We start from the raw sequence: 71823 nt of genomic DNA on the forward strand, positions 1-71823 counted from the left end.
AAGATATATGTTAACATTTTTTACATGTCCTTTTGTTATTGAGACAGAACACATCTGTGACATTAAACTCCCCATGTGCATATTGGCCTTCAATCTTATTTTTCTAATATATTTAATAATATCTTAGCTCTCATTGGGGGCATTTGTTTGCCCGTCTTAGCTCTCATTGGACTAGACTAGATTAAATATTAGTCTAGTGTAGTGTTTGTTTCCTTGTGGGACTAGTGTTAATGAGATTAACTAGGACTCGCTTTCATTAGAAACGTCGCTAGCTGGTCTTCACGAGTCCCCCCCCCCAAAAAAAAAACACAAGATTAGTTAAGAACTTCGCTTCATTTTGCTTGATTCACCTCCTCAACCTCGATTGCGTCATCTGGGTCGGCCGGATCTGGGTCCTGGGAAGCCCAAAAAGGCTATGATGGAGGGTGAGCTGATGAGGATCCAAAAATTGTTTTGATTTATTTTAGTGGGTAATGTTTATTTTTTTTATAGTTCTGATGATTTGATGATTGTTTAACTTAAATTTGAGAGTGGTTTGGTCAATTTTGGATTGCAAAATTGTTTCTTTGCTAAATTCGCCATTGATGTTTGTAGAGCTTTCGTTAAGACTGAACCAGAGAGAAAAGGAAGAAGTTGAAATATATTTTGATGAAATTGAAATGGTTTATATCTTTTGTTTTTTTTCTGGATAAAAAATAAACAGAATCTGCAAATTTGAGAGAGAGAGAGAGAGAGAGAGAGAGAGAGAGAGGTGCAGGGCGATGGAACTTGATTATAGAAAGATAATTTTTAGGATTTTGATTTTTGTGTTTTGGTTTTGAATATTTAGAATTGGTTTTATTAGAGATATGTTTTGATTTTGAATATTTAGAATTGGATTTTACTGGAGAGACAAGCTCACAACTATGGTTTTTCCACGTTCAGTGTTTTATTTGATTCTAGGTTTGAGTTGGACTTTTTGGTTCTATGCTCAACATTGTACAGAAAAAATGTGTGATAAATGGTGAGAGAGAGAGAAAATGTTGGTATAAAAAAAATATCAAATTCCAAAAATATTTTAGTCCGCTTTGCTAGTTCGGCACTGCACCAAACACTTCATGATTCTTATATTGCTTAGTCCATGTTAAGCCAGTCCAACTTAGTCCCTGAAGCTAGTCCAGTCCGAGATAGTCTGGTGTAACAGACGCACCCATAAAGTATCAAACTACGGTTACATAATAATAAAATAAATTAACTTTTTCCAACATGTATATGATGAACATCTACCAAACTACCAATGCATCAAACAAAAGAAACAAAATTGATTGTGGCTCCATTTTAGCGTTGTATGATAAGACGTTGAAATTCGTAAGCTTCGGCTCAGGAGTTTAGAGCTAAAATTGCTAAGACCAAGACTTATCCTTACTAAAACAAGAAAGACTCATTTAAACTTTTTGTGTGCACTCAACTACCATTCAGATAGTGATGACAATAAACATTGTATCAACATAAAATATGAGACTATCCACAAAAGATTGTTGTTGAACGTTGCTAATGACTTAGACTAAAAAGAGAGGCAAGACTTTTAATTTCTTCTGTTTGCTAGATCAATTCCCATGGGTCCAACACCCGAAAGTTAGGGCATGACCAAAAACATCCAATTAGGTAAAAAGGCATTGGACCTTCCATATATTTGACTAAATCAAGCTTTGATCTATATTTAGTGACCTCACCATACACTATCCAATTCAAAATCATCACCATGTATTGCAACTTAAGGACAAACTAAAGAGCAAAAGAGTCAAGGCTTTCTTCCTAAGCAAGTAATAATATCATTAAACCTAAACACACAAAACATCAATTACCTTCTTTATTTGCTTATCTTGTAGATAAGCACGACCTCCTTCTCCCGAAAGTGCTTTTGGATTTGACTTATTAACGGTTCATTTTTTTCAAATAAAAAAAATAAAAAAAAAAGAAAAAAAAAGGAAAACGAAAGTCCATACATATCACATGATCACAAGTTCACAACCCAACAAAATAAATAAATAAAATCCTCATACTGTGCCCACCATTATCAACCAATAAAACAACCAAAAGATCTCGCACTCCAATCAACCTGTCGGAAAGCCCCATCAACGGCGGAGATCACTCCACGTTTCGTTACCACAGAAGCCAGACATCAAATCACGATCTGAGCTCCTGATTGGTCCACGTTTCGAGATCTGATCGTTCAACCACCCACTTCAGTATTAAAAAATCTAAAATTCCAAATTCGTAGCCTCCGAGCCGACCTTAAATATGGACTCGTGTCGAGGCGGCACAAGACACCTGTCGCCTCCACGCATCGCAGACAAAGCCGAAGGCTCGGAGAAACAGTCTCTCTCCTCTCTCTCTCTCTCTCCAGCGAGCAGTCACCCCCTCAATTTTCCAAAAAAAAAAGGAAAAAAATTAAAAAGAAAATTAAGGTAATTAAGTCCTTCTCTTTCAGCGTTTTTCTTTCTGTCTTTTAGTTTATTTTTCGTTTCAGCTGATTTTTTTCTTTCTGTTTATTCGGTTTGTCTTTATCTGATTTAATACAGTTTACTCATTATTCAATTAATTTAGCCGCTGAATTTTTCTGGGTTTTATCCTTTCTTTTAGCTTTAATTGTTTTTGTTAGGCAGGGAAGCAACTTTATGCAGTTTGTTTGATGGGTTGTTGTTCTAGCTTTTTTGGTGGTGAAATTTTGGAGTAAAAATATGATTAGGGTTTTGATTTGTCTCTTAGTTTCTAATGGAAAGATTGAAACTTTTTCTAATTTGTTGGGGGTCAGTAAGATTTAGAGAAACGGGTTATTTTTGGATGACAGTCATGAATTAATGGAGCCGGAGAATTTGGAAATTCTTGTTAGTTTGTTTTTGGTGTAAATTTGTGGATCTGAAGCTAAAGAATATGCAATGGAAAAGTAATGGTAATTTGCAAATTTGATCTGAATCTTGTGGAAAGGTGTGGAGGATAAGTTGATTGCTTCTGATGATTTTTCACACTCTGTCCTGCTTCTTCATAATTGCAAATTCTTGAAAATGGGATCTTGTGTCATGATTTCAGTGTTGTCAAGCTGCTGTTGGTGGATTGAATAAAGCCACTGTTTTGATTGTTTTCATTGATTTGTCTGTTTCTTCAACTTAGGGGTGTGTTGGAATTTATTCTCCCATGTTTCGTTTGTCTAGTCACTAGTGGTTGTTGTGCGCGTACGATCCACTGAGGTTTAACCCTGTGTGTCACTTCGATTCGTTTTTAAAAATGGTTATTGAAATGTATAGTCCTAGTAAATTTTCTGTTTCGTTTACCTATCATTTTCCTGATTTTTGTATGAACGTGGCTGACTGAGTGAATTGGATGTACATATAGAGTTGTTTGCACAGCTAGCTTTCAAGTTTAGAAGATGGGGTCTAATTTCAACTTCAAGAGCTTTGGTGAAGCACCACCAGTGGAAGGCAATGGTGGGAGGGCAGGAGGAAGTTTTGGATTGGCGCGGCAGTCTTCGGTGTACTCATTGACGTTTGATGAGTTCCAGAACACGATAGGTGGACTTGGGAAGGATTATGGATCAATGAACATGGATGAACTGTTGAAAAATATAGGGACCGCTGAGGAGACTCAAGGCATGACGGCTACTTCTGGGGTCGGAAGGGAAGTAAATGCCCCGGGGGGTAATTTGCAGAGACAAGGTTCGTTAACGTTGCCGCGAACGCTTAGTCAGAAAACGGTTGATGAGGTTTGGAAAAATTTGATTAGAGAGACTACTGATGATAAGTATAATAATGTTGCTGCCGGTTCGAATTTGCCCCAGAGACAACAAACTTTGGGAGAGATGACTTTGGAGGACTTTTTGGTGAAAGCAGGGGTCGTGAGAGAAGATATACAGCCACCAGTTGTAAGGCCTAATAATGGTGGATTCTATGGTGAATTATACCGTCCTAATAACAACGTTGGTTTGGCTTCCGGCTTTCAACAACCGAATATAAGCAACGGTATTTTGGGGAATCGAGTTGCGGACAACAAAAATTCAGTTCCAATTCAATCTCCTACTTTAGCACTTAATGTTGGTGGAGTGAGAACTTCTCAGCAACAAACGCTGCAGTTGCCCCCACAACAGCAGCCACTCTTCCCCAAGCCTACAACCGTGGCGTTTGCCCCTTCTATGCATTTGGTAAACAATGCTCAGCTAAGTATCCCAAGAACTAGGGGACCAATGGCTGGGGTTGTGGAACCTTCTATTAATACCGCTTTCTCTCAAGCTGGAGGGTTTCCGGGTGCAGGAATTGGCGCGGTTGGTTTGGGCACTGGGGGCGGTGCAGTTGCAACAAGATCTCCTGCAAATCAGATATCACCGGATGTAATTGCTAAGAGCAGTGGGGATACATCTTCATTGTCGCCGGTACCTTACATGTTTAACCGGGGAAGGAAGTGCAGTGGAGCTGTGGAGAAAGTAGTTGAGAGAAGGCAAAGGAGAATGATAAAAAACAGAGAATCTGCTGCAAGGTCTCGCGCTCGTAAACAGGTGACCCCATTGGCTCTCTGCTGCCACCATACATTTAAATACTATCTCGATGTGTTGCCCATTGTATTTTGAAATGTGACTTTAATTTGTTGTGTTCGAGTGGTCTTGTGGTTTAGCTGTAGTTTTAGACCTATATTTTGATGTCTAGAGTGGTGGCACTTTGTGCATCAACCTGCATTTCAGCTGAACCATACAAATGTATAGTTTTTCGGTGAGAACATTAAAGATGCATACTTTCGGATATTTGCATTCACATGTAGAATTCTTAATGATCCCTTTTCGTGACCAAGTAAGGACATGATCTCCCGCCTAAATCTTCTGACTTAAACAAAATCCTCGTGATGCTTTGTTGAAAGTTGAAACTGAAATCCCTACAAACCCTAATCTTTTACAAGTCTTCTGGTTTTACTATCAAAGGCTCTGTGAGGAACAAACAAGTAGAAATAACCGATTGTAGCTTCCAATTAAAGGTTTGTTCGCTTTTTGTCTATGCAAATGGGTGCTATTTATGTACCTAAAAATCTATAGAGCATCTACTCATATTTGATGTAACCCAATGAGGAGGTTTTGTGGTGTCGATATGATTGTATCATTGTATGAATGCATAAAGCAGCCTTCTGCACTGCCAATGTACAAAGTTCCAACGTGAATCGTTTCCTTCAAAAGTCACTGAAGGCTAAACGTCTTCAGGGATTTTGACCTTGAGATGATTTCTGAATCCTAGAACAGCTCTGTCAATTAATGGCGATCTGCTTTGTTCCTCCTTTTGTTTAAGAAAGACGATTGATAATTGTTTAAACCTTTTGTTTTCGGTTTCCTGCAGGCCTATACCTTAGAACTAGAGGCAGAAGTTGCAAAACTTAAAGAAATGAACGAAGAATTACAGAAAAAACAGGTACATGATATATTTGCATTAAAGCATAATTGTCTATCAACCTGGTTGTCCTAGTTTCGCTAACCCTCCTCGACTTCACTTTGGTTCTCTGCAGGAGGAAATTGTGGAAATGCAGAAAGATCAGGTACAACATTGTTCATATCTCTCCAGTCTCTATGTAATTCATTGCTCTCAGAAAAGATAACCAATGAAGCAAAACAAGTATATTTCTTCAAGTGTTCACTTGCATCTTGATGCATTTTAACCGCAAAGTAAACTGACCGATCCCGTTTTCTGAATGTGTTGACAGATGTTGGAGACAATGAAGCGGCAATGGGGAGGTAAAAGGCAATGCTTACGACGAACATTGACAGGCCCTTGGTAACTCGGATGAAATTGGACTGCGAATATAATAAGATGAGTGCTCGAGTTTACGAACATTATAGGTAGTACGGTACAGAGATTGGAGCTTGTATCTGATATCTGATATCTGAATCCAATCTTATACTAGAAACAGTAGGTAACTGGTCTGTATAGGAGAGGAGTGTTGAGTTGTAAATTATAAAACTAATTAAAGTTAATTAGTCTCATATTGTAGATTAAACTTCTTGCGTTTTTGGTGGACTCTTTGCTTCTCATTTGATGGCAGGGGGAATCTAGTTTAATTAAACAAGTCATATTTAGACTACCGTAGTATTTTTTATCTACTTAATTAACACGTTTCTGCCGCTCATATAAACTGATTTCACTTGCAAGGGGACCGGTTTATAGTTTAGTTGGCTAAATGCATTTACTTTTCACCTCAACTCTTGCGTTCTAATCCCCCCCCCCCCCCCCCAAACCACCATCTATTGCTTGTATCAACATTAAAAAAAAAGAAAAAATAAATAAAATGAATTCACTATTATTCTTCTGGTTCATGGTGCATTCTAGTATTTTAAATCCTCGTTTGATGGCAGTGGGAATCTAGTTTAATTAAACAAGTCATGTTTAAACTATCTTAGTATTTTTTATCTTATTAATTTACACGTTTTTGCCGCTCATATAAATTGATTTCAGTTGCAAGGGACCAATTTATAGTTTAGTTGGCTAAAAGCACTTACTTTTCACCCGAACTCTTGTGTTCGAATCCACCACTATCTATCACTTGTATCAACATTAAAAATAAAATAAAAAGCATATTCTTTTGGTTCATGGTGCATTTTGATATTTTAATTCTTATTTACAACGATACAGAGTTGATATAATAAGGTTCAAATTTTAATTACCATTTTCATACCAATATTTGGATATATAATTCAGAAAATAGTGGTTTTTTTTTTTTTTTTTGATAAAAGATACAATATTACTGAGAATAAGGAACCATAACAAGAGGATAGCAGAATAAAAGACAGTGAACCTTGAAAAGGCCTTGCTAGGGCTGCCAACTCAGAATCAAGGAAAGAATGGGCCACCAAATACATCAAATGACAAATACTAGAAGGAAAACTACGTAACACTATCCTCTAACAAGACATCTACAACTAAATCTGGAGGTTCCTCAAACCAAATCACCTCCTGTTGCAATCCAATTCCAGCTCGTGCAAGTCAATGGGCCACTTGATTGGTTTCTCTTTGGACCAACAGGATCCTCTCCGGATCCTTTTGGTGAGGATTCTGAGAATCTGTAAATCGTGTCCGTTTATCATATATCGTGCGATCAGTTTTTGTCAAGTACTTTTTGCATTTAATTTTAAATAAAAATATTTAAAATGATTTCTAACCGTACGATGTACGATAAACGAGATAAGATTCACGGATCCTCACAAAGAGGATCCAGATTCCTCTTTGCATATGGCTGAATCGTGCATTTGATAACCCTTGTAAGACCATCTCCAACCAAAGGGTCCAAAGGGCCGAAAAATGGCCCAAAAACTGTCTTTAATTGAGGGCCAGGCCAAAGGGCTCGTGGACCCCACTGGATAAAAAAAGGCCAACTAGCTGTTATTTTTTATTTAAATTTCTTTTTAACAAAATTTTTTGAATTTTTTTTTAAATTCTATTTTTTTCCTATAACTTCCTAAGCCATTAAACAACATTAAATTAAATTAAGTAACATGAAATAACACTAAACAATATGAAACAACATTAAACAACATTAACCAACATAAAAATTATACAACATAAAAAAAATATTTAACAGTATGAAACTTAAACAACATTTTTAAAAACATTTAACAACATAAAACTTAAATGCCTACTCCATGCTTCTTTTGGCACAAAGACGTGCAACAAAATCCTGTTGTAGCTACTTGTTTGTGGCACGGGAACTTATCATCCTATAGCACCTCATGTACTCATTTATAAAGATACTACCAGTTCTTGGATTGAAAGGCAAATTAGGTCCATCATATATTTTTGCACAAGCCCTTCTTGACCTATTTGGATCCTCTTGGTCGTCATCCGACTCTCCATCAATATACCCATTTAAGTTGTTGTAGTTTTTAAATTTAAATAATAAATTATGTTTGGTCATATGGCCCTCAGTTGGAGACGGTTTCTTGTGACAAGACTAAAATGAGCCCTATGACCCTTTGACCCTTGGTTGGAGATGGGAAATATGGCTATGCACTATTCATTAAAATATTAATTTCTTGGAGGGCCAGATGGCTAAAATGAGCCATCTGGCACTCCTTCGGTTGGAGATGGTCTAAGCAATCCCCTATATCATTAATAATTGGTTCCACTCCTTTTGCATGGCTGCCATGGCCACGATAGTCTCTCTCTCAAAATGCAACCCCCCCCCCCCCAAAAAAAAAAAAACAAAAAACAAAAAATCTCCAGCAAGATGGTCATCAGGAAATAGTAGATAGTAAAGCTCATTATTCTCAATCGGATCACATGTCCTATTTGTGCAATATAATACACAATTGAGAACAAGGAGTGAAATCTATATCGAACACACGCAATTGTGCTCTTAAAGTTACAAGTCCTTCGTACGCTTGATGATGAAAGACATGAGTTTTTCATATAACCGAAGTGGTAGTAAAATATCTCAAGGTGGATAGTAGGTGTTTTGTGAGCAAGAAAAAGTATTAATGATAGGGTCCTAAATTTTCTATTTTTCATTATTAATTACTAGCCAAAACATTCTTTTAGTATTAAGGATATTTGTAGCTCAATAGAACAATAATCCGTTGTAGTCTAGTTGGTCAGGATACTCGGCTCTCACCCGAGAGACCCGGGTTCAAGTCCCGGCAACGGAATAACCTTTTTGTTTTTTGGTTTCCCTACTATTTTTCCATTTGCACCTGTTCTTTCAGAGTCTTCACATTCCTCATCAACTTTCCATCCAAAAGACATAAAAGTTGAAAACATTTACAGCCGGCCGTACCAACAAAAATATTCTACATAACATTCAGGCCTTTCCATCTCCAACACATTATTTTTTACATAAATTGCTAAAGCTAGAAGCCTGGACCGGTGAATCAGCAGTGTCGTGTAATGCAATGATGACGTATCTGTTTTGTGAACGGGCACTTGGGAAACGGATGGACAAACTCAACACTCAAAAATCCATCCAAAACTGCTTGGTAACTAGATTCTCCTTCCGTTGCCCATTATGAGTTGGGCAGACTATACTCTTCATGGCTAAGGGCTGAAGAAAGAATCGCCTTCCATCCGCAAGGACTTCTCACTCTATCAGTCTAGATCATCCTAACTCCTCGGGTAATCATAAACGAGGCCTTCTGCAACACTTCTTGCCCTTGCATGACCATGTAGTTTGCTCACAATAGCTAACGCAAAGTCTGTGACGGTAGAAAGTCCTCTGCTTGTAATCAGTTTACCATCGATAACTACTTTGGTGCCATTTATCACTTCATTTGTGAGTTTGCTTACAATGGAAGGATGAGCGGTGGCTTTCTTACCCTATATTTTGCAAAGAAAGCATAAGGAATCATATAAGCAAAAAATAAACATTAAAAATATAGAAGAAAGAAAAGAAAATTTTATGGTACCTTCAATAAGCCTTGTTTATGTAGGATTGCTGGCGACGAACAGACCGCTCCATATACTCTTCCAGCTAGTTCTTGTTCTTTGAGGAGGTTCTTTAGAATCCTAGATTTGCTTAGCCGCTCAGCCCCAGCATTTCCTCCCTGTCAGAAGGAACCAGAACCGTTGAATGGTCTACTTTGTAACAGGGAAATATCTTTTTTTTTTTGTCACACAGTTACCAACAAAACAAAAGCGTATATAAATGCAACAGTACTTAAGAAGTGCCTATCTATCTAATACTGAATACGTATATACACCTCTACAACCCATTTCAGGAATTAATAATTCTACATTTTGCTTTTTCATTTTGATTCTGCACTGCACAACGCTAAAGATAAATACCATCACCAAAGTCAGAATTCAGTATTTACGCTTCACAACTTAATCTTAGATCTTGATAGTTTGTTTAAGAACATAAGAAAGATAAATGTATCACTAACTATTCAGTTTGTCTCACCGGAAGAATGATTAAGTCGTATGTTGACTCTGCAGCAACACCAATCAACTTGTCAGCAATGATTTTGGTGCCTTGAGATCCTAAAATCCGCACAGATTTTTCAACTGAAGCAACTATAACATCCACATGTGCTCGTCTCAGAATATCTACAATAGTTACTACTTCAATATCTTCGGATCCATTTGCAACTGGAATCAGAACCTGCATGACAATAGAATGATAAAAAGCTTCTTACGCCAAAAGAGGGAAACACAGAGAAATAGAATGACAGGCAGAGGATACTATGTAATAAAAAAATCTAGACAGTTCATGACCAAAATAAATAAATGTAGGCAGTCAAGTAAAAGTGTAATCAGAAATGTGAACCGGGTTAAGAGTCAAAGGAAAAGAGCGCAGAGGTGAATTGTTATCCAAAACATATTTTCTTGTTAATCATAATGAGCATTTCAAAATTTTTTAGATGGCAAAGAAATTTGAAGTTCATATACGTTATTTGTAGAGGAGGCTGTTCTGCATCCAATCGAATTGCATGTCTATAGATCAAGGTTACAAAAGATTAGTCATGAAGCAGAAATAAAAGAAACTTACTCGAGGGATGTGATCAAAAGACCATTCAACGTCATTAAACTCCTCCTTTTTAGATTTCTCATCATCAGGACAGATCAACTAATACAAGAGGTGCAGAGTATTAGCTCAAAGCTATCACAAAAAAGGTATTACGACACTGAAAATGAGAAGGAAATACCATAGAAATACAAAGAACCTGAAAAGGAACATCTTTATTAGATGAAGAAAACCATAGTTTACGCAGGCTTTTCCTAGAGACAGTCTGACAAAGGATGGAGTTTTTTGGATAAAAGAATTGCAAAGTTGATACAATGACTTCACAGACATGAATGCTCACTCAAACGCTTGTATAATGAACAAAAAAATGAGACAGGATTTTACTGAGCATCTATGTCAAGAATCAAGCTAAAGCATGAGTTGGGACACACTAACATTACACTATTACAGTAGTAGGGCTCACCACTCACCAGCGATTCTCCAATTTCCTTGGCAATGGATTCCCCAAATAGCTGTTCTACTAGGCAAAGGGCAAACCCATAAGAAGTTCCAGGGCCACGGCTTGTTGTGAGTCCTCCTGACACCTGAATGTTTGATTTGACTGCCCAGAACGTCGGAAGCTTGTGCATGAATGCAGGGTGGCAAGTAGTCTTGCATAACACACTAACAACCATTAGCCGGAAAAACCACACTGAAATTGACAAAATTTTGAAAATTTAACCAACAACCCACCTGCCTTCTCTTTAAAAGACCCCATGGCAGAAGTGTTACTGCCGGAGCAGCACATATGGCTCCATATAACCTACTTTCCTCAGCCTGCTTTCTTGTAATTTCCTGGAGTGCTGCACAGTCTCTTAGCCTCACTGATCCCGGCATTCCTCCCTTAAATACACATAAAAATCATCAGTGGATGCTATAAGTTGTCAAACTTAAACACAAGACCATCACCGAACTTTCTAATATATTGATCTAGTCAATTGAAAGGCAAAAGTTCAGGCGTGCAAACGAATCGCAAGAATTCCAAAATAACACCTCCAGAATCCAGAATACCTTGTGCCTACAATTTGTATTGCTTCAAACTATAGATGCACACTATTACACTTCTTTTAAACTTTCTCTAGCTCGAAAATTAAAAGAAGACAACTTTCTGTGGCTCTCATTCTTGTTTAAAAAACTTTGGTTGCTTTAGTAATAAGTTTCATCATGCACGGTATCCCCATAACCAGTAACTACGAATGGTTAACAATCTCAATGACCAATTTACGTGTATGTACCGCATTTTATCACTAGTTCATTACTTAATAAACTAGAAATTCATGAAACGTAAAGGTCAAGAACAACTAACCGGCAAAGCCACAAGATCAAAAATTTGATCGGAACACGAGGAAATGGAGGTGTCAGCAACCAGTTTAGTACCGCAAGAAGCTTCAATCTGGAGCTGCGGCTCCACGGAGGCCACGGTAACATCAGCACCAGCTCGGCGCAGAACATCAACTATAATGACAGCTTCCATTTCTTCCGTCCCATACCCAATTGGAACCAGAACCTGCGCATAATACACAAAAAAAAAAAAACTAAAAAAATTCATCTCTCTCTCACTTAAAGTTCCGTTTGGTTTCCGAGAACGTAAAGATCACAAACCCAACAACCCATTTTTTTCAAAGTTTCCATTTTTCTCATCCATTTTCTCAGCAACCAAACAACATTGACGGAAAAGCTAATGTGGGTATTGCGAAAAGACCTTCTTGGGAGGCACCGAAATTGGGTTTGTTGTTGCTGTTGCGGAGAGGGTTTTAGTGGGTTTTGCAGAGTGTATTGAAGTAGGTGTTCTTCTCTGTGCAGAGGCCATGGAGGTGAATGAGAACGAAGGAAGAGTGGCTGCAGAGGCAGCCATTGAAGCGAGCTTCGGATAGCTGAATTTCACAGCGGTCGGTGAGAGAACCGGAGACAGAGACTCCATTGAGGCAAATCGGAGTTTCGGTTGAAGGCGCAAAATGGACCTTATCTGAGTTCTATCGGATTCTCTTTCTTGGTCCCGAGACTTGGGTCAGCACACTATACGGCGCCGTTTAGCAAAAACTATTTATTTCCATAATTAAATTCTTAGAGCATCTCCCCGTTGGTGGAGGAAAATGGTAATTAAATGGCAAGGGCAATAAAATTGCCAATTAACTTGAGTGAGCCAAATGAGAGTGGAATTTCGTGTGTAGGAGTGGAATCTGAATTAATCTAGGCCATTGGTTTCTCACAAATCAAAATCAAAATCTTTATTTAAGTTTGTTAAGTGTGTTTAATTTTACGAGTGTTTAGAATTTGTTTAGATTTTTTTATTTTCAAATTAATCTAGGCCGTTGGTTTCTCTCAAATCAAATGCGCTAGATTGTGACATATATCAACAATTTATAATTTTCAATTTTTTTAAGGTTGGAAATCCAACTGTCCAGATGAAAGGATGCTTGGAAATCCAACGGCTGAGTAGCATTCCAAGCCGTTTAGAATTGCATTGCGCATGGGGGTCACTTGTTGCAGCTGCCAAGTGGCGGGTCCAAGGAGAGAAGAGGAAGAGAAGGCTTTTTCGGCTTTTGGGGGTGCACGTGGGTGTGCCACAAATTGTGGCGGTTTTTGTAGCACAAGGCCACAGCAGTTGCAAGGGCCCAATCGCCCTCCCGTTCTTTCGCTGTTGGAGCAAATTGTTTTGGGTGAGATGCTTTTAGTGTATTGTTGATACTAGCGTTTAGTGGTATTTTCCTACGCTGGTGAGTTGGAAGTGTTAAGTTTGATCCTCGTGAATGATTGTTCAATACGAAATTATGATTAATTTATTTTGTGGTCTTGTCAAATTTTCAATCTCGCTTAATCGATGTTATGTAAGTAACGATTTTGAGGTGTGTTAGCCATCACTTAAATAGGCGACATAGTCATCACTACTACTGCTACCAAGTCCTAAGGGGACGCAAAGGGTAAACATAACATATTAATCCCCTATTTTACAAAATTATATAGCTACTACATATACATACACATATTTTTGAAGTTTAATCATGCTATAAATTTGAAAAACTGGTACTTGCATATACTGATTTTTTACTTACTTGGGGCATAACATACAATACCATACACTAGCATCAACTAGTATAATCTGTATAATATAGTCATGTCATTGCTGGGTAACTTTGAGATATTGGCAAACCGAGAGTATAAATGTAGTACCTAAATAGACGTGTAAGATGAGTAACATAATCATACACTAGTCATGGCTAGTGTAAGCGGAAATTATAATTGTTGAAGCACAAAACTGGAGGTCTTGGAACAACGTAAATCCGATCGTGAATTTGCATGAAATGTAAATAACACAAGATGTATCATGGTTCACCCCAAGGTTTGGGCTACGTCCACACTGATATGTATTTATCTGAGGGAGAGATAGCTCTGAGAGTGAGAGCTTTGAGAGGGGGTAAGAGGGCCTAGGAATTGGTCTACCCTCATTGTGAGGGTGATGGGTCCTTTTATAGAATAAGGACTTCTCACTTATTACATATTTGCTCATTCCTTTATCACATAATTACATTTAAGTCCCCCGAGTATTTGTACAAGATCTAAATACGAGGCCCTAAATATGGTATAAACAGTAGTCCCTAAGTATTCAATCAAGAGTCTTTTTGCTGGAGACTTGAAATTCAGTCCATGTGTAGGCCGAAGTAACTAGATGTTGTCTTGAACTGATGTTCGATATGAGGTGGTGCTCAATCTGAAATGATGCTCAACTAGAAGTAGCACATGCTGCGAGGCTGCTCGGCTCGTGGCTTATGTTTCCTTGGTTGGCTCGGCTTGTGGCATTGAAGGTGAAGGAGTCCCTTTTATAGAATAAGGGCTCGCTCCTCAATACATAAATGATGGGTTAGGAATGATGCTCGCGGCGAGGCGGTTGCTCAGCTGCCGGCGATGCTTTCTAACGAAGGTGGGGGAGTCCATTTTATAAAATAAGGGCTCGCTCCTCAGTACCTGAATAATGGGTTAGGAGTGATAGGGGTGGGTTCAAAAAACCAAAAACCGAAAAAAACCGAAAACCAAACCGAACCGAAACCGAAAAAACCAAACCGAACGAAAAAACCGAACCGAATTGAAAAAACCGAACCAAACCGAATTCTTTTGGTCGGTTCGGTTTTAGTGCTCTAGAAACCGAACCAAACCGAACCGAATTAATTAAATTAATTTTTTTATTTAATTATTTGTTTTGGGTATTATTTTCTAAACCCAATTTGTAAGTTAAAATGTGCTAACCCAATGTGTTGCCAAACTTTAAGCTCAAAATATTAAAAAAAGGCCTATAAAAACTCTAAATCCTAACCTATTATTTCTCCCCCATATAAAGTTCCAGAACCAAACCTCTTCCCGAAGTACCTACATCCATCTCCATAGCACTGTCTACTTCTGCGCTAGCTTTCTTTTCCAAATCTACTCTCATATAATATGTAACATAATCCATAAACATTTATTTCGGGTAGATTACTTGGGTAATTTGTGATGGAAAAGAATCTAACACACACTAAATAAATCCACCCACGCATTACCTTTACTAATCAAGTTGTCAACATGCAGTTACAAGCAAACAACACTGATTTTTGAACAACATCATACAATTTAACTTTTCTAAGTCATTTGTACGATTTTTGTGTGATTTTTGTGTTGTGAGGTTGTTAGTTTGGACTTTGAAAGACTTGATTGATGATTTTAGTTCAACTTTAAATGTTTATTTTCATTGTCTTTGATTCTAGTTAGAATGTTTATGTTATGATTGTGTTGGATATGTTAAAATTTAAAATTTCAATGTTTTTCATTTTTTGAAAAAAAATAAAAACAAAAAACTGAAACCGAACCGAAACCGAACCGGAAAAAACCGAACCGAAAAAAAACCGAACCGAAAAAAACCGAAAAAAAATTGAACCGAACCGAACCGAACCGAAATTTCGGTTTGGTTTCGATTTTGACAAAAAACCGAACCGATTTAAACCGAACCCACCCCTAAGGAGTGATGCTCGTGGTGAGGCGGTTACTCAGCTGGCAGCGGTGCTCTTTAACGAAGGTGAGGGAGTCCCTTTTATAAAATAAGGGCTCACTCCTCAATACATAAGTGATGGGCTAAGTCCCCCAAGTATTTTTCATGAGTGCTCTTTAATGAAAGTGAGGGAGTCCCTTTTATAGAATAAGGGCTCGCTCCTCAGTACATAGATAATGGGCTAAGTCCCCCAAGTATTTTCATGAGGCCTAGTTGAGGCCCAATATATGGTACATAATGTAGTCCCCTAAGTCTTCGGTCAATATAGTCTGTTGGCAGGAGACTTCAAATTGAATCCATGTATAGGCCGAAGGGCGGTTGTTCGGAGGCGGTATTTGTATACCCTGCACTGAAGCTTTGCAAGTGAAGCTTTGTAGGTGAAGCTTTGCAAGTGAAGCTTTGAAGCTAGAGCTCTATAAATAAAGCTTTCAAAGCTAGAGCTCTGTAAATGAAGCTTTTTTAAGCTGATTGACATGAGTGATGCTCATGAATGTTTATGTTGATTAACATGAGTGATGCTCATGGATGTTGTCATGAGTGATGCTCATGAATGTTAACATGAGTGATGCTCATGAATGTTGACATGAATGATGGTCATGAATGTTTATGTATGATTGTCATGAGTGATGCTCATGAATGTTTATGTATGAATGACATGAGTAATGCTCATGTATAACTTGGAGTACTAGGCGTACTTTTGATCACCTGGTTGGTGGCATGAAGGAAAGTACAGGTTGTACATTTCATCACCTGGTTGGTGGCATGAATGGCTAGTTTCCAAATGATATTAGAGTATAGGTTGTACATTTCATCACCTGTTTACATTTCATCACCTGTTTGGTGGCATGAATGGCTAGTTGCCAAATGATATTAGAGTACGGGTTGTACATTTCATCACCTGGTTGGTGGTAATAGCGGCGGGTTGCCGAACAATTTTGAAGTACTGGGCGTACTTTTGATCACCTAGTTGGTGGTAATAGCGGCGGGTTGCCGAATAATTTTAGAGTACTGGGCATACTTTTGATCACCTGGTTGGTGGTAATAGCGGCGGGTTGCCGAATAATTATGGAGTACTAGGCGTACTTTTGATGACTTGGTTGGTGCTATTTTGGGCTCATGGGCCTTCGCCCTCTACACAACATTGCAGCCCATTTATTTTGGGCTTTGCCGTTTTTTTAATTATTATTATTACCCTCTGATGGGGTTTATACAGATGTCTCCGAAAAATAAGAAAAATAAATTACATCATTCTAGTGGGGTGTTTATTCCTTGCTTTTGCAGTGCCCCTATGTGCCTCTCTTTTGCTTTCTCTTTATTTTTCTTTCTTTTAGCAGATGACAGACAAGGGAATAATGCCATTTCCTTTTTTTTGCTTTGTTTTTGCTTTTCCACCGCATCCTCTTTATCTCTTCACTTGGCAAAAAAGAATCATGATAGAATAATAATAGGGAGCTTTATCTTTTTCCTCTCTACTGTCGGTCTGGGTGAAGGTTATGGCTTCCTCTGGAAATAATTGTTGACTGCATAGTTGTGTCCACAACGGTAGTGTTGACTGCATAGCTGTGAGAGTCTTTGATTCAGTAAAGTAATATGTTTTCCTCACTAACACAAAGCAGAAAAAGTGGCGTACTGGAGGAAAGCCTTCCTCTTTTCTCGCCAACATAACCCGTTTCAACTTTTTCTTTTCTCTTTTCTGTTGCACGCTATCTGTCTCTTTCCACCTCCATTTCTTCTTTAATTATTCTGTTGATGCTCATTTAGCACTCACTTCCTTTCACTTTTCCCTCAATAAAGCTAGCAATAGCACTAGTGTCCAACCATTTGGATCTGTCGAGGCAGAAAGTGCTTCGAAAATCATTGCATTGCACGCTGGAACAGGTATTGCATCAGATAAGCCAGTCGAGGAATCATCCGCAACCTCCTGACCCAACCCGCCTGCCGCTCGCATTTCTCTGCCGACCCCCGCGGGGCCCACTGCTTGATACGCCTGCTGCTGTTTGCTGCACAAACCCTTCTGGCGCAGTATAGTATACCTGCCTCCCCGTCGTGTTATCGTACGCCACCTGTGTATATGGTGTTGTTTCGACGTACGTCACCACGTATTTTTGCTGCTGTGGTGGGAGAGTAGTCGGCTGCTGCTGCTGCGTTGTACATCGACGGAGAGCTACAGATTACAAGGAAAGACAACGACAACATATTTGTGCTACTCAAGGAAGGCCACACGCAGCCCCTCCTTACTCACTGGACATAGCTCACCCCATGGTTGGAGCGTGGCCCTTGCTGTTTGTGTCACTTCCTTGAACTGGGAAAATAATCCAGCGGACATTGTGAGATGGGTTTCTCGAAAGAATTGACTTTTTACGGCGGAGAGTACTGGAAAGCGGCAGCTAAGGCTAGGGTTTTGGAGTCGGCAGCTCTAGCGCATGCAATAACCATTAGCTTTGCGTTGTTGCCCGTTGCTAGGGCTGAAATGAACTCGATCACATCTGGCATGTTTGCCTTCTGGCCCATTTTGAGGGTTTTAAGGTAGGCTTTTATGGCATTCTCAGTGGATCAGCAAGCCATGTTGCTCTTTGTATATGTAGTTGGGAGTAAAGCTCTAGATGTTCTCTTCTCTCTTACTGTCTGAAGAGAAAACTGGAATTTCTAGAGAGAGAAAGAGAGAAGTAGGAGAAAGAAAGAAGGTGTTTGGTGAGGAGGCTGTTTGCAGAGAGAGAGAGAATGAACCGATGTGTTTTCTGGGAAAGCTTTGGGTTTTTGGGTTTTCGCAGATTCACGGTGGAGTGTGGTGAGATGGAAAAAATGAAAGAGAACCGACATAGCTTTTTGTGTCGATTCCCACAGACGGGGCCAAATGTTGATGAACAAAACCAGAGGTCTTGGAACAACGTAAATCCGACCGTGAATCTGCATGAAATGTAAATAACACAAAATGTATCGTGGTTCACCCCAAGGTTTGGGCTATGTCCACATTGATATGTATTTATCTGAAAGAGAGATAGCTCTGAGAGTGAGAGCTTTAAGAGGGGGTGAGATGGCTTAGGAATTGGCCTCCCCTCATTGTGAGGGTGGGGGGTCCTTTTATAGAATAAGGACTCCTCACTTATTACATATTTGCCCATTCCTTTATCACATAATTACATTTAAGTCCCCCGAGTATTTGTACGAGATCTAAATACGAGGCCCTAAATATGGTATAAACAATAATCATACACTAGCCCTAGCTAGTGTAAGATGAAGGAACATGTACATGGTATGGACAAGCTGAAACACTGAAATATAACTCATACACATGCATGTTGTGTCCTATAGTCGTAGACTAGTACAATACTCTAATTTTGTGTAAGTGTATGCATCCCACAATATAAGTAATAGAGAAAATCCATATTGTTGCCAAAATTAGATTAACCGAAATCAACCCAATTAAGTCCAAATTTTAATGTTCGCAAGTGTAAGAATCGTTAAGTAGTATAACAGGCAAGCACAAGATCATTCCAACTAAGATTGAAATAATTCTAACTATCCAACTTAATTTGTATTGCACTTGAATTGAAATTGTACGATTAATGATTGAGAAAAATTTAGAAGTACAAATTCTAAATTAATAAAAAGTAAAATGAAATTAACAAGTAATGGAAAATGATGAACAACTTGCAAAGAAAATTATAAATCAATTGTGAAAGACACTAGAGCATCTGATTCACCATAACCAATCCAACTCAATTCCTACAGTTAATTATTAATTAGTAATCATCCAAATTGACGGTCTAGTTCCTCTAATTCACATAGTATCCATGGCATCTAGATTACTATGTATACTCATATGTGCTAACAATCTATGGCATCTAGATTACTAAACACACAAGAGTTCATTAACGATTTAGGAACTACTTAAGAGACCGCATGAAGCCTAGTGTATGACATCTACATCAAGGAATTCATGGTACCATTTGCAAGATGCTAAAACCAAATTAACATGGCATCTGTGTTAATTCGCGTCAAATACACTCAACTCAAACCAAAGTGGTGGCCAATCACCAGGATTAAAATCAAGCTCATAAGCACATCAAAATGATACTCAAAGTGAATGAAAATTCATAAATAATTAAATTGAGAAATTAAGAATTCATGGTTAGGGCTACATCGTAGCCCTAGCGAAAAGAAATTAGTTCCAAAACATAATTGGAAATATTATTGAATTCATAAAATTAAAAGAAAAATAAGTTTAGAATAGCCTAAAAAATGCCCTTGCTCTGCTGCTGCCTTCTTCTTGTTTCCCCGATGCTTTCTTTTTTTCTTTTTTTTCTTGTTGAATGATGATCAGTTTCCTCCCTTTAATTCCTCTTCCTTTTCTCTTTCTTTAATGAATAATGACTAGCCAATTAACTATATTAACTAGCCGTTTTTTCCTTCTTTGTCTTGCCCACTTTTGCTTCCTTCTTCTGCTTGTCTTATTCTTCCTTTTCTTCTTCCCTCTTTCATTCATTTCTTCCATAATGAGCAGCCCCAATTATCTCCAAATTAATGCCAATTGAACTCCAGTTGTTCCTTTTGGTTTCTTTTGTCTTTCCCTTTAACTTCCTTCTTTCTTTCTCCGCAATTGACGAAGGTTTAAAACCACAACCATGACCTTCATATTGCCTTCTTCAATTCTCTACTTGATTCGAAACGGTAATTGTATTTTCCAAATGGATATCCTCCAATTTTTTTCCAATGAGTATCTTGCAAAGAGATTGAAGTAAAACAAATTTAAGCCACATGTATTTTCTAAATCGTAAATCCATAGTCCACACTTCAATCATGGTCACAGGCATTTAACATACCACATGATTATATTAAAACTAAAAAATTAATATGATTTTGATCCTATTCATTAGTATGACTATAAAAACTCAACGTCATATAATTCCTCTAGTTTAAATCCAACATGTCATCATAAAATGTAACTTTTAGGGTAAAATAAGTAATAAAATATGTGCTCATCACATATTCATAAAATCGTCATCATCATTAATCACAAAGTATGTTTAATTCATAAAATGAAACTGAAATTCACATTTCCAAAATAAAATTCCGCTCATTAGTCAACAATCTAGCTGAGTCAGTCCTCCAAAACGTTTGAAACTGTTAGGATCTAAGCACATAAAAGGATCCATTAGCAAAACGTTATTAAAACAATTGAGTTTGGAGAAACGGAGTGTGGATTTGGGATTAGTGCGTCAAAATACCCTAATGGGGGGTCTTGTAGAGGATCCAGAAAACAGTCTACGGTCACTGTTAATAGGTCAATGCTGGTCTGAGTCGATCGAGCCAATCTGAGCTGATCGAGCTAGTCAATTTGCATTAATGAGGACAAAACGACTGAAAAAAATTAGGGACCGGTCGTAACACTTACTAGATTGAACACAAGTTCTTTATTTTTATCTTCCTCCGTCTATTTAATGAGCAAAACTATTTCCTTTAATTTGTGGGTCTAAATTAATTTTTTTCAATGCTAATTATGTGACGACCCGTCCCTAATTTTCCTATGTAATTTCTCCCCGAGTATGTGTATTGATGATTATACCCTTATTGGCAAGAGATGTGGACTTATTCTTATCGCTTTCCTTTTTATTTCTCGCTATCGCATTTAAATTGTACACGCTAGTACGAATAGACGTAGATTTTAAAGTGTAAAAATATTTACCTCGGATAGATTTCGATTTCCTTTTACTGTAGGAAATCTAAAAACCTATCCATTGGATTCCTTTTTATCCTATCCTGTGCACCTCTCTTCATTATTTCACTCTCACCTATCCCATCTCTTCTTTATTTTTTGTCCCCCTTTATCAGAAAAGGTTCTCTCTTCTCTCTCTTTCTCTCCCGTATTCTCTTTTCCTCTGCAACGCCATGAATGAACATCAAAGCTCATAGATCGAGCTTGAAACCAACCCCATTTTACTCCTCTCATCCTCATGAACACAACCATACCAACCAAACCAAGAATGGACGAGTTTTGACTCGCTAACTCGGAAGGTCCGAACTCGAACGAGTTGAGTTCGACGTGTTTTCAACCGAGTCACGATGTTTTAGGACTTGGGAAAGCCTCTATACAACTCCCTAGGGTCTCTAGTCAAGGTTTGAGGAAGCTTTGACGTGAAACAACTCGGTTTCGAGAAGTTCAAGTCTGACCCGTGCCTTTCGAGCCAATTTCTAGCCAAACCACGGCGATTTGGCCAGCATGTAAGGTATCAATCTCTTCGTCTCGCTGAGTACTATGACTTTCCTTTTTGTTTCACCCAATTTCGTTGATTATTGAAGAAGTTATACTCATTTGAATCTTACCCAGTTTCTGATAAGTTCGACGGCTTTCGAGGCGTTTTCCAGCCAAACCACGGAGAGCTAGACGTCGTGTGAGGTACCATTCTCTTCGTCTCTTCGAGAACTACAACTTTTGTTTTTTTTTTCACTCGATTTCATTGCGTAACGAGGAAGTTATTAACGTTTAAAGGTTGTTCAGTTTTCTGGCCGAATCCGGCCTTCCTTTCCGTTTAACTCCGGCGAGCAGCAACCCAAACCCAGGCCCTTCGGGCCATTCCTGCCAAGCCCAATACCCTGGGCAGCCCAACCTAACCCTTTACTATTATTTTTATTATTATTTGGTTAATTAAAGACCTTTGGCCATTTCCTTTTGGGGCTTTAAGATGCATTTTAAATCCTAAACCCTTTTAGTTTAGGCCTTTATGCCTAGAATCCTTAAGTCCAACCTATTAATCTAACCCAACCTAATAACCCTTAACCCAGATGAAATATTCCGTTAGGGAATTTTCCATCCATTAGAGAATATTTTGTCTTTCAGGGAATATTCATCCTGTTGACTTTTGTTGACTTTTCAGAAATTTAAGCAGGACCCTTCTTAGGGTAATTGGACGTTCTGAATCCGTTTTTGATGTCCGTTTTCCCAAATTCAATTGTTATAGTATAGTTTTATTAATTGTACCTTTATGTGTTTAGGGGCAATTATTAGTGGCGTTTCCATCTTCGCTAGGTTGCGTGACTCGTCAGCGGCGAAGTATCTGTGAGTGGGCAGTTTGTTTTTATACCTATACATATTATAGTTTCCATAAGTGCGTATTTACTTCATTTTTACGCTTATATTGCCAAGTATTCGATATTGTGATATGAAATGTGTTCAATGCTGTTATATGGTTGAGATATTATTGTCATGACATTCATACTTGTGTACATGCTCATCTTGCTACACCCGGTGTTAGTACTCGCCCCAGGGCCAGGGCCAGTCCTTCACGTGTATGTTCACATTCGCACCGTTTGCTCACCTTGGATCCAAGTTTAGGTGCCAATCTTGTCGGGTAGATTGTATTAGGCGATCCGACTGGTATGTGATGTGCTTTTGCACCAGTCTTCACGTGATCGTAGTACTAGAGCATATTGATTACACCAAACTTGTGTGTTAGCTTAGATGATGAGCAACCTGCTTATAATTGATTATCACATTATTATATTACTTTGGCATCTGATATATCATGACTTGGCATATTTCTGGTTATATTGCTGTTATATTTGATTACATACTTACGTAGTATGTTTTGAGGAAACTATGCTTGCTTTACGGTGAGGGGTTAGTATATTAAAAAATAAAGGTTTTCGTTTAAGTATTGTTTTACTGACCCACTCAAATTGTTTTTCACCTCGCCAGGTTTAGTAGCAATGTTTACGCGTATACGAGGATTCTGGCAAATCTCAGGAGATGGTTACCTTCAGTGGTGTAACCCTCAACTTATTACTATACTGTCTTCTGCTCTGACATCACATGTGAATAGGGTTCAAACCCGCTCACCTGCACACACTCTTGATTAGACACTTTAGGTTTAAATTTACCCATACCTTCCACATCACTACACTTTATGGCTTCGTCACCCTTCAGGTGTCGGCTAGCACAACTTGATTCGGAGTCCAAGTGGACATTCCGGATCAGGGTGTGTCAAATTAGTAATTTCATTAACTTGGTAAAATGTACTCATGAAAAGTTTCATTAACTTGGTAACAATGTGCTCCATAAAATGCTAATTAGTAATTTCATTAACTTGGTAAAATGTACTCCATGAAAAGTTTCTTGTCTTATTCTTCCTTTTCTTCTTCCCTCTTTCATTCATTTCTTCCATAATGAGCAGCCCCAATTATCTCCAAATTAATGCCAATTGAACTCCAGTTGTTCCTTTTGGTTTCTTTTGTCTTTCCCCTTGACTTCCTTCTTTCTTTCTCCGTAACTGACGAAGGTTTAAAACCACAACCATGACCTTCATATTGCCCTCTTCAATTCTCTACTTGATTCGAAATGGTAATTGTATTTTCCAAATGGACATCCTCCAATTTTATTCCAATGAGTATCCTGCAAAGAGATTGAAGTAAAACAAATTTAAGCCACATGTATTTTCTAAATCGTAAATCCATAGTCCACACTTCAATCATGGTCACAAACATTTAACATACCACATGATTATATTAAAACTAAGAAATTAATATGATTTTTATTCTATTCATTAGTATGACTATAAAAACTCAAAGTCATATAATTCCTCTAGTTTAAATCCAACATGTCATCATAAAATGTAACTTTTAGGGTAAAATAAGTAATAAAATATGTGCTCATCATATATTCATAAAATCGTCATCATCATTAATCACAAAGTATGTTTAATTCATAAAATGGAACTGAAATTCACATTTCCAAAATAAAATTTCGCACATTGGTCAACAATCTAACTGAGTCAATCCTCCAAAACGTTTGAAACTGTTAGGATCTAAGCACATAAAAGGACCCATTAACAAAACGTTATTAAAACAATTGAGTTTGGAGAAACGGAGTGTGGATTTGGGATTAGTGCGTCAAAATAACCTAAGGGGGGGGGGTCTATAACGGATCTAGAAAACAGTCAACGATCAATGTTAATAGGTCAATGCTGGTCTGAGTCGATCGAGCCAATATGAGTTGATTGAGCTGGTCAATTTGCATTAATGAGGACAAAATGATTGAAAAAATTAGGGACCGGTCGTAACACTTACTAGATTGAACACAACTTCTTTATTTTCATCTTCCTCCGTCTATTTAATGAGCAAAACTATTTCCTTTAATTTGTGGGTCTAAATTAATTTTTTTCAATGCTAATTAGTAATTTCATTAACTTGGTAAAATGTACTCCATGAAAAGTTTCATTAACTTGGTAACAATGTGCTCCATAAAATGCTTAAAAGAAGCTAGGGGAGTGCTATCAACTTTTGCATTTGGATATTTTCACTTCTTCAAATGATACGTGTCATTTAAAAATAAAAGAAGACCTTTAATGCTTTTAGTTAGGAATTATTGATGACGCTTAAATTGTAGTTTTCAGTATTAGTTCAAAAAATAAAAAACAAAATAATTATCAAATGACGCTGAAATTGTAGTTTTCAGCCTAAAGTGCTAGCAAACAAAATTTAACTTGTTGGTTTTCAATTTTCATAAAAAGTGAAAAGTAAAAAATAAAAGCAAAATTATTATAATCTCTTCTTTTTTGATCTGAAACTGAGTTTTCTTTTCATTAAAGATGACAGAGTACAAGAGGATTGGGGGAGCAAGGGAAGCCTCGTTAAAAACCTCTAGTGTAGAGGGAAAAAAAAGTACTTAACCAAGTTGCTCCCCATTTACATTCAATTATCTCCAAATCTACTCCCAAAAAAGGAACGAGCCAAAGTGGCTCCTCCTCTATCCAAGTATGAAAACCTCCATTGTGAAGACCAAAATTTTCTAATTCATGAGTCACCATGTTTTTTTCGCGTTATTGTTATTGGCATAAAAAAAAAAAAAAATAAGAGAACATTTTCTTCAAGATATCAATCTCCTACAATATACTGTCATCACAATCAAGACGAATGTCATTTGCAACAATTAAATCCATTGCGCTTTTTGAATCCAGTTCCAATATAATAGAAGTGAATCCGGCATCGTATGCAGACAATAAACCCTCATTTGCCGCGAGCAATTCGGTTGTTAAAGCATCAAAATAACCATATAATTGTGCCGCACAACCTGCCATGAAAGTCCCATCATCATTTCTAATGACAACTCGGGCACCTCTATTCAATCCCTTCACTATTTCTAATAATTCGATCGTATTGGCATCGTGAATTCGGTTGTTATAAAATTATAATCTCTTCAAGTCATGTGCAAAACCTTGATCCAATAAATGGTCGTACTCTCCAAAACTTGCCACACCCTTATCTAACAGACTCTAGAATTATACAAAAATTTCAAACGGATAGGCATTCCACATCAGCAGAGATAGGCTGCTCACTCCCGCAGTAAAATACGCGCCTCTGTGATTGCGAGAGACATTCGAGTCAGAAACAGAGAAGATTGAAATGCTCGGCATATTGATGAGAAGATCAGTAGCTTCGGCTTCACGGAAATCACTCGCCGCACTGCAAATCGCACAAACGAGTAGGAATTACAGCCTCGGAGTCCTTCCCGATGGCGTCGATCGGAACTCCGAGGCCTTCTCTCGCAACTCCAAGGCCATGGACGGCCTGATCTCCGACCTCCAATCCCACATCCATAAGGTCGGTCTGTCTGTCTCTGTCTCTGTCTCTGTCTCTGTCTCTGTCTCTCTCTCTCCCTCTCCCTCCATTGCATTAATTCAGTGATTGATGAGCAGGTTCTTGGTGGAGGAGGAACTGTAGCTGTGAAGAGAAACAGGAGCAGAAACAAGCTCCTCCCAAGAGAACGCATTGATCGACTGCTTGACCCCGGCGCTTCTTTTCTCGAGCTTTCTCAGGTTTCCCATTTCCTCAAACTCCTCAAGTTATAGCTTTCATGACTTGGGTTTTGATTGAAACACACTAAAAGTTGCAAATTTGGAATAAGATTATGAAAAAACCCCATTAAATCATATATATTATGATTGTTATCTTCACCCTGATGCAAAAATTTTCATCTTTTTGACGAATTGATTGGACCCAGTTGATATCTTGCCTAAATTGTTGTATGTTTTGTTAATTTTAAGCTTGCAGGACATGAATTGTATGAAGAATCCTTACCATCTGCTGGGATCATTACTGGAATAGGTCCTGTCCATGGACGGCTTTGTATGTTTGTAGCTAATGATCCTACTGTGAAGGGTGGGACTTATTACCCCATCACAGTTAAGAAACACCTCAGGGCACAAGAGATTGCCGCTCACTGCAAATTGCCGTGTATATACCTTGTCGATAGTGGGGGTGCTTTCCTCCCCAAGCAGGCAGAGGTCTTTCCTGACAGGGAGAATTTTGGTAGGATTTTCTACAATCAAAGTATAATGTCTGCTGACGGCATTCCTCAAATTGCGCTGGTATTAGGCTCCTGCACTGCTGGCGGTGCATATATTCCTGCGATGGCGGATGAAAGTGTGATGGTCAAAGGAAATGGTACCATATTTCTAGCAGGACCCCCACTTGTGAAGGTTATTTTTAGTTTTCTCTTATATATGCTTTGTATAGTTTCTGCATGAATCTCGTGATTTATCTGGTATGTTGCTTTTTAAACTTTGTTAAAAAAATATGTGAATATTATGTAGACAATCTAGATGTATAAAAAGGAAATGTTTCAATAGGCTGCTACTGGAGAAGAAGTATCTGCAGAGGATTTGGGGGGTGCTAGTGTGCATTGCAAGACATCAGGAGTTTCAGACTACTTTGCTCAAGGTATTACTTTCTGCCATTTCAGACTTTAAACCTCACATGCATTTCTTTGAATTAACTAGCTGCTAACTTTAGGCTCTCTTTATATGTAATTCGATATATTAGTTAACAAATGCACGAGAAAGGATAAGATTAGGAATGAGGATGTCCGAGGTAAAGTAGGAGTAGCCGAAATTGAAGGAAAGATGAGAGAAATCGGTTATGGTGGTTTGGACATGTGAAACGAAGGCCTACTGACGCTCCGGTTAGAAGATGCAATTATGGGACAGAGGTTCAGGGCCGAAGAGGTAGAGGAAGATCTAGAAGGACTTTGGAAGAGACTCTAAGAAAAGGCTAGTACTTGGATCTAACGGAAGACGTAACACAGATGCGAGTGCAATGGCGTTTTAGGATTCATATAGCCGACCCCACTTAGTGGGAAAAGGCTTTGTTGTTGTTGTTGTTGTTGTTGTTGATCATGTGAAAGTTTTGAAATACTAACAGGACTATAAGAAAGTATTTTCATCGATAGTTAAGGATTGTTTGAGCTTCATTTAGATTACTAGTTTATGTAATGTCAGGCATCATCTTGATATTGATGGAGAGTTCTTGTGATATAATTCCCAATTCCAAAGGTCCATTCTTTAGGGATAGACATGTTGTATAGTAGTCTTAATCGCAGTTGAAATAGTTGAGGAGTATCGAGTGAGAAATAGGAAAGGAGAAATTTGAATGTTTTCTTAAAATAACACATTTGTTTATCTTTACCTATTAGAATTATTTGTTCTATGCATGTATGTGGAGGGAAGAGGGAGGTTAGCTATTTGTGGTCACGTTTGTAATCTCACGTGTTCTTGTAGATGAACTCCATGGACTTGCTCTTGGGAGAAATATTATTAAGAACTTGCACATGGCTGGGAGAAGCTTGAAAAGCGGGTTGCAAAACATAAACTCTGAATATAAGGAACCATTATATGATGTGAAGGAGCTTCGATTCATCGCGCCCACAGAGCATAAGCAACAGTTCGATATCCGATCAGTTATTGCTCGCATTGTTGATGGAAGTGAATTTGATGAATTCAAGAAATTGTATGGCACTGTAAGGGCATTTGCACCAATTTCAATTCTGATTGTTTTAATTTATTCCTTTTAATATATGAATTTTGTAATTTCAATAGCACCTCTGCAGACTCTTGTAACAGGTTTTGGTAGAATCTTTGGGCAGCCTGTGGGAATTATTGGAAACAACGGAATACTATTTAATGAGTCTGCTCTAAAAGGGGCACATTTCATTCAATTATGTACTCAACGAAACATTCCTTTGGTCTTCCTTCAGAATATCACTGGATTTATGGTATGTAAAGTTGTAGACTCGATGTCCTTTTCTATTACTTTCTTAGTGAAGACGTTATCAACACCATTGTGTCAGTGTGCTTTTCTGGAGGGTCACTCTTTGAACTTGCGTAATAAGTCTCTTATTTTCATTGGTTATTGGGTCCATTCTAGAATGAGGGAGCCATGCTTACCAAAAGTTTGCTCATTGAGAATAGGAAGGTTATGTATTCATTACATCCTTTAAAAGGATACCCAAGCCTTTTCATATTTGTGAAGGTATTTAAAACATCTTTGAACTTGAACAGTTGGAACATAAAGGTCGATACGACAGGAGAAATGTACTTAAAGGATATAAAATGGATTCACTCGTTCTGGTCTAAGTTAGGCCTTGGCATTTTCACCTCAGATGTATTCGAGTAGTGGCACTCTCTTTTACACCACATTTTTTATGCATTGGCAGTATTTTGGTTCAGTAATATACAGTAAAAAAATTTACTTATGCCCTGTTCAAATATCTCAATTTTGAGATTATTTGGCCTCGTTAACTGCCAAATTTATGGAGAAAACACTCTTCTCATTATTACATGGTTGTGATATATTATATTCCTTGGTAGGTTGGTTCGAGATCTGAGGCAAATGGTATAGCAAAATCTGGAGCAAAAATGGTGATGGCAGTTTCTTGTGCCAAGGTTTGTTCTTCCTTATTTCTGTTTATATAAATGTACTTGTGTGATTATGAATCTATTCCCCCCCCGCGCCCTTATGTGAATATGCATGTCTTGAGGGTATTACTTTCTTCCTTAAAACTTTACTAGTTCCGCCTGATTTTGCAATTGTAGCATCAGCCCTTTTTTTCATCAATCTTAATTTTTCCCCATGTGTTCAAATACACGGATAGATGCTTCCATTTTACCTTGAGATGAGTGTAATCAATCATGAATCTCAAATAACAATGAATGTTTACAGGTTCCAAAGGTAACTATCATCATTGGTGGAAGCTTTGGTGCCGGCAATTATGCAATGTGCGGTCGTGCTTATAGTCCCGATTTCATGTACCTTTGGCCGAATGCCAAAATATCCGTGATGGGTGGTGCTCAGGTGACCCTTTTCAAACAACATACCTATGATTTGTTTTCCTGCATATTTCATATTTTTTGCATTATCTTCTCGACTTTGGATGTCATGAGAGATCTAATTTCCGTTTTCAATTCAAGATCGTATAGATGATTCCTTGGACCATGTCACTGACAGCTGGCTTTAGGTGTAGAATGACATTTTTTTCATTATTGAAATACTCAGGCTGCTGGTGTCCTTGCTCAAATCGAAAGGGGCAACAAGAAGAAGAAAGGAATTGAGGTAGAAATCGCCTGTCTTAGATACAAGCGCATTTTAAGAAAACTACTAGTCTTTTATTTTATCTGAGTCCTGTGCATGTAATGCAGTGGGACGAGGAAGAAGAGGAGAAATTCAAGGCAAAGGTAGTGGAGGCATATGAGAGAGAAGGGAACTCTTACTACTCCACAGCAAGGCTCTGGGATGATGGAATTATCGATCCAGCCGACACAAGAAAAGTCATCGGTCTCTCCATCTCCGCTTCCATGAACCGTGACCCCGGAGAAACCAAGTACGGTGTATTCAGAATGTAATGTAGATGTACAATGCAGCTTTGTGAATGAAAACCCCTTAGCTGCCAAAATGCTTGGTGCTTGTTTATTCAAATGTTGTCTAAATGTTGTTGGCCACGATTATGTCACTACATCAATTCAACCACTTATATTTTCTAAACCATAAGAAACTAGATGCATGTTCCTATTTTCTATCAAGAGCTTTGATATGGGTTGGGTTGGGTTAGGTTAGGGCAATGCGTTTACTCTTGTACACATAAGTTTGGATCCTACCTTTCTCCCTTACCATAAGTACGAATTCCAACTCACTTAAATTAGAGCAAGTGATGATACAGGTTTGCCATAAAAACGAATCCAGAGCTTTGTCTTGATGAAAAATGAGAAAGTTTGTTAACAATTTGGGATAGGATATCAGGATAATGTGATGTCAACTTATATTTTATAGAAATAAAGATATAAGAGATTTTTGAATATCTTTTTTTCGGTAATAGTTGTTTATATTTACCCTTAGATCGAATAAATAAAAAAAATAAAAATAAACAAGGGTGTGTAGAAGGAGGTAAAACATAAAGTGAGAAAGAATTACAAAGCCGATGCTCCAGTACGTTATATAAATTAAAGTAAGTAGTAGTAACAAGAGCGCCCGTGGCCTAATGGATAAGGCATTTGACTTCTAATCAAAGGATTGTGGGTTCGAATCCCACCGGGCGTGCCAACTTTTTAACTCCCACCTTTTGTTTTTTTTGTCTTTTCCCATCAATCCAAAATCCAAATCATCAATTATTTCCCATTTAAAATCAACCAGCAGGCCCCACACTTGTCTTGTTCTCCACCAATCGCTGTCGCTTGATCATTCATCATCAAAAAAAACCTGCCCAAAATCCCCATTCCACTCCCTCACTTCCTCATCGCACCAGAAACCAACCAACCACCGTCTCTCTCTCTCTCTCTCTCTCCCTCTCTCCCCCCTCTGCTGCCGCTGCTATGGCCGCTTCCACGTTCCACTGCTCGACTCCATTACGCTCCCCCGCCATCCAAAACCCAATGCTCTCGCCTCTCCTCTCCCACTCTCCGCCAAATCTCTCATTCCCTTTCCGATTGCAGCAGCCCGAACGGGGACTCATCGTCGGCCTTCCAAATGTTCCTCCTCGCAGCCTCAAGATCCTCTCCGTTCGCGAATCCAAAGGTGTTTTCTGATCTCCTTCCTCTGTTAGATCTAATCCATTTTTCTTTTGCTCGTCACTTCTTGTTTGGTCCGCCATTGATTGATTGATTGAATTGTGTATCTGAAAGTTAATTTTATGGATGCAAAATGTTTTGGTTTTGTGGGAATAATTTGTGTGCTTTGTGCCTCCGATTGCTAGTTTCCTCGAGGCATCTTAGCATTTGGGTATCCAACAATTTGGCCCCAAAACTTTCCTTCGATGCTTAAAATCGGGTTTTGAATGGTATGATTTGGGTTTATCTATCTGCCTGTTTTGGTGATTGCATACATGTTTAAACATAAATTGATGGATTACTTATTTCTGGGAACTGATGTGAGAGTAGATCCCACTGGATTTTTTTTTAACAAGACGATACTTTAAAGTACTCATATCTACGGGGAAGGGATTCTAACTCGGATGGAGGGCCCCTTTCCAACTGGCCTAACCCGCGTCTTTCAAATACATTTTGTCCATCCGAATTGAGAGAGATCGGTGTGTATGTATGTTGGGGATGTTCGGTTTTGTCTCTTAACCATATTATGTTTGTATATATGCAGCTCCGGCGGTTACTGGAGACTCATGGGATAAATCAGTCATCAACAGTGAGACCCCTGTCCTCGTTGAATTTTATGCGAGCTGGTGTGGGCCGTGTAGGATGGTGCACCAGGTGATTGATGAAATTGCGGCTGAATATGCTGGGGAGCTCAAGTGCTATGTGCTCAACACAGATGTTGATTTGCAGGTTGTTGAGGACTATGAAATTAAGGCTGTGCCTGTAGTTTTGCTGTTCAAGAATGGGAAGAAATGTGACTCTGTGGTTGGTACCATGCCGAAGGAGTTCTATGTTGCTGCCATTGAGAGGGTTCTGAAGTCCTAACCTTTTTTACGATTCGTGCCAAAGAAGTTAACAACAATCAACAACATAGTTGAATTTTTCCAACTTGTTATTCGTAAGGATTCCTATCACTTTAGTGCGTATTCAAATGACACTATACAGGTTGTACATATATATCTTAGACATATGCCTAGTTCATTACCAGCATAGCTCTTAGTTACTGTCATCTCATCATTTTGTGCACCTCTTTTATCTTTTGAGTTTTTACCCCGTCTTTTTTTGGTTGAGGCATTCGTTGAAACTAGTTCTGTAACAAAACGTGTTGTTGATTGTTCATCCATTGGCTTGAAAAATGTTTGATGATTGCAATGCAGACTTAGTTAATGATTCATTTGAAACCAATAAGAAAAGGTTGATTGTTGATCTTCATATTGGTGTTTTCTCCTTCTCCGTGGCATAGATGTGTATTTGTTTTGTGCATGTTTGGAGCAAATACACGTGCAGATTTCATCACATGAAACCATCAGAAAAGCTTATCTCGAGCGGATGAACACTGTTCTGCTAATTACTGTTACATATGGTGCGTTTCTGGTTTTTGTGGGTGAACCTGAGTCACCTGATCTATTCGGCTTAGCGGTATAACACGGTTATCTTTATGGATGAACTCTTTACAACTGTTCAAACCAGGTAATAGCTTAAATGTTTATACTTTTTGCGGAGCTATGTTGGAGGAATTCGAACCCTGAAAAATTACTCGTAGCCATAGAAGTTTAAGTTCTTTCTCGTCACTTGTCATACTAGGGTAAGAGAACATTTCCCATGATTACTCAAGTAAATTTGCATGCAGCAAGTGCCTTTGTCATCAGTGGCGTGTGTGGCGGGTGCTACGAAGATTGGTATTTCAGACATTCTTGTTGTTGACGGGCGGGCCTTAATCGATGCCACTGTCAAGAGTATCCTGAAGATTGCTTGTTGGTTTCATAACGTGGAGTTTAAACATGTTTTTCGTGAAGCGAATTTTGTTGATGATGCTCTTGCTAAGATTGGTAAGAGATCCTCAAATTCTCATGTTTGGATGTTCTCTCTTCGTTTTGATAATCAACTTGGTTATATAGTAAAGGTGGTAGTTGGGTTTGTAATTTCTCTTTTCTTATTAAAAATAAAAATATCATGCTTCAAAGTATGTATAGGATAATTAAAAATGAACTGCTAAAAAACTTCCTAGGGTAAGATTTTCCCATGATATGACTTCGTATTTGCGAATTCTAGCATGTCAAAAATCAAACATGAAACAAAACCCTAATTGAACTTCTAAATATAAGATGGAAGACTTTTTTGTGTTTGGTTATGGGAGAATAACACACAAAGCTCACAAATATGAGCTCAACCCAAAAACCCCGACCTCACTCTTATGAGCTCTCTCTACATCTAAGTGTTCGAAATTAAACCCCACAGTTCTGAGCTCAACCCAAAACTCCCAACCTCACTCTTTTGAGCTCTCTCTCTGACTTCCCCTTCATCAAAATCAAAGCTCAACCCAAAAATCCACAACTCAAAGTTGTCTCTCGACATCCCTCTCTTTTAAATTAGAAAAATGATGCCATCAACTGTGAGTTTTTACAATTTATGTGTGGGTATTTTTGTTATTTCAATTTTGTGCATGAGGAGTTGGAGTGTGCATATAGCCGGTTTGTCCTATTTTGGTCCCAATAACAAGAAAATGCCATTTTTGTCAATTTCTCAAAAGTTTAAGAGAGCTGCTAGACCTACTTTATTGTCTTATTTTTCCATCCATATTATAATCCCACACCTTAAAAAGTTAAAAAATTGAAATGTTATTTCCCCATCCATTATTATTCCAAAAATAACCTTTGATTATTATATATATGTGTAAAATTATAAAATTGTCTACCCGCAAAGAAATACGAATAAGAACCACAGACGTATGCAAATTCAAGTGAAAAAGTTTGATGGCAAAGATCAGTGCTAATACTATTAATAATATGGTAGGCAAAATTAAATATAAATTCAAAGCCACAAAGGTATACAAATTGAAATGAAAAACCACCGAGCTATGCAAATTCAAATGAAAAAGTTCGAGAACGAAAACTTCAAATGTACGGATGCAGCAAATTCATATGACCCACACACAAAATTATTCTTCTACCTTTTCAATGGAAACATAATCTTCTATCTGAAAAGATGAGTTAGGGTTTAAGGTAGACAAATCGCCTCTAAACAGAGCATGAGAGCTATCACGCCCAACCATTTCTTAAAAAAAAAAAAATAAACGCAAAAGAGGGTAAGAAATGTCCTTATCAGTCAATTTACAAATTGACAAATTTGTAATTTAAAAAATGGGTAAAAGACTGTTTACTACTCTCATGTTTCGTGGTTTTCAACATTTAGTACATCAAGTTTTTTTCGTCTCAGATTCATACCTAAAGTGTAAATTTTGGGACAGTCTCATACATCCGTTAGTCAAACTGTTAAGTTTTCTGTTAACTGTGACGTGGCACACTGACTGGGCGTCATGTGTCATCCGAGTTTTTTTTTTCTTTTTTTTTTTCCTTCTTCTTCCGACTGCAACGTTTTTTTTTTTCTTCCTCCTCCTTTTTCCTTCCTTCCTCCTTCCTTCCCTTTCTTCCCCTTCTTCCTTCTTCTTCCTTCTCATTCTCCTTCTTCTTCCTCTGAATCTGGGGAAGCTTTTTTTTTTTTTCTTCTTCTTCTTCTTCTTCCTTCTCTTTCCTTCTTCTTCTTCTTCTTCCTCCGAATCTACCCAGATTCAGTTTTTTTTTTTCTTTTCTTTCTTCTTCTTCTTCTTCCTTCTTCTTCTTCTTCTTCTTCTTCTTCCTCCGAATCTGCCCATATTCAGTTTTTTTTTTCTTCCTCCTTCTTCTCCTTCTTCCTTCCTCCTTCTTCCTTCCCCTTCTTCTCCTTCTTCCTTCCCCTTCTTCTCCTTCTTCTTCTTCCTCCGAATCTGGGGGAAGATGAAAGTTTTTTTTTTTTTTTGAGGAAGAAGAAGAAGAAGAAGGAGGAAGGAAGGAGGAGGAAGAAGGGGAAGGAAGAAGGAGAAGGAGGAAGAAAAAAAAAGGTTGCAGTCGGAGGAAGAAGAAGAAGGAAGAAGAAGAAGGAGGAAGAAGAAGAAAGAAAAAAAAAAAAACAAACAAACTTCCCTAGATTTCGGAGGAAGAAGAAGAAGAAGGAGAAGGAAGAAGAAGGAAGAAGGGGAAGGAAGAAGGAGGAAGGAAGAAGGAGAAGGAGAAGGAGGAAGAAAAAAAGAAAAAAAAAGAAAGTTGCAGTCGGAGGAAGAAGAAGAAGAAGAAGGAAGAAGAAAAGAAAAGAAAGAAAAAAGAAAAAAGAAAAAAAAAAACTTGGATGACCCGTGGCGCCCAGTCAGTGCGCCACGTCATAGTTAACAGAAAACTTAACAGTTTGACTAACGGATGTATGAGACTGTCCCAAAATTTACACTTTAGGTATGAATCTGAGACGAAAAAAACTTGATGTACTAAATGTTGAAAACCACGAAACATGAGGGTAGTAAACAATCTTTTACCCTTAAAAAATTCATTAAAAGGTAGGTGGAAAGATACAACATTGAGGTGTAAATAACATCACTTTTTTTAATGTCTTGCAAGTTTGAGTCTTTTTCTTCCCTCTTTACCCTTATTATTATTCTAACAACTTCCAAAAAAAAAAAAAATCTAATTTAAAATAGGGAACTTTAACGAAAAACTCCCGGTATTGTTTACTTTAACGAAAAACCATATTTTTACATTAAAAAGTCGATCCTGGTATTATTCACTTTACCCTTTATTTTGTCCTTATTGTTAAAACTCAAAGTTTTCAAGCTTTTTTCATTAGTTTTTCTTTTAAAATACCATCTTTACTTCCCCAACCCTTCGTCTCCTACCAATTCTTCCCTCACAAGTCTCAGCTTCATCGCATTCCCATGTCCACCACCTCTTACACCTGCACCGACGCCCTCCCTGTCCTCCTCCAGGAAAGCTACATTATGCTCAAAACTGCCTACCAGTGATCCTCCTACATATTGTCTCATTCTTAACAGGGCCGTCTTTGAGATTTTGGGAGCTCTGTGTGAAATTAATAAAAGGGCCCCTATTTAAGATAGTTTTAACAAAAAGGTGGAACAATGTATTGACACTAGAAATTAATCACTTAAATCAAAACAAAAGTTAACACTCATTGATTGCAAGTTTAAAAATGTCATTAACAATAAATAAAAAGAGCTACAAACATAAAGTAAACAAGAAAAAAAACCCCTAAAAAACTCTAACTTTAAAGGTTCACTTCAATATATAACATTGTTATATAATAAAATTGAAAAAAAAAAAATCATTTTAAGGTGTTATTATTGCCATTAAAAGTAAGGAAAACTAATGAAAAGGGCTTGAAAATTCTGAGTTTTAACGATAAGAACAAAATAAAGGGTAAAGTGAATAGTACCAAGTTTGACTTTTTAGTGTAAAAATGTGGTTTTTCGTTAAAGTGAACAATACTGCGGGCTTTTCGTTAAAACTCTCTTAAAAGTATCTCATTGTACTCCCAATTTTTATATTTAGAAAGGAAAAATATTAAAAGTAATGTTATTCATACCATATTTTTATGCCACATTTCTACACCACATTAGTTGGCATATGATGTGGACAACCATATTATTTGAAAATTTTGCAAAACCCAAGGAAAGGAAGGAGAAAGACTTCTCGTATACCACAATCATTATTTAATTAACTTGTTTTTCTTAATTATTAGTTTATTAAATAATGAATTAAATCTAAAAATCTGATTAATTTAAATGTTATGGATGTCCACATCAAATGCCACCTAAGGTGGTATGAAAATGTGGTACAAAAACATGGTATGAATAACATTACTCAAATATTAAAGCTTATAAGAAGTGAACGATGAGATTTTAAAGTGCTAACAAAAATAATTTTTAAATATAGAATGTTATTACATATAACTATTAGGTGACAAAAATTTTGAGGGCTCTTTCAAATTCGGGAACATATGCGACTCAATATTTAGCTCCCCCCCAGAGCAAGTCCAGCGGAGCCTTTAGCCCGATGGACTGTGGATTGCATAGGAGCAAATCGCTGGGTTGATCAACTCCAGGCCATGCGGGCTTCAGCACAGGAGGGGGCCCGAGCAACAGGCCTAGCACGAATCGGTGGCTCGAGAGCCCGAGGTGGGGGTGATGCAATGCTGACGTCAAGGCGACATCAGCCACCTTATATTTTGTGTCAAGCGCGTGCGTAACACGTAGGCGTGGGGGTGCATCCCCGACCGGTTTTGCAGGCGTTAGGGCTCGTGGCGCAGATTCAGTAATGTTACCGTTGGAGGCCACGTGGCACCTTCATGTCCATTGGATTTCAACGGTTATTTTTTGTGGATCGTTGGATTTCCAACGGTAAAAAAAAATTCAAACCTTCTTTAATTTCAGCCGTTGAAGGTACATGTTATTCGCCTTTATAAATTAAAAAAAAAAGAAGAAAAGAAAACACAGTAAAAAATTCTGAAATTTTACCGTTGTGCCATGTGGCACAATTTGGAGAGTTGGATTTCAATTTTTTTTAATCCAACGGCATGTGAATAATATTTTTTTTTAAAAATGAATAAAAATATCAAAAATTTTTTTTTACTTTTCTATAAATATATTCTCATAATCTTCTACCTTACACCACAAATTCATATTTTCTCAAATACTTTCAACCACATTCCTATCTTTCTCTCAAAGTTTCAATCCAATTGTTTTCCAACAAAATGACTAATGATACAGGTACGAATTGGACGCTTATTGAAGATGTTACGTTGTGTTCTAGCTGGGTTGAAGTTACTCATGATCCGATTACGGGTAATGAGATGCAGTTGTGAGAAATGTAATTACATAAACACACCAAATAAAATTACATAAACATACCAAATAATAAAAAACTCACTAAATGAACTTAAAAAACACACCAAATAAAATTAAATAAACACACCAAGTAAAAACAAACACACTAAATGAACTTAAGTATCTTGAGCTTGTTTCAATTCCCACTGGTGCTCCATCAAGTCAATTTGCAGGGCATTGTGCATATATGGGTCCTGAAGTGCAATATATCGTTGAATGAGCCTTTCAATGTAATGTTTATCCCTTTCTAATGGCTCGTGTTGCACGGGTTCTTCGGTGTCATCATGAGCATAGTATATTTGTGTTCTGGAAGTGTTCATCTTGTCTGGCTCATATTCATCAACGACATCATAATCGTACTCATCTTCCACAATCATGTTGTGAAGAATGATGCACGTCATCGTGATGGATCGAAGCGACTCTAAATCAAACATTCTGGCAGCACCCTTGACAATCGCCCAACGAGCTTGGAGGATACCAAAATAACGCTCCACATCCTTCGTACACCCTTCTTGACAGCTTGCAAAGTGTTTCTCCTTTGCACTTTGCAGACGTGACACTGTTTTGACAAACGATGACCACCTTGGGTAAATACCGTTTGCTAGGTAGTATGGTTCGTGGTACTTATGTCTGTTGACCTAGTACGTGACTCTTGGTGCTTTTCCTTGTAGGACATCTTTGAACACTGGGGTTGGGAAAAGACATTGAGGTCATTTTGAGCCCCCGGAACACCGAAAAAAGCATGCCAAATCCATGTATCAAATGAAGCCACCGCCTCCAAAATGATAACTTTTTGCTCATTTTTTGCCCCCATAAGCTCCTTGCCATGCACTTGGATAGTTTTTCCAGGTCCAGTGCATACAGTAGATGCTTCCAATCATCCCAGGAAAACCTCGCATCTCGGCCTTCTTCAATAGCCTTTGCAAGTGCATCTCAATAGGTATCCGGATGTACTCTGCAGTATAGAGTGATTCGATTGCAGAGTAAAACCTCATCAGGGACTCAAGAATGGTTGATTTCCCCATCCTCGCTATCTCATCCACTTGGTTTGCAAATGCTCCATATGCAAGCATCCGCAAGGCAACAATAATTTTTTGCTTAGGAAGAAGACCCATAACACCAAACGCTAGGGGTGGGTTCGGTTCCGTTCGGTTCGATTTTTGGCCGAAACCGGAAACCAAACCGAAATTACTGTTCGGTTCGGTTTGGTTCGGTTTTTCTCCTGTTTTTTTCGGTTCGGTTTTTTTCGGTTTTGATTTTTTTCGGTTCGGTTTCGGGCCGGTTCGGTTTTTTTCATGAGTTTTTTTTTTTCCTTTTAAATCTGGAGCTTGAAGCCTTGAGCATCATCAGTGAGAAATCATCCTGCAAGTTGAACAACAGATAAATCCACATTTTAAAAGAGAAAATATATACATTCCGTGCTTAACTGAGTAGGTTGCTAGATAGGAGAATCCTTGATCCCATTGCAACAAGCTTGTCAAAATTGTAAACACTAACTAACTAACTAACAACAAAAATAATGTAAATACCTACTTGAATCTTTTATAAACAAAACAGCATGCCCATCAACCAATTGGGTTGGAAGTCATAAAGATGGATTTGATGCCTTGGGGTATGAAATCGAAGGTGGAGTCGATCCAGGCTTCGACCTCGTCCATGGAGACAACTTTGACATCGGGAAACAAGTAGAGCCCAGCCAAGCTCGGGCCATGGTCTTCCATTCCTGGGAGGACTGCTCGCTCAAAATCTTACAAGCTGCCGCAGGTTCTGAGGTGGGATTTCTGGGTTTTGGTTGTGTTTTTGGTTGGAGGGAGGGAGGTAGAGAGAGAGAGGGAAACAGAGAAGAGAATGATGAAAGATGGGAATTGGGTATGAAGCGGCTAGGGTTAAAGGTGTTGGTGGCTGCGGCAGGGAACCAGAGAGAGAAGAGGGGAATCTAAAATAGAAAAGGTGTGGCTGCGTAGGGTTTTGTTGATGATTAATAGCACAAAAGACTATAGATTTCAATTTTATAAATAACTTAGTCATACATCAATAGCAAAACAAAACCCACTGCCCACTTGGTTTCAGGGAAACTTTCTCAAGTTGCAGTGCATGGGTTCGAACCCCCATGGCTCCAGAATTTCGAAGTTTTTTTTTAATGATTTTTTATAATTAAAATATTATAAAAAATAATTAAATATATATTTCGGTTCGGTTTTCGAACCTCAAAAACCGAAACCGAACCAGCCATATTCGGTTCGGTTCGGTTTTGACAGTTTCGGTTCGGTTTTTTTTCGGTTCGGTTTTTTTCGGCCTCGATCCGGTTTTCGGTTCGATTTTTTTCGGTTTTCGGTTTTTTGAACCCACCCCTACCAAACGCATCCTTCTTTTGCACAAAGTAAGAATCATGGTTGCAAACAACAATCATGATTTTGTTGAACAAATGTCGTTCCATTCTAAAACGACGTCTAAAGTACGTATCAGGGAATGCACTATTACGGACAAAATAATTGTCCAAGAGATCCGTACCTCGTCGTTGCCTACTTCTATCAAGGTTGGTGGAACAACTGGGCTTGCAGATTTGAGCCATAACTTGGATGACTCGACGGGAATGTGAGGCTCTTTGGCTTCTTGCTTCGTCATCTCTTCTTCTACGCTCCTCATCATTTTCCTCTTCCATCACATTTTCGCCCACTTGGAGATTGAACATTTCTTCCCCCTGCTTAAACAATTCTTTCTCTCGCTCATCGATTTCCCATAACATCCTTGAAGAAGACATTGTAAGAAGGAAGCAGAAACTATGAATAATGATAGAGATTTTGATTTTGGTGTGTGATTTCTTAGGATGGAAGGTGGGTTATATGGAGGAAAAAGAAAGGATTAGGTTGTAGATAATGCCACGTGGCATGCTGTCATTCGTTAAAAATCTGATCGAAATCTATCCTCAAAGATTGTAAACAGATTGTGACACGTGGTGCAACGTGATTAGTTAAAAATCTTATCAGAAATCTATCCTCAACGATTTTGAAAAGGCGACAACATGTGGCACAAAAGCATTGAATAAATATCTTATCGAAATCTATCACCAAAAATTGTCTTCTCGGATAATGACATATGGCGCAACGAGAACGATTAAAAATCTTATCCAAAATTACAAATAAAATTATTTTGTATTAGTTTATAAAATAAAAAAATACTAATATTTTATTACCTATTGCCATGGCTATTTAGTGTAGGGGTGGAGATGCAATGCAAAATGCAGTTACTGTTCATTAAATGCAGTTACTGTTCATTGGAGGTTATTCAATAGTGACTTGCCATAGGGGGCCTTTGTAATGCTGGAGTTGCTCTCAATGCCAATCTCTTCGGTGGCGCTGTCATTGCTGATATTTCTCTCAATCGCGTTTAAGGTGACAGCGTTTTGGGTTGGGACTTGGTTCGTCACGTTTCTTTGGGGGTGATCCCACTGGTGACCTTGGCCCACTTCCTCAACTTGAGCATATTCTTCATTCATTCGGCTTACTAAATATGGGTACGATGGGGTTTTGCCCGCAACTAAGGATGGGCAACGGTTATGACGGGTGAGTAACCGCGGTTATTTACCCATAACTGTTTATGCTCATACCCGCATAACCGTTTACCCGTTTATGCTCATAGGGATTCTAATAGGTGATACACTAGTGATTACTGCCAAGGAATCTAGACTATTTATGGTTTCCTAACTCAATAGGTTGAAATAAATGACTAGTTAATAGTGAAACTAGTAGGTAATTCTCCCGTGATGCATAACTATCGCTATAGTAGCCCTGCTTCAGGGCCATCACCTTATCTCAAATCTACATCTTTCCTAGGCAGGAAAGTTCTTTGCTTTAAGTCTAAAAGCGTTCTCCAAAGTGACATTCTAAAATCTTAGACAAGTAGACAAAACTGCCTAAAACTTAGGAAAAACTAACATATTTTTCGTATTCGAAGAGGTGGCAAAATTCGAAAATTAGGTTCAAGACTTAAGAATGCCTACATCATGCGTGTGATGAACGCAATACTGCCTAACTTATGCTCTGATACCAAATTGACACACCTCGACCCGGAATGTCCACTAGGACTCTAAATCGAGCTGTGCTGGCCGACACCTGGAAGGTGACGAAGCCATAAAGTATAGTGATGTGGAAAATGTGAACAAATTCAAATCTAAAAGTGCCTAAGGAGAAGAGTGCGTAGTGAGCGGGTGTAAACCCATTTCACACACGACGTCAGAGCATAAGTAAGGTACAGTAGTGTGGGTAAGAATCATACCATCAGAGGTAGCCACCTATACTGAGATTCGCCAAGAATCCTCGTCGATACGAACTTTCATCAGCTAAACCTGGAGGGGCGAAAAGAAACAGAAAACGTGAGTGGACAAAAACAAAGCTTTTTGAAACCATTTATCTTTCCAACAATAATGACCCCTCACCGTAAAACCCGTATAATTTCCAAGAAAATAATAATACATACGTATAAAGAAATTAGGCTCGAAAGCAATGAAAACCAAAGTATGTGCCATGTCAAGTATCTCGATGATAAATATGTAAGCCAGGTGATGTAAATTAATATAATATGATATATTAGCCGGAGTCACCTAACATGACCTATACGGTTGAATCTATAGCTCATAACCAATTCCTGCACACAAGTCGGAACCACCTAATGTGGTCTGTACGACAAGCTGGGTGTAAATAAATACACTTAAGTTGCTGTGCAAAGTATCACAAGTCACCTACGAGTCAGAACCACCTAATGTGGTTTGTACGATAGGCTGGCACTTGCCTTGGATCCAATGTGAGCGTATGGTGTGGGAGGTGAACAATCACGTGAAGGCTAGGCCCTGGCCTCGGGTGGAGCACTAACACCAGGGTGTAGGATAATCAGTTTTAAATGCATCTACACATAACCATACACAATGCAACCACTATCATCATAATGTACTCACCTGAAGCTTACTTGGGCCTCCGTAGCATCATTCCATATTATGCAAAACTATACTAATGCAAATAGTAAGATATAATGCATCCTTGACATGGCATTTAATCTGTAAATTCATTTAAAAACAGTTTTTGGAAATCGTAAAGCATATATACATATATATAGAAAACAAAAGCCCACTCACTTGGAGTACGCTACAACTCCCTAGCATGAATATCGAGGCGTCCCGAACAATTGACGCCTAGAACAATTATCAAATCACATCTCAGAATTCTTATCGATAGAATATATAACTTACGTAAAACACATCCCTAAGGGTGTTCTAGAATGATTTGAGACCCATTGACCAAAAGTCAACTGTCGGTCAACGATAGACGGTAGGGTCCACAACCTTACGTAACTCGATCTGGAAGATCCGCTCTTCGGATTTTCGATCAGTAGCTTCCAAGGATCGACATTATGCTTCTAAAAAATCATCCTATAATTTCATTATGATCCAATGGTTAGATCTCAGCCAATTGCAAATTCAAGTGGCGGTCAACGTTTTATTTTATGAACTTACAAATCCAATTTGGGAAGATCTGTGCGTTAGATTCCCGATCTGTAAACCAAAATTCTCAAAATTTATATCAATTTGAAGCTTAGGATGAAAGGAACAAAACCTTACCACTTTCAAGCCTTGAAATCCACGGAATCTCGCCGGAGAACCCTCGATAATCTGCAGAAAATCGGAACTTATCAAACTCAACTTCTCGACGTCCAAATCACTTCGTTTTTCTTCTCCGAGCTTCGTGAAGATGTCCTAAAGCTCACTACCATCTTAAAATCTTCTAAAAACTTTGAAATCACGAGTGCATGAACAGTGCTCAAATCGGAGTTTATGGTTTCTCGGGTTTTTCAAGATTTTCACGTCCAACCATCACTACCATTCGACCCTTAAGCTTGCAAGGATTCCAAAAACATCGATCACAACCTCGATCTATGAAGTTTGAAAGGGTTTTGAGGGTTGTCCGTATAGGTTGTACGAAAATGGCAAGAAATCCGAGGAAGGGAGGAGAGAAAGAAGTCAACGAGAGTGGTGTGTGTGAGTGTGAGTGTGGTCAACGATCGACGATAAGGTCCACAACCTTACGTAACTCAATTCGGAATATCCACTCCTCGGATTTTAGATCAGTATCTTCCAAGGATCCACATTATGCTACTAAAACATCATCCTAAAATTTCATTATGATCCAACCGTGGGATCTCCGCCAATTGCAAATTCAAGTGGCGGTCAACGTTTTATTTTACGAACTTACAAATTCAATTCGGGAAGATCCGTGTGTTATATTCCCGATCCATAAGTTCCAATGATCCTCAAATATGATGTACTACAACATATTAAAGTTTGGTGACGATCCAACGGTCAGATTGTCGATTCATATAATTATCAAGTAACGCACCTTAATCAAACTAGATTCACAATAATCAAACCACATCATATGGATATCAAATCTAAGATCAATATATCGATTTAACGTAAAATAGCATTGGCGTTCCACTGGCCACGTGCCGCCGCCGGTGGCAGTCAGCCGTCCCGACTAGCTGGAAAATTCAACTATTTCTAAAAATTCTCAAACTTCATAGAAATGAAGATCTTAGTGAGTGGAGCAAGTTTCATACCTGTGACTAAGGCTAATTTGGCCAGGAAAAGCCTCAATTTCACAAAAATCCGCCAGAACCCTAGGTTTGGGTGTATTTTGTTTTGACCTCCAAACTCATTCCAATGCTCCAACCAAGGCTTGGAACATGTTCCTAGGTTAATGAGGAGTCGACCCATGATGGTGGTCGATGATAGTAGCTTCAAAATCGGGCGGATCGTCGCTGTGGTGACTTCAAACTCGCCAGAGAAAATGATGAGTGTTCACAGTTAAACCTCGACCACATCAGTCCAAATTGAGTGGGAATGGAAGCTGGGACGAAGATGAGTGGATTGGTAGTGGTTGGTGACCCGGTTCTTTTCCCCTCATTTCCTTCTCTCATTTCCCCTCATTTTCCCTCTTTCTGATTCGTCCGTTCCTTTCTCTCTTATCTCCTCATTCCTCCACTTCTCTCCCCTGTTCTTCCTTTATTTTCCATCTGCACCGCCCACCTTTCTTTCCTTTAATCTGGGCCACACATGTGGCTCAATCAGATTTTGCTCCAAAATCTGGAGCATTCCAGAAAATAATTAATTTACTAAAATGCTCCCGACTTTAAACGTTATTAACTCCTTCGTTATAACTCTAAATCACGTCCCGTTTGTGCCCACGTGTTTGTAGAGATGAGCACTACCCAAATATACCAAGAAAACATATCTGACTTGACACGACAAGGCGGTTAATAAAAATCAACGCATTTACCTCAAAGGGCATTTTCATAATTTCACGTATTAAAATTATAAAAATCATAATTTTTAGGGACATGCTATTACAATATATATATAAAGAAAAAAGACCCACTCACCTGGAGTCCGCGCTACAACTCCCTAGCATGAATATCGTGGCATCACGAACGATCATCCCCTAAAATAATTATCATACCACATCTTAGAATCCTTATCAATAGAATACGTAACTTACATAAAACACATCCCTAAGGACGTTCTAGAATGATTTGAGACTCATTGACCAAAAGTCAACCGTCGGTCAAAGATCGATGGTAGGGTTTACAACTCTACGTAACTCAATCTGAAAGATCCGCACCTTGAATTTCTAATATGTAACTTTTAAATATCCACATTATGCTTCTAAAACATTATACTAAAGTTTCATTATGATCCAACGGTCGGATCTCTGCTAATTGCCAAAACCAAGTGGCGACCGACATTTTATTTTACGAACTTACAAATCTAATTCGTAAAGATCTGTTCTTCAGATTCCTGATCTGTAAGTTCCCATGGTCCTCAAATATTATGTACTATAACATATTAAAGTTTAGTGATGATCCAACGGTCGGATAGTCGATTACCATTCTAATCAAGTGGCAGACCTTAATGGAACTAGGTTCAAACGACATAAATTCATCAATTGGACTTCACAAATGGAACCAGGGTATTGAAATATAGCCTAGTAAGGTCAGGGGACGTCTCACCCACTCACCGCCGCAGGTGGCGGTTGGCCACCCCAACTTGCCGGAAAATCCAACTATTTCCAAAAATTACCAAAATTTATAGGAATGAATATCTCAATGAATAGAGCAATTTTTATACCTGTGGCCAAGTCCAATTTGGCCGGGAAAAGCTTCAAATCGCCACGAACTCGTCGGAACCCTAAAAATGGGATTCCCTTGATTCGTCCTCAATTCGAACCCTAACACCACCAAACTTGTTTGGACCTTGTTCCTGAGGTTGAGAGAAGTTGAATTGGGATGGTAGTGGTGCTAAAACTGGTCAGAACGACGGATCGTAGCCAAGAACCCGTTAGTGTCATCGTCACCAATTGCCACTAATTTGCCCCAATTTTCATGGTGGTGATTGCAGGTGAAGGTGGGGGTGAAAATCACCTGAAAAACGGCTGAGAATCGCCAGAATTTCACAGGTTTGAAACTGGGTGTTGTGGGTGCACGGGTCAAGGGTTGATTTCGTGCTTCTCGTTTCTCTCCCTTCCCCTCATTTCTTATCTTTCTGATTGGGCTCTCCCCTTCTCTCCTTTCCCTCATTTCTCTACTTTCTCTCCTTACTTCCTTTATCTCCTTCATCCATCTCACTGCCCTTTTCATCTCAGCCACACATGTGGCACTCCAAATTTTCTGGAGCGTTCCAAATTAATGGAAAAATATCTATTTTGCCCTTGACTTCGATCATTAATAACTTCTTTGTTATCACTCCAAATTACATTCCGTTTGCGAGGATACACCAAGAAAATAAATCTTACATGACACAACAAGGCAGTCAAACAAAGTCAACACATTTACCTCGAAGTGCAATTTCGTACATTCACTTATTAAAATTATAAAAACCGTAAAATTGGAAACGGGTCATTACAATCTACCCCCTTAAGAAAAATTTCGTCCCCGAAATTTAAAATAACTTGTTAAATGTAAAATCCTAAAAAATAAGGAGAAAATATGTATATAAATACATATACAAGGAGAAATCGAGTTAGAGCGGCTGCATAAAAGAGAATGATATTCCGTCGCGATCGGATTACAATTATTCCTCTTTCATGCCTCCAAGCTCATACTTTCCTTCTCCTTTAGCACAATACTAAAATCTAATACTTTTATAAAAACATAGGATCAAAATTAGACGTATAAAAACATAATGTCCAAATATGTATACGTAACACTATAGAAGTAGTTGTATTGAAATCAAAACTGAGCATAGAAAAGTTTTACATGTGCACTTGTAGCGTATTGTACTTTGAAGGTATAAATATAGTATCTTTGAATCGAGCCCAAATAATAAATAACTAATTAAATAAGTAAATACAAATGTTAACGTAAAATGACCCACTAGTTTACTTGCTTAAAGAACCCAATGAATAAGTTGTTGATATTACGGTCTGCAGCCCGCAATATCAACAACTCACTGTTGTCTTGGTAAACAAGTAACAATTCCCGAGAGTGCAATATTACCATCATGCCCCTCATTGGAAATACACATACATCGTTAATATCCTAAAATTTTCTATATCACAATCTCGATCATTCAAATACCTGTTCACTATACTCTTTTGTAAATCACATACTGCACATAAAATATTTATACCATAACTTAATTGATGCCATGCTCAAAACCAAGAATGTAACCGTAGTTACACATAACTCTAACAAAAGTAAGTGTCTATCAATCATGTACTGAGCGTAAAATCTCTGTATAGCGACTCTAATGGTACCATAGCCAACCAAAATTGTAATCGTAGTTACAAGCAACTAAAATAAAGATCATGATATGTTGCAACCAAACTAATTATGGGACGAACAAAATGCAACACGTCCACTAAGATCTGAGTAACTCGTTTTAGTCTAATCGTTAGTCTAGGGGTGGAAATGTGATACTAAACAAAATCTAGCACTCATAACCTTTAAAAAGATTTCCCAAGACTTGGAAGTGAAAAGTGTAATACGGTGAAATATAAATACATCAAGATGATAATCTAGTTTGGTTCCTGTTTGCCAGAACTAGCTTAGAAGTCCAGAAGCAGCTCTCTCATAATGCCATCATCCTCTGGAAGCAAACAGAGAAGAAATTGTGGTTGTCTAGGAAGTTTGAACTGTATATCCTCAATATCCTCTCAACTCTAACCAAAAGCGGGGTGCGCCTAAAATGAGGATTCTCTTCAAACACATAAAATGGAGCCTCAATTTTAATTCCTTTTCTATCTCCACATTTGATCATATCATAGATGAGGACTTTTAGATCACGGCATGCGGAGAAGTTAACAACAGTCCACTTCTATCTTAGTTGGTTTCACAAGTGTATTGTTGTTAAAATCCCAATGCTCATTTCGAGGAAGGAAATCATCGCCATTACCCACTTTAAGCTTTAGGACTGGAAGAACACGGCTTTCCACTTAAGTATAGCTACCAACAATTGAAACACCGCATAAGGGTAGCATTGGTTCAGTATCATAGTCATTGATTTTCACATTATAAGGGTAGCATTGGTTCAGTATTATAGTCATTGATTTTCACATTCTCTGCATGTATAAAATACCTCATACCGAGAGTGTATAATAATGTTTCCTAACTTCATTCATATACAAGAAGTGATTATGACCATTCGAATGCTTTCTTGAGGGGTCAAAGGTAACGCCATATTGATACTTGTAAATTCCCAACTGAAATGGAATAGGACAAGCTGAAAGTGTTCAAGGGTAGATATATCTTTTCACACAACCGAGCTAATACATGATAATGCACTCATAGATGTTGATTTTGGTCCTTCTACTGCTGCTGTCAGAAACTTAACTCATTCCAAAAGTAAGTGTACCAAGATTTGGACATATTCCTCCACAGAGAAGTACCATTCTATTTTCAAATGAAAATGATATATGTTGACTCTAGGTCATGAGCAAGGTGGTTTATTTCATACGGTTCTAACCGTAAGGAGATATGAGCGATTACTCCATCATGCTACCTCTACATAGCTGAAACACCCAAAGAACACGTCATCATGGATTTCAGAATGATCAATGTGATCGAAAGAAGTAGAACATAAATAAGGTGAGACAACACTTCGGTTGTCAAAAACTTTATTCATATCTAACATCATAACTAAATTAACTTTCCTCGGTTGTGAGTGAGGAAAAACACTATAGCCAAAATTCTCTAACCAATTGTCGATAAGATCGACAAGACTAAAGATATCTCGAAATTCACAGTACTTTGTGAGAATTCCCACTTCTTCCACTACAATCTTTTGGAAAAAAGAAAGGAATCTTGTCCACTGAGATCACGTCTCCCAAGAAGAGTATCAATTTAATCAAAGTTTACAGTCGAGGAATCTGGTATAAAGATGACTAACAGAGCTCAGAGAATTTGGTCTCACTGCTGAGGTAGATAAGAAGGTAGTTGATAAGACCAATATAAATTCGTCAGACCATGGAAGCAAACTCAGGTTACAAAGGTTGGTCGGTTAGACCATCAGTTCGAAGTAGGATTTAAATGGTTTTTAATCGTCACCCGACCAAGTTGCTAAAGTCTAGGTACAAACCTAGGGTTCAGTTTTTCTCCTTCGCGAATAGGTTTAAAATTCCCTAGATAAAGTGTTTGGTTAGGTAGTTCCCTAATCGGTAAGCTTTAGTGACTAAGTTCTCTCAATGAAGTAGGACTTACTTGAAAAGTCACAAAGAAAACTGGTATAAGAGTTGTTCTATAAGAAATAAGAAGAATAAATGTGGTATTAACAAGGTGGATCACTGGTGTATTCCACTTTTCGCATTCGATGGCATCCCAATTAGAATTTTGAAAAATGATGTCAAAGGTATACCTCATTGAACCGTGCTAAACTACTAACCAACTCCACGACACGAACAAAAAGGTCTTCACAGTTTCTCGACACTCCAAACATTCTAATAGTGACATGTCATTTCGTAGTTTGGTCCTACTGTTTACTAGTGAAAGTGGTCGAGAAGTGGCTAGTCGAAGAGGTTTTGATTACCTAAATAGGTAATATGGTTAACATAACCGTGAGTTTACTGTCTTAAGACAAAGCTTGTTCCTAAATTTCCACGATTTAGCTTTTTCGGCTCAAATAGTCACTGTTAATCAACCTATTAGTTGCACCGCTAATTAACGCATATACGATATTTTGATATTGTTCACTACCCTGAAACTATAAACCGGTGTTCTGTTATGAAGGTATCACTCCCATGTACTAGCATATGTTCGGTATCAGAAATCATACCACCGGAATACTGGCTGACACTTCCTGGATATCCGACATTATTGTTAATTAATAGCGCCACCATAGGCTGATTATAGGCTAGAGCCCACTCATATATTTGGTTTTGGACGATTGGTAAAGAATTGGTCCGGTAAGGTGGTTTCATTAATTCTAAAGAAAATACTTACTACTTCAGGGATTTCCACTAACTGTAGGTATAACAACTCGTATATCGGTGCCTATGCTTGTCGAAATGACGAGTATGGCACCAAAAGAAAACTCAAGAACTAGCATTGGCTGGAATGTCCTAAAGCCGAAAAAGAATTTTCTAATAATCTACTTTAGGACAGACTTAGACCGAAGTCGATCTTCCTCCTGAAGATCCGAAATAATCACTAGTGCGTTTGGAAAGATTAGTGCTATCAGGGACCAAAAGTGATTGTCCCCCCTGATGTTCTTATGTCAAGTGCTACCCTTTTAGCACCCCATTGACACTCAAGACAATTCTGAAAATTTCGACGAAAACTAGAACTTCGTAGGGGTTCTAATAGGTGATCCACTCGTATTCTACCTCCCTCATTTCTTTACTCTGCAATGCCAAACCCCCCGTGCTGCACCCTCTCCCTTCCTCATCCCCCTGCACCCTCTCCCTCCCATCTCTATTTTGCGACCCACACCCTTTCCTTTCCTTCTCTTCTCCATCCTCTTCTGCAATCCGTTCGCCAAGTCTCCCTCCCGCCGTTATGACCTCAGTTCCCCCTTTTTCTCAAGTAATTGTTATCTGGGTTCTCTTTTCTTTCCCTAATTCTAGAAGTGGTTCTATTTGTTCCTGATCAAATATTTGAAATTCTCAACTGGGTTTGGTTTTTGATCTCCGGTCTCTTTTTCTTTTTGGTTTTTTTTCCTTATTCTTCTTCTTCTTTTTCTGGGTTTGGGGGGGGGGGGGGGGGGGAAGGACGAACTGGGTTTGGTTTTGTTTTGTTTTTTTTTTTCCTTCTTCTTCTTCTTCTTCTTTTTCTTTTTCTTTTTCTGGGTTGGGGGAAGTTTTGGGTTGTGTTTTGGGGGGGGGGGGGGTAAAGGACGAACTAGGTTTAGTTTGGTTTTTTTTTTTTTTTCTTCTTCTTCTTCTTGGTTGGATGCGGGATTGGGTTTTTTTTTTCCTTCTTCTTCTTCTTCTCGGTTCTTCTTCTTTTGGGTTAGGGGCGGGGCTTCTTCTTCTGGGTTGGGGGTAGGGGGAGAAGGGAAGGGGTTTTTTCTTTTAACTTTTATTTAATTAATTTTTTTAATATTTTTAATGACACGTGGCGCCCAGTTATTGTCTAAATGGGCGCCACGTCATCAGTTAACTAGAGAGTTAACGGTTTGACTAACGGATGTATGAGACTGTCCCAAAATTTACACTTTAGGTATGACTTTGGGACGAAAAAAACTTGATGTACTAAATGTTGAAAACCACGAAACATGAAGGTAGTAAACAGAGATTAACCCATAAATATAATATAAGAACAAATTAAGATAAACTCATCTAAATATACACATAATCCATAGCATTATTCATAAAGCATTTTAATACATGTGGAATTGTCATCAATGAGTTCTCGTAGTTTTGAAAAAGAATTTATGATCACATTATTACAAAATATTAACTAACTTTCTAACTATATATAACCAAACAAGTGGCATTTTACCACATTGCTGGAAAAGTGTTGAGCCCTTACATGACGTTATGAATTCTAACCCCGTCGATGACTAATCTAACAAAATCTATTGTTTGACAAAGCATAAAAAAAAAAAAAAAAAAAAAACTATATATAGCAAGCGTCATTCATCCATATTTACTCTTAGGAAAGTTACAAATTCCACACAGAAATCCAAATGGGTATTTGTTTGTGGACTTTGTTGTAGGCAATGATAAGATATCCTTGCAAGAGAGGTGATAATGGAATCGGAAGAGTTTGAAATTTCAAACTTATTTTGTTGTTTGACTTTTAGGTTGGTAGTTTTTTTTTTTTTTTTTTAAATTTTTTTTTTTAAGGTTTGGTAGTAGTTTTATGAAATATTCAAGTTTTATTAACAATATAAAACAAATACATAATAAAGTCGTTCGGTTCTCATAGTATATGATTCTGTTGACCCTAGAAATTACAAAGCCTACGTGGCGCGCAGGCCGAATATATTCTAAGCTAACTACGTCCTTCGGTGATTGCGGGGCGTGCCAACTCGTCGGCCGAGGCTCGGCCGAGGAGTAAATTTGATGATGCTGCGTTGGGTCGCGCTACTGACTTCTGCGTCTTGCGATTGCGGCCGAGAAAGGAACGCGTCTCGGCCTCTTGGGTTCTCGAGCCTGAAGACAAGGCTGCTATTTCTTACAAAGTTCACGAACCGAATTCGGCTTGCAATGTGCCGAATGTAATAACTGTAACACCTCACCTCGCCGAGAAGGCTAATGAGATGACCTCGACCAACAAGGATTCGAAAACCCTTCTCGACCGAGACTTGGATAGGCAATCGACCGTTCTCGCCGCAGTGCTGTTGATGCCAACGGAAGATACTGCGAGACCGACCGACTCTACGGTGACAGAGCTATCTATGCCGACTTAAGATATCACCGGTTGCTTCCACAGTGCTGTTGATGCCAACGGAAGATGTGTCAGCGAAAAAGGAAAAGAAAAAGATCTCAAGTTGTGAGAGTTTGCGCAGGGCAATTTTTGTGTTGATTTGCAGGGGCTTTTTCCATTGCTGAATGTCTTGTATTTATAGTAGCAGAACACCGAGCCCGAGTTCTAATCCTATTCGAACTAGGTTTCCCTCTCCGGATTAACGTTACCTCAATCAGTCCTATCTCTGCTAGGACTACGAATCTAGTCCTTAACTGAGCCGGATTCGCCTTCTAGTTTTACTGATCTCGTCGAGGGTCCCTATTGTATTTGGACTCGACTTGCACTCTGATTTAACCGATCTAGGCCTAGAAGCCCATGAGCTGAACGCCCCCATGACTCTCTCGCCGTACGTCTTCCCGGGCCGAAAGTGATCCCTCCCTCGGCTCAAACTGTTATTTTGGGCCCAAACAGATTCATAAAGCATTTCAATACATATGGATTTGTCCTCAATGACTTCTCATAGTTAAAAAAAAATTATGATCACATATTAAAAATATTAACTACCTTTGTCACTATACATAACAAATATTCCATGTTGAGTTCATATTAATAGAATGAAATTTTATCTTTATTCAAAACAAATATTTTGTTTCTTCAGTTTCTTTGAATTCATACAAAATTGAACTGTTGAATAAAAAAACTAGGGATGTAAAATAGTTTACGTGGCTTAGGGTTATAAAGATGTGTTTGCTGCACTAGACTACACTAACATTTAGTCCAATCTAAGCTAGTAAAAGTTAAGGAGGGCAAACAAACGCACCTTAAGAGCCTAAATACTAGGAACCAGGTTTACAGTGGACTGCACCCAATTGAGGCCAATAAATTTGACCTATATTCAAATACCCCTTCGGATTAATACATCGTGAATAAGAAGAGCCATACACACCTTTTCCAACTTTTCTAATAAAAAATGGTAGCAACAGAGCCGCTGATGTATCGTTCTTGGAAGTGTAAGTGTCCTGCAAGCTAATAATGTATTGCCAACGCACACGGCAGAGTAGAGTAAATGAAAGCGTATTGAAAAGTCTTCGTCACAACGACGACAGACGAATACAACGACAATAACGAAGAAAATAGTAGGGTAAATCTCTGTTTACTATCCTCATCCTCATGTTTCGTGGTTTTCAACATTTAGTATATCAAGTTTTTTTCGTCTCAGAATCGTACCTAAAGTGTAAATTTTGGAATAGTCTCATATATCCGTTAGTCAAACTGTTAAGTCTCCCGTTAACTGTGACGTGATACCCATGTGGACAATGACTAGACGTCACGTGTCATCAACGTGGAAATTAAAAATAAATTATTAATAAAATAAATAAAATTAAAAATTAAAAAAAAAAAAAAAAAAAAAAACCTTCATCACTCATCTGTTCGTCCCCCACCCCCCCAACCCCCTGCAATCCAGAAGGAAGAAGAAGAAGAAGAAGAAGAAGGAAGGAAAAAAAAAAAACCTTCATCACTTACCTGTTCGTCCCCCCCCCTTTCCCCACCCCCTGCAACCCCAGAAGGAAGAGGAAAAAAAAAAAAAAAAACCTTCATCACTCACCTGTTCGGCGCCCCCCCCCCTTTCCCCCTGCAACCCAGAAGGAAGAAGAAGAAGGAAGGAAAGAAAAAAAAAAAAAAAACCTTCATCACTCACTTGTTCGTCCCCCCCTTTTCCCCACCCCCTCCTGCAACCCAGAAAGAAGAGGAAGAAGAAGAAGGAAGGAAAAAAAAAAAACACCTTCATTACTCACCTGTTCGTTCCCCCTGCCCTAGAAGGAAGAAGAAGAAGAAGGAAAAAAAAAAAAACCTTCATCTTCCCCAAATCCCACTCGTGGCCACCCTCCCATCACCCACCTGCTCGTCTCCCCCGCTTCCCCACCCCCTGCAACCCAGAAAGGAAGAGGAAGAAGAAGAAAAAAAAAAAAACCTTCATCTTCCCTAAATCCCACCCATGCCCACCCTCCCATCACCCACCTATTCGTCTCCCCCCTTTCCCCACCCCTGCAACCCAGAAAGGAAGAAGAAGGAGAAGGAAAAAAAAAACCCCAAGTTCGTCCCCCCCCCCACCCCCTACAACCCAGAAAAAAAAGAAAAAAAACCCTAAGTTCTTCCCCCCTCCCCCCACCCCCGTCGGAGAGGATCCATCGGGGGACCCGATCTGAACCGAAGTCGTGACCAAAGCCGTCAAAGAGGATCCATCGGCGTCGTTAGGGATGTCATAGAGAGAGCGGAGTAGGGTTGGTTGGGGGTGTCACAGTCGATTTCGCGGGAGCGATGGGAGGAGTAGCGGGAGTCTGGGTAGGAGTGGTGCGAGAGAAAGAGTGTTGAGGGGGGTGGGAGAAGGGGTGGGTGATGGGAGGGTGGCCACGGGTGGGATTTGGGGAAGATGAAGGATTTTTTTTAAAAATTTTAAATTTTAAATTTTATTTATTTATTTATTTTATTAATAATTTATTTTTAATTTCCACGTGGATGACATGTGGTGCCCAGTCATTGTCCACATAGGCGCCACGTCACATTTAACGGGAGACTTAACAGTTTGACTAACGAATGTATGAGACCGTCCCAAAATTTACACTTTAGGTATGACTCTGGGACGAAAAAAACTTGATGTACTAAATGTTGAAAACCACGAAACATGAAGATAGTAAACACAGATTTACCCAAAATAATAATAGTGAAAGCATATCGAAGGTAGTATGGTTGGCGACCTTAACAAACCTTTGGCTTTTTGGTGTAAATATTTGTAGTTGCTAAACATTGAGGCTTTAGGCACTGTCTTTCTAAATTTTTGTTCTCCATTTTGAGCCCTAGAAAATAAAAAATTAAAAAGCAGAAACTAACACGGCGGTATAAACTAACAATTTTTTTTTTTGTAACAAGTTCCTTTCTTTTTAAGGAAAACTAATGAAAAGGGCTTGAAAACTTTGAGTTTTAATGATAAGGACAAAATAAAGGGTAAAGTGAATAGTACCAGGATTGACTTTTTAGTGTAAAAATGTGGTTTTTCGTTAAAGTGAACAGTACCGGGTGCTTTTCGTTAAAGTTCCCTTCTTTTTATACAGTTCTTCCAAAATTTGGACAACTCGAGCAAGGATCTATTTGTTTATTTGGCCAAAAACAAAAGGCATGAGGCTTTATATGTACGATGCTATTAACTTTTGCACATTTTGTTACCTATAGTAAGTATATTTGGTTATTAAATGTGAGTTAGATCAGTTGATCATGATTAGCATGTAGCTTTGCTTTACTAATATTTCCAAGGGATAATCATATTTTTCCTTCTCTATTTTTTGCAATGCCCTTGATATTTCATTTGCATTTTATTGGGTAATCATACATGTTCTAGATGGAGAATTTGGATTTACTGGAAAATGCTTGATAGCTTAGCTTCTGTTTTCAAATTAGGGTCATATCTAGTCTGGTATGCATCCTAATATATGAGCTCTGACCAGTCTGGTTGTATGTAGATTTGACCATGATCAATCTGAAATAAATTGTAATCATCCAATTTTAGTGAACTGTTCTAGGTTTATTCCAGGAACTTGGCAAGCCTCATTAAGCTATTATTTGTCACTTTTTAGTGAAGTCATTCCATTTTTAGCAGTTACAAGGAAGTGCTGGTAGGTCAGGAAGTGAAGGCCAATATATTCAGTGAATTCCCCTTCCCTTTTTTGTTTTCATTAGATTTTTTTCTTTTATCTTTTTTCTTTTGGAGGTTATGTATTAATCTATTTATTGATCGAAAGTCGGAATTCATTAACACGCACTTTTGATCATTACACTGAAAAATATCTCTCTTAAAATTCTCTCTGAACTTTCTTGGATTTTCATGATGATTGTTCTTTGTGACCCCAAATTCGCCGAAGACAAAAGCCAACACTCATCCAACTTCCCTTTTTTCCCTTTTTACTCCCAAATGTATGAGACATTCCCCGTCGGCCCGAAAACAAAAGTCAACACTCATCCAACTTCCCTTTTTTCCCTTTTTACCCCCAAATGTATGAGACATTCCCCGTCGGCCCGAAAACAAAGTCAACACTCGTCCAACCCGAAGGCAAAAGCCAACAGTCATCCAACTTCCCTTTTTTCCCTTTTTACCCCCAAATGTATGAGACATTCCCCGTCGGCCCGAAGACAAAAGCCAACGGTCATCCAACTTCCTTTTTTTCCCTTTTTACCCCCAAATGTATGAGACATTCCCCGTCGGCCCGAAGAGAAGCCAACACTCACCCACTTCCCTCATTCCCCTTTTTACCCCCAAACGAATTTGGACATTAAGTTTCTCCAACAAAAACGTAAGACGCTCATCCCACCCCCAACACTCATCGCACTTCCCTTTTTCCCCTTTTTACCCCCATATGCATGAGACATTCATCCCGCTTCCCTTTTCCCGTGCTTTAAAAACACCACCATCCCCCCACCAGTAACCCGTACCCCCGAAGTTCAGAAAAACTCAAATTTGCATTAACACCAGAAGTTATGTACGGCGGGACTTTGGGTGATCCTCCACGAATCCTAGCTGGGTTAGTACATTTTCTTTTGCTTTCCTTTTACTTATTAGCTATCATCTTTTTAGTTTTTAGTTTTTATTTGTTTGCATCCATTTGCACACCGCCAACATCTCAGTTCGGTGATAGTCTACTCATAAGGAGAATGTTGTGTCTACTTGTCTATGCATTTAGTCACAAGCAGATTGTGAAACATAAGGAAAACAGTACACTATCGACGATACTCTGCGTAACTTGCTTTTTCGTTTTCAATTTTCAGGTCCAAGTCATGGATCAAATAAATTTGGTTTCCAAATATTCTTTAACATACACTTCTGATCAAATAAACTTAGTCATGGATGATGAAAACATTAACATTGACCCTCTAACAGAAACGTAATTTCAAAATATTTACCAAAATATTTTTTACCAAGGTTAAATAGTTTTTCATATACTTCACCATGTATGTATGTAGGTAGGCCTAGGCTGTAGGTAGGTATGTATGTATTTATGATGTGATTTTGTCCTCGTATTTCTTCATAGTTTTGTGGAAAGCTCTTTTATCCCTGTTCACTTTTGTTCTTTCAAAATCAGCTGAGAAAAAAGTTTTTCCGTTAAGTTTCGAACCTGTTGTAAATTTTGAGTGAGTGCAAGTAAATTCAAGGTAAAATAAGCCTAAATAATTTTTTTTTCAACTTTTGTGGAATTGAATTAGTGCCCGTTTGATTATTGTTTCGTTTTAATGTATGTGTGCAGTAAATAGAGGAGAAATATTTAGTTATATGAAAGAAATGAGATTAAAAAAGAGTGAAGAAACAATATGTATTTCAAACGGGGTTTTGATCAGCTCATGTTCTTAATTAATTAGCTAGCAAATGAGTTTGTGTTGTGAGCAGATATTCTAACGGTAGATGACACATGTCATTAACTAATATGGAAGAAATTGAAAATTAGGAACCCCTGTGAAGATTTTTCAGAGTGGTACACCACGTGTTACTATATAAATAATTAGATATGTGTGATGAAAAGTTAATAACTTAAAAAATTAAATTTCTCACCATATATATATAAATAGGTGGTATACCACCTGTGTTCGATCACAATAAAAATTACTTGAATGACTGTTATCATTAGAATAATGCTAGAGAGATCATTTTCCTAATCATTAATTTCTATGTTGTGTTGTTGTTTATAATATAACAACACTAGGGAGGGGGGGGTGGTCAATACAGTCCTCCACTGGCAGTACACAAATACATATTCTTTCTCCTCGGCATTCTAGGAGGCCTGTTGGGGGTGAAGCATGCGACCGGAGATTTGCCGTCTCCATTTGTCACAGACCACAAAACTGTTCAGGTGTTTATTGCTGATTTATTCGCTTATGTGGGGGCATTGACAACAACCAAGATTCTCCAAGCTTCCAACAATACAAATATATATGAATGGATGAACAACATAAGCCTCTTGTGTGGAACTCTTGCGGTGATTCTGATGGCGCTCCTCCTCGATCCAAATTTCGGGTGGTTTACTCTTGCATGTTGGGTAGTGTCTGTTGCGACAATTGTGACCAAGTCCTACCAAAACCTAAGAAGACTGTGTACTACAGTTGTTGGTTATGTCCGTGACAAAATGAAGGAGCTGATGATGAGATTGAAGGGCGCCGAAGAACCCGAGAACCAGAACGGGATGCCTTAATACTCATGTCTACCACTTAAACTTAAATTAATTAACTACTTGTTATTGCTTTTGTATTACTTGGTCAGCTTTGTATGCTACCGTTTCTATTAAAGACAGAGTGATCTGTTTTGAGTTGGAAACAGAGCATCATTTAAATAATGTTGTTAATTTGGAGATCCAAGTTATTGTTGAATATTTCAAGAACATATTCATATATTTGTTGGCTGAAAAGTTGGGTATTTGCCCAATCATTGCTTCTCTTCGAGTGAAGCATTGCAGCTATTAGTTAGTTTAATATATGACATACTATATATTATATATATGTTATATGTGTATCTATATGAGTATAATATATATGATATATATCGGTGCTGCATTGTGCAGCATATGTGCGAAAATCATAGTACCCAAAGGTTGGATTTAATTCAACCTTGTATCTTTTAGTTGAACTGCAACTTTTGGTTAAAAGATATAATTAGTCAATATTTATTTTCTGAAAATCCTAAATAGAAGACATGTCTTTTGGGTTAACACTATTAACAAGGATTGTGTATCTTCAACTAAAATGAAAGGGCTCGATGAACTGGTACTCTAATGTCTATAAATACTTATTGTGGCATAATGTTTCACACACAATTTCATAAATTTGTTTCTACATTCCTTGCTTTCTTCTCTCTCCATCACATTCATACAATTTCTTTCTAGTTATTTCTAAGGGAATATAATTCGGTTTTGCTAATCGAATATTTCATACTTTGTTGTATCCTGAAAGTGATTTGCCAAAAACCCTTTAGCAAACTCATTCGAGTAGGGTTAAATAACACCTTAAGGAAATGATTCAAGTCGTACCTCAAAATCATTGTTCGAATTATTCTCTGTATTTCTACATTTTCTCTAACAGTTATGGATCAGATAATTAAGCGGCAATACATGGTGATTGTATTACGAAAATGCATGTATTAATAAGATTTTGTCTCATCAATTTCTATGTCTTTGTAGTACAAGGCATGTGCTTTTTGACAATGGATGCAGACCTTAATGTTAACCCTCTCCGTTCAGAAACACAAGTTCAAAATAATTGTTTCATTTCCTTCTTATAAAATTGGACCATGTAAAAGGGAAAAGAAAAAAAAAAAAACACTTCAATTCTCAATTGAAGGAAAAACCCCTCAACTATCCACTTGTTGATTCCTAGTTGCAAAATTTTCTTTGTTCTAAGTTTTCTAAAATTGTTCACCGAACAAGTGCGTTTGTTGCTTTCATTTTGTTGCAAGTGTAGCTCAATACTACCGCGTTTCTTTTGCTCTCATTCACTACCGTGCCATCTCCCGTAGTTCTTGAAGCTTCACAGCCACAACTGGCCATATTCCTCGGCACCAAACTTTGTTTTGGAAATTCTCTTTTGCTGGGAAAGAAAACAGAGCTCTCGTTGAAATAAAATAAATAAATAAATAAAATAAAATAAAAACAGAGTTCTTGCATGTGTCTGTGTGAGAGTGAGAGTGTGTAACGAGTCTTCGATTTGTTTTATGTTTATGTGTTCCTGGGTCGGTGGAAATTTTGAGTGAATTTGTAGGCAACCATTTGGGGTAATTTTCAATTTTCAGTCTTCAATTCTCAATTTTATGTCTTTAATTTTCAATTTAGTTTGCAGGTTGAGTTATAATTTAGTTATCTGTAAATTTGTTTATCTTATGAATTTCTTTGTATAATTGACTATATATAGATAATTATGTATGCATGCATGTATGTGTTAAGCAAAAATTGTCACGAGGGAAAATAATTTGCTCGACACAATTTCACCCTTGTTCATTTTTACGAATAGGGGGTTTTTTTTTTGGACAAAGGGGAATATTTGATTGCAACCAAACACAAACTTACAAACAAACAAACAAAGGCCCAACAACATCTAGAAACAACCAAAAAGGGCCTAAACAGAAAAAGAAAATGAGCCCAAAAGCCCAAGAACGAAAAAACAGTTGAAAACATCCACAACATTCTCCACCATCGATCCAAGGAGCTTCCAGCCACCCAATTCGCTGACCACTGCCGATCATCTCCTTCACTAACGCATCCTGCGCACAACCATAAGCAAGGGGTAATCGGCATCCAAGCGAAGGAGGTCAATCACCAAGTTGAAGCTCATAAAATTTCCTGAGCAACACTGTTGGAACCGGTAGAAACCAATGAGAACGTGGTGGTGTTGGTGACACCCGAGCCGGAGACAGCACCAGAACTCTACACAAGAACTCCACAAAGGACATGGCTGAAAAACGAAGCAAGGATGAACCAGGAAGAGGATTACCCACGGAGGTTGAGGAATCAGAGAAGCCGAATTGAAACTTGAGGAGAACCAACTGTGGATGCAGGGAGAAGAGAAGGAGAAAAGGGAGAAGAGGACACAGCAACCAACGCCAGCCGAAGCTAGGGCTGGTGCCACCAGAGCCGCTTGAAATTGAAGGTCTCATAGACGTAGTGAGAAAGGCTCTCACACCAGAGAGAAGAACTCTCACTTCGGAGGGAAAAGTATGCCAAGCAAAGATTTCCTCCCTTGTGCTGTTATGATGAGGAAAATAGAAATATCACATTCTGAAAACGAAAACTATATATAAACAAGAATAAGGGCTGGTTTGGTATTGCTGTGCTTTGAAAAAAAGCTGTTGTGAGAATAAGCGGCTGTGAAATAAAGCAGCAGAGTGTTTGGTAAACTTTTTTGTAAAAGTGCTTTTGGAAAAAAAAGCAGTCTGATAGTGGGTCTTTTCATTAAAGGAGCACTGTAGCTCCGTGTGCTTTGAAAAAAAGCCAGTTTTCCAAAGCTGCAAATAGCAGCTTCAGATTTTTCCTTTGATTTCAGCTTTTTCCTTTGATTTCAGCTTATTCTCATAGCAGCTTTCAAAATAAGCCCTTTTTTTTCAGTTTACCAAACACCTAAAACCTTTACAGCTTTTTTTCATGAGTGTTTTTTTTTAAGCACCTCACTCCCAAACTAGGTCTAACTAGAATAGCTTTTAAGAAATTAAGCTATATATGAGATTAATACCATATTATTATGCAGCAATATTGTAACATGTCGATTATTAATAATACCACCCAATTTCTTTCTGCAGCAGTCTCAAAACATTAAATCCTCAATATGAGGATCAGATTGACAAGCGCAAGCAATAGAAAGTTCAAACAATGCAGATTTAGGTTCTAGTCCGATTTAAGTCCATGACTCACATTCTAAGTTTTGAGGATCTTTTTGGTATATATTTTGTTGATTATGTATTTTGATTCCTATTATGATTCTAGCAAGCTTAGAGTTGTGGTAGACTAGGAATCATTTGAAAATATGACTACCAAGGAATCAAGACTATTTATGGTTTCCCAACTCAATAGGTTGGAAGAAATGACTAGTTAATAGTGGAACTGGTAGGTAATTCTCCTGTTATGCACAATTGTCAATATAGTAGCCCTGCTTCAGGGCCATCAACTTATCTCAAATCTACATCTTTCCTTGGGCAGGGGAATTCTTCACTTATAATTTAGAGGCATTCGCTAGAATAATTTTCTAAAAGGGTCGACTAAGTCACTCAAGACTTAAAAAAAAAACTAATACATTTTTTGTATTCTATGAGATGGCAAGATTCGACATTAGGTTCAAGAACCAAGAATGCTTACATCACGCGTGTGATGAACACAATACTACCCAACTTATGCTCTGATACCAAATTGACACACCCTGACTCGGAATGTCCATTAGGACTTCGAATTGAGCTGTGCTGGCCGACACTTAGAAGGTAACGAAGCCATAAAGTATAGTGATGTGGAAAATGTGAATAAATTTAAACCTAAAAGTGCCTAAAGACAAGAGTGTAGTGTGAGCGGGAATGAACCCATTCCACACGCAACGTCAGAGCATAAGTAAAGTACAGTAGTATGGTAAGGATCATACCCTCAAAGGTAGCCACCTATACTGAGATTCGTCAAGAATCATCGTCGATACGAACTTTCAGCAGCTAAAACCTGGAGGGGCAAAAAACAAGGGTGAGTGGGCCAGAAAATAAAGTTTTAATAAAAACCTTTCGAAAATGTCATAACCCTTCGCCGTAAAACCGGTATAGTTTTCAGAAAATAATACTACATATATACATACGAAAACTAATACACAAGGGCAGTAAAAACTAAAGTATGCCATGTCATAATGTTTCTGCACTAAAAGATGTAAGCCAGATGAAATCAATATAAAATAATATGCCAGTCGGAGTCACCTAATGTGACTTGTACTACTGGAACTATAACTCATCAGTCAGGTGAAATCGATATAAAATAATATGTCAGTCGGAGTCACCTAATGTGACCTGTACGACTGAACCCATAACTCATCAGTATATGCTGGCACACAAGTTAGAACCACCTATTGTGGTCTGTACGACAGGGCTGGGTGTAATTATGAATGCTCAAATGCTACGATCACGTGAAGGTTGTGCGAATAATCGCGGGTCACCTACGAGTCGGGACCACCTATTGTGGTGTGTACGACAAGGTTGTGCATCAAACTTGCATCCAAGATAAGTGTGCGATGCAAAAGGTGAACATCACGTGAAGGACTGTGCCCTAGCCATGGGCGGGAGCACTAACATCGGGGTGCAGCAATGATGAGCTCTAAATGCATCTATGCATACCAATGCAACTCAACCCATTCAATCATATAATACTCACCTAAAGCTTACTTGAGTCTCCGCAACATCATTCCTTATAATTCATAACAATAGTAATGAAATACTAAAAATATAATTCAGTCACGACATGGCATTCAAAGCATAGTTCATATAAAAATATTTCTGGAAACCGTAAAGCATATATATATACTATAAAAAGAAAAAAGACCCACTCACCTGGAGTCCGGGCTACAACTCCCTAACACAAATATTGAGGTGTCACGAACGATCGGCGCTTAGAACAATTATCAAACCACATCTCAAAATCCTTATCAATAGAATACGTAACTTACATAAAACACATCCCTAAGGACATTCTAGAATGATTTGAGACCCATTGACCAAAAGTCAACCATCGGTCAAAGATCGACAGTAGGGTCTACAACCCTACGTAACTCGATCTGAAAGAACCGCACCTTGAATTTTCGATCTGTAACTTTCAAATATCCACATTATAAGAATGAAGATCTCAATGAGTAGAGTAAGTTTTATACTGTGGTAAAGTCCAATTTGGCCAGGAAAAGCCTCATATCGCCATGAACTTGTCGGAACCCTAAAAATGGGTGTCCCTTGCTTCATCCTCAATTCGAACCCCAACACCCAATTTGAACCCCAACAACCCCAAACTTGTTTGGGCCTTGTTCCTAAGGTTGAAAGAAGTTGAATTGGGGTGGTGGTGGTGGTGATGAAACTTGCCGGAACGGCAGATCGCCGCCAAGAACTCGCCGGTGTCACTGTCGCCAACTGCCACTAATTTGTCCCAATTTCCGTCGAATCTTGGGTGAAAAATGAAGGAGAAGAAGTATGGTGGTGATTGCAGGTGAAGGTGGGGTGAAAATCGCCTGAAAAACGGTTGAGAACCACCGGAATTTCATCTGTTCAAAATCGGGTGTCGTGGGTGCACGGGTCAAGGGTTGATTCCGTGCTTCTCATTTATCTCCCTTCCCCTCCTTTCTTCTCTTTCTAATTGGGCTCTCCCCTTCTCTCCTTTCCCTCATTTCTCTACTTTCTCTCTTTACTTCCCTCATCTCCTCCGTCCATCTCACTTCCCTTTTCATCTCAGCCACACATGTGGCACTCCAGATTTTATGGAGCCTTCCAAATTAATGGAAAAATATCTATTTTGCCCTCGACTTCGATCATTAATAATTTCTTTGTTATAACTCCAAATTACGTTCCATTTGCAAGGATACGCAAAGAAAATAAATCTTACATTACTCGACAAGGCAGTCAAACAAAGTCAATGCATTTGCCTCGAAGGGCATTTTCGTACATTCACTTATTAAAATTATAAAAACCGTAAAATTGGGAACGGGTCGTTACAATATCTAACTGTGTTCTTCTAGCTTACACCACATTTCAATATTTTTAAATATTTTCAAATACTTTTAACTAGTCTTTTATTTTCATCTGAAATTAAAAATAAAATTATCTTTCATTATTTTATAAAAAAAATTAATAATATTTTAATATGAATTGTCTAGGCTATTCAATTTAGGGCTGGAGATGCACTTGGGCAGTTACTATTATATCACCCTGCCCCGAAATATTTATTTCGAAAATTAATATCGGTGATAGGCCTAAACTAAACTCTTGTTTATTTAACTACCAATAATCGCAATTCATTAATGAAATTCCTTAATTCCACACATGATCCAATACCATAATTCTCTTACTAAAACTTACAATTACATTCTTAATTTATCACCATTTTCTTTTCTTAGATCAATTTCCATTCAACAGATTAATTCTCGTAAATTTAAGGCTGCATCTAACCCTATTAGACTACCTACGTACCTTTGAGTGGGATCAAGCCTTTCGTAGTTCACACTTCATTTTTTTATCCATTTCCGAAAATATTCTAGTATCTGCCATATTCAACATTAGCATTCACAATCGAACCACATCAAATGGGTACCAATTACGGAATTAAAATATCAAAAATTGCATGAAAAAGGCAGCGTCGGTCCACTGGCCATGTGCCGTTACACGCGCTACCGTGGGTGGCGGGTGGCCGCCCCGACTTGCCGAAAAATTCAACTATTTTAAAAAATTCCCAAATTTCACAGAAATTTATAACTCAAGGAGAGGAACATTTTTCATACCTGGGCCAAAGCCCAATTTTTCGGGAAGTGGCCTGAAAACACCTCGATCTGCCGGAAAACCCGAAAATTTAATTCGCCAAATTCAAAGCTCCGCCATCCTAAAACTGGTTTGGGCTTTGTTCCTAGGTTCAACAGAAGTTGTATAATGGTGGTGCTTGAGGACATAAGTTGCAAGAACGGCGAGTCCCCACCACGAACCCTTCGGAATCACCAGTTTCATTCTTCACGAAATAGAAGCTAATAATCCTTGGTTTTGGGTGGAAATGGAAGAGGAGGGATATCGAGTTGATCCCAAATGGTAATTTTCCATGGATCATTAGGGAAACACCGTGAATGACGTTAGATTTCAAGCCCACCGCCGGGTTAGGTCGAAGGTCGAAATCGGGCAAGGGATCTGGTGTGTCTCCCCTCTCCCTTCCCCTCCTTTCCTCTCTTCCCTATTCTCCATTGGCCGTGTCTTTCTCTCTCCTTTCTCCCCTTTCCGGCTTTTCTCAATCCAGACACAGCTCCCACAAATCTGGAACCTTCAAATTTCAGAGTAAAATGACCATTTTGCTTCTCATTTTGCTCATTTATATCTTCTACGTTATAACTCCGTTTCGCGAACAGTTTGCGCCTAAGTGCTTGTGGAATCATCCTCTATCCAAAATATGTAAAAAAATACGATAAAATCTATAAGGATAAAATACGTCCTTGCATAATTCAATTTAGCCTACTAGGGGCATTTTCATCTTTTCCACTTACCGATATAATTTACGACTTAAATTATACTATTTTCCAGAAACAAAACTTTAAAATTTCCCAATTCTATTTCATAAATCGATTTATTTCCGATTTTCTCCACATATTCATAATTATGAATATATAATTCTTATGTTTAAATTTTTAGGGTATTACAACTATTTACTAAAGGTAATTACTATTCACTTGGGGGATTGAATTGCCTATTTCTCGGGGCCTTTTTAGAGGTGGAAATGCTCTAACTGTGGAGAGACTAGAGAGAGATCAAGAAACTAAGGAGACTATGAGAGAAACAGCAGACCCGTGTCAATTGTGAATTATGTGTGTTGGAATTGAAAGGTGGTGAACGGTGGAGATTTTATCTAGAAAAATGGACTATTTATATGGACAGGTTTGGGGCTCGTGATTCCTAAGTTTTAGGACATGCCTCACCCCCTATTTACATCCATGCCCCGCCCCGTTTCGTTTCTAGTAACTTCATACTCGCCCCGAACCCTGCCTCGAATAGTGACTACCCAACCCCACGGGTCATTGACCCGTTTGCTCATCCCTGTCACACAGTTCCTCCCTGTGTGTGTATAATCTTTGCATTCTCTAGACTTTCAGGGTAACCCCAAAAAATCACAATTCTCTCTTTGGCTTCGACTTCAGTAGGGTTGGAAAAAATTCCCGAAAATCCTGAACCAAACCAAAATTCCCGAAAATTTTCGGGATAAAATACTGAATCGATCCCAAAATTTCGGTATGGGATTCGGTATTGTCTACTCAATCTTTCAGTAATCCCATACAGAACCGAAAATAAATAATATATATTATTATATATTGGGATAGGATCAAGGGACAAATATTTTTACTAATACTTTTACACACTTTTTAAGCCTTTTGATTACATGACATCCAATGGTTCTTATTTATTCATTAAATGACATGGATGCTTATGTGGATTTTAACTAATATTAAAGATAAAATAAAATTGAAAAAAAAATCTGGAAAATTAAAACTAAAATTAAAAAAGGAAGAAACTCTAGTTGTACGCATTCCTCCGCACCCCCTTTGCTAATGTGGTTTTGCAACTTCATGTCCTGGATTGATACGAAATTCTGATGCCTTCTACAAGGAGTCAAGTTATTATTCTCATGAATCTTCATTAGGTAAGCAAAACGAAACCCTAAATTCTATATTATTGTTTACATATGCGGGGTGATTAAATTAGGTTTAGCAAAAAAAAAAAAAAAAAAAAAAATTTGTCAGTTCATGTGTTTCAATTGAACTCGAACTTATGTTCTAGGGTTTTAAGTAAGAAAGCAACAATTCCAAAGATGTTTTACTGATCGCTATTGTTAGTGCAAGTCTTGTAAATTGAATTTGAGGAGCGTATAAAGTTTTGTTAATCGAACTGGGTTGTCTCTGCTTGCAGGTTGAGCAGCGAGGGTAGTTACGATTTCTGCAGCACTCATTTCAAGTTTCCAACCATCTTGCCGACCCCAACCTATAGCATAACCTGCAACATGAAGTTGCAAAACCACATCAGCAAAGGGGGAGACGAAGGACTGCGTACAACTAGGGTTTCTTCCTTTTTTTAATTTTAGTTTTAATTTTCCAGATTTTATGTTTTTTTCAATTTTATTTTATATTAGTTAAAATCCACATAAGCATCTATGTCATTTAATGAATAAATAAGAACCATTGGATGTCATGTAATCAAAAAGCTTAAAAAGAGTGTAAAAATATTTGTCTCTTTGATCCTATCCCTTATATATATGTATGTATTATTATACATTTGAATTGTTGCTAACTACTAGTAGCAATATAATTGGTGTGGTCTAAGGTAGCAACCATAACCCTTTATCGCCACATTTGCCAGTACGAACCTCCCATAAATGTGTCTATTTCTTCAACACAAAATCAAAAAATTGTATTGTTAGTTTCGAACATATTAGGTTTGTAACTTATTTTTTTGCTTTTGGGTTTGTTACTTATTTTGTTTTGGTTGCATGTTAATTTAACTTGGTATGAATGATTGTTATTTCAATTTGTATGAAATTTGGGAATACCAAACCATCCCGAAATACCAAAAATATTTCAGGATTCCCAAAAATTGGGAATACCGAAATTTTGGCTTGGGATTGGTTTTCAAATTCCCATCCTGAAAATTTTCGATTTGGGATTCGAGATCCCATACCGAACCACCCCTAGACTTCAATGCCCAAATCTACAGTTTTTATTTGCTTGAAATTTAGAAAGTAGGTACGAGTTTTAGTCAGTCCTTTTAATCGAACTTATATAAATTCTCAGTTTCTCACATAAATCCCCAATTACCCATTAACCAGCTTCTTTCCTTCTTCCCACGTTGGCTTAACATAGATGTTGATTTGCAGGTTGTCGAGGACTATGAAATTAAGGTTGTGCCTTTAGTTTTGCTGTTCAAGAATGGGAAGAAATGTGACTCTGTGGTTGGTCCCATGCCGAACGAGTTCTATGTTGCTGCCATTGAGAGGGTTCCGAAGTCCTAACTTATTTTTTTTCAATTCGTGCCAACGAAGTTAACAACAATCAACAGAGTAGTTGTTTTTTTCCGACATGTTATTCGTAAGGATTCCTATCACTTTAGTGCGTATTCAAATGACACTATATAGGTTGTACATATATATCTTAGACATATGCCACATTCATTACTAGCATAGGTGTTGGTTACAGTCATCTCATCATTTCGTGCACCTCTTCTATCTTTTGAGTTTTTATCCCGTCTTATTTTGGTTGAGGCATTCGTTGAAATAGTTGTGTAACAAAACGTGTCGTTGATTGTTCATCCATTGGCTTATTGGCTTGAAAAACGTTTGATGATTGCAATGCAGAGTTAGTTAATGATTCATTGGAAACCAATAAGAAAAGGTTGATTGTTGTTCTTCAAATTGGTGTTTTCTCCTTCTCTGTAGCATAGTTGTGTATTTGTTTTGTGCATCTTTGGAGCAAATGCACTTTTAGATTTCATCACATGAAACCATCAGAAAAGCTTACCTGATGTTTGAGTTCAACTTTTTAAACTCAAAAACACTTTTTGAGTTTTAGGCTTTGAATTTTTGTTTGATAGGACTCTTTTAAAAACTAGATTCAAAACTAACTTAAAAACATGGACTATTTCTTAAAAACACTAAAGGTGAGTTTTTAGAGTTTTTTTGTCCTTTTACTGCTCTCTCTCCTAAACATGGGTTATTTCTTAAAAACACTACAAGTGAGTTTTTAGAGTATTTTGTCCTATTACTTAAGTAAATTTGCATGCAACAAGTGCCTTTGGTATTTGAGACATTCTTATTGTTGAAGGTCGGGCCTTAATCGATTCCACTGTCAAGAGTTATCCTGAAGATTGCTTGTCGTTTCATAACGTGGAGTTTAAACATGGTTTTCGTGAAGCGAATTTCGTTGATGATGTTCTTGGTAAGATTGGTCAGAGATCCTCAAATTCTCATGTTTAGATGTTTTCTCTTCTTTTTTATACTCGATCAACTTGGTTTGGGATAGTGGCGGTGGTAATTGTGTTTGTAATTTGTCTTTCTTATTAAAAACAAAATGCTTCAAATTATGTATAGGATAATTAAAAATGAACTGCTAAAAAACATCCTAGTATAAGACTGTCCCATGATATGACATCGTTTTTGCCAAGGAATGAAATTATATATGCCGCCAATGAAACGCACGCATAAAAAGCGAGCACTCTTTCTCTTCCTGTGAGAGACCTTCTCTTGGCTTGAGAGCACTGTTTTAAAAGTTCTCATCTTGACGCTAGATGGTTGGACACCGTCCCAATTAGTCTCTAGGCATTTGAAAACTAAGAAAGTGCGCCTAGACCCACTTAGGCGTCTGCCTATACCCGCTTAGGTTACGACTCTCACTTAGACAAAAAATCGATAACACTCATTTTGCACTTTATTTTGTCAATAAAATGTAAGAGACTTGTTGAATACTTGAATGAACACTCATTATATGCATGTTCCCCATATTTTCAATATGGTCTAATACTGTATAATCTATATGTCATTTTATTTAACAATTTATGTGTTCCAATAAAACTATGTACATGTTTTTTAAGTATAAATTTATTTATACAATATATCATAAATTTACTTATACCCACCTAGTCCGCCTAGGCAACAACCCATTGCTCGACTAACTTTTAGCGTCTTTTAGAATCTTGATTGAGAGTATTTCCCCCATTGTGTGACGGTTTTCTATCCTGATCAAATTATATGGCGCTGACTCTAGCTTTGGCTGGAGTTAGTGGCCGATCACCCCTTTCTTTCATCCTTTCCCTTTTTCTGCTGCTTTTTCCCCTGCTCACCTTCTTGATTTGTGCTTCTCTTCTTACCTCATTGGAGTCCGTCCTCCTCATTCATCTAAGTTGCAATCCTCAGTCATACTTTCCATGGAGATGGTGCGTAGAGTTTCGATGCTTCAACCAGCTTGGTGTTCCCAATACCATCACATTCTCTCTATTGTCTGCTGTTTCTGGTAATGTTGCTCATGGTTTTCCATGGGCTTCTTTTTCTTGATAGCTGACTGATTTCATTAAGTTGCTAGTTATCTTTACTTTGTGATTGCGCTCGCAAAGTTGTTCAGGTTGGATGATGACTTTGGCAAGGCGATGTTTGGTTGTGGGTATGGGTTTGTGCATGTTAAGATGCATTGTTTCGACAGAGGTGGTAGCAGCAAATTTTTCGATTTTTCTATCCTTTTTTTATCTTCTATTTTTGGGCCTCAACTGTTTGGTTGGGCTCTTGTTGGTTTGTTTGGTTGACCTGTATTTTGCTTTTTTATGTTTTTTGTTGCAAACAGTGGGTATGTTTGCCCACATGTGTATAGTAAAGTATCACATGTGAATAGTAAATTTTGTAAGTTTTCGTTGAGGTGGCTCTATAATTAGAGCACTTCGGTTGTTCAATGTGAGGAGAACATCAAGAAGAGAAAATGAAGAAATATAATACTCTCAGTATCCCTCATTTTCTAATATCTGCAATACTTTTGTCAGTGTGATATTTTGCACTACTTCGTCCTCG

At 38.1% G+C, this 71823-nt stretch overlaps 4 protein-coding genes and 2 non-coding genes across 6 annotated transcripts; 5 read left to right on the forward strand and 1 right to left on the reverse strand.

Annotated features, from left to right (window-relative positions):
• The first annotated feature begins 2278 nt into the window (after positions 1-2278).
• On the forward strand, positions 2279-6087 carry LOC126623566 (bZIP transcription factor 23-like). Its single transcript, XM_050292480.1, has 5 exons — positions 2279-2447; positions 3373-4525; positions 5349-5420; positions 5515-5544; positions 5710-6087. Exons 2-5 carry the CDS (start codon positions 3407-3409, stop codon positions 5782-5784), a joined length of 1296 nt encoding a protein of 431 aa, XP_050148437.1. The 5' UTR covers positions 2279-2447; positions 3373-3406; the 3' UTR covers positions 5785-6087.
• Positions 6088-8571: 2484 nt separating this feature from the next.
• Positions 8572-8644, forward strand: TRNAE-CUC (transfer RNA glutamic acid (anticodon CUC)). Its single transcript has one exon. It is a non-coding gene; the product is annotated as a tRNA-Glu (tRNA).
• Positions 8645-8692: 48 nt separating this feature from the next.
• On the reverse strand, positions 8693-12521 carry LOC126621988 (protein DJ-1 homolog C). Its single transcript, XM_050290620.1, has 8 exons — positions 12197-12521; positions 11801-12001; positions 11188-11337; positions 10926-11105; positions 10480-10557; positions 9892-10092; positions 9398-9535; positions 8693-9308 (listed from the first exon to the last, which is right to left on the reverse strand). Exons 1-8 carry the CDS (start codon positions 12413-12415, stop codon positions 9096-9098), a joined length of 1380 nt encoding a protein of 459 aa, XP_050146577.1. The 5' UTR covers positions 12416-12521; the 3' UTR covers positions 8693-9095.
• A 13006-nt stretch (positions 12522-25527) lies between these two features.
• LOC126621987 (methylcrotonoyl-CoA carboxylase beta chain, mitochondrial) lies at positions 25528-30332 on the forward strand. The gene is made up of 10 exons (XM_050290619.1): positions 25528-26107; positions 26203-26322; positions 26551-26985; positions 27136-27226; positions 28063-28301; positions 28392-28556; positions 29152-29226; positions 29504-29635; positions 29837-29893; positions 29980-30332. Exons 1-10 carry the CDS (start codon positions 25910-25912, stop codon positions 30181-30183), a joined length of 1716 nt encoding a protein of 571 aa, XP_050146576.1. The 5' UTR covers positions 25528-25909; the 3' UTR covers positions 30184-30332.
• Positions 30333-30801: 469 nt separating this feature from the next.
• Positions 30802-30874, forward strand: TRNAR-UCU (transfer RNA arginine (anticodon UCU)). The gene has a single exon. It is a non-coding gene; the product is annotated as a tRNA-Arg (tRNA).
• A 161-nt stretch (positions 30875-31035) lies between these two features.
• On the forward strand, positions 31036-32631 carry LOC126621989 (thioredoxin M3, chloroplastic). The gene is made up of 2 exons (XM_050290622.1): positions 31036-31348; positions 31925-32631. Exons 1-2 carry the CDS (start codon positions 31147-31149, stop codon positions 32242-32244), a joined length of 522 nt encoding a protein of 173 aa, XP_050146579.1. The 5' UTR covers positions 31036-31146; the 3' UTR covers positions 32245-32631.
• Positions 32632-71823: the final 39192 nt, after the last annotated feature.

This window comes from Malus sylvestris, chromosome 5, assembly GCF_916048215.2.
Source record: "Malus sylvestris chromosome 5, drMalSylv7.2, whole genome shotgun sequence".
NCBI classification, from domain to species: Eukaryota; Viridiplantae; Streptophyta; class Magnoliopsida; order Rosales; family Rosaceae; genus Malus; species Malus sylvestris.

Bases quoted from the DNA above. Each gene is read 5' to 3' on its own strand.
- LOC126623566 (XM_050292480.1), top strand. From the start codon at position 3,407: ATGGGGTCTAATTTCAACTTCAAGAGCTTTGGTGAAGCACCACCAGTG. The intron at 4,526-5,348 runs GTGACCCCATTG...GGTTTCCTGCAG, and splicing joins GGTCTCGCGCTCGTAAACAG to GCCTATACCTTAGAACTAGA. The intron at 5,421-5,514 runs GTACATGATATA...GGTTCTCTGCAG, and splicing joins AAGAATTACAGAAAAAACAG to GAGGAAATTGTGGAAATGCA.
- LOC126621988 (XM_050290620.1), bottom strand. From the start codon at position 12,415: ATGGAGTCTCTGTCTCCGGTTCTCTCACCGACCGCTGTGAAATTCAGC. The intron at 11,106-11,187 runs GTGGGTTGTTGG...GTGTTATGCAAG, and splicing joins GTCTTTTAAAGAGAAGGCAG to ACTACTTGCCACCCTGCATT. The intron at 9,536-9,891 runs GTGAGACAAACT...TCCTTCTGACAG, and splicing joins ACGACTTAATCATTCTTCCG to GGAGGAAATGCTGGGGCTGA.
- LOC126621987 (XM_050290619.1), top strand. From the start codon at position 25,910: ATGCTCGGCATATTGATGAGAAGATCAGTAGCTTCGGCTTCACGGAAA. The intron at 26,108-26,202 runs GTCGGTCTGTCT...ATTGATGAGCAG, and splicing joins TCCAATCCCACATCCATAAG to GTTCTTGGTGGAGGAGGAAC. The intron at 29,227-29,503 runs GTTTGTTCTTCC...GAATGTTTACAG, and splicing joins TGGCAGTTTCTTGTGCCAAG to GTTCCAAAGGTAACTATCAT.
- LOC126621989 (XM_050290622.1), top strand. From the start codon at position 31,147: ATGGCCGCTTCCACGTTCCACTGCTCGACTCCATTACGCTCCCCCGCC. The intron at 31,349-31,924 runs GTGTTTTCTGAT...GTATATATGCAG, and splicing joins CTCCGTTCGCGAATCCAAAG to CTCCGGCGGTTACTGGAGAC.